The sequence below is a fragment of the Cannabis sativa genome, chromosome 5 (assembly GCF_029168945.1).
Source record: "Cannabis sativa cultivar Pink pepper isolate KNU-18-1 chromosome 5, ASM2916894v1, whole genome shotgun sequence".
NCBI lineage: Eukaryota > Viridiplantae > Streptophyta > Magnoliopsida > Rosales > Cannabaceae > Cannabis > Cannabis sativa.
This window is the reverse complement of record NC_083605.1, coordinates 75,350,027-75,422,115: the sequence shown is the minus strand read 5'-3', so window position 1 is coordinate 75,422,115 and position 72,089 is coordinate 75,350,027. Positions and strand designations below refer to the sequence as shown.

At 32.0% G+C, this 72,089-nt stretch overlaps 6 protein-coding genes across 13 annotated transcripts; 4 read left to right on the top strand and 2 right to left on the bottom strand.

Annotated features, from left to right (window-relative positions):
* Nucleotides 1-9,475: 9,475 nt before the first annotated feature.
* Nucleotides 9,476-11,298, bottom strand: LOC115717082 (uncharacterized). Its single transcript, XM_030646020.2, has 3 exons — nucleotides 11,143-11,298; nucleotides 10,499-10,557; nucleotides 9,476-9,883 (listed from the first exon to the last, which is right to left on the bottom strand). The coding sequence occupies exons 1-3, from the start codon at nucleotides 11,204-11,206 to the stop codon at nucleotides 9,761-9,763; spliced, it is 246 nt and encodes an 81-aa protein (XP_030501880.2). The 5' UTR covers nucleotides 11,207-11,298; the 3' UTR covers nucleotides 9,476-9,760.
* Nucleotides 11,299-30,718: 19,420 nt separating this feature from the next.
* On the bottom strand, nucleotides 30,719-35,193 carry LOC115717051 (beta-amylase 1, chloroplastic). The gene is made up of 4 exons (XM_030645993.2): nucleotides 34,478-35,193; nucleotides 32,006-32,216; nucleotides 31,798-31,914; nucleotides 30,719-31,707 (listed from the first exon to the last, which is right to left on the bottom strand). Exons 1-4 carry the CDS (start codon nucleotides 35,026-35,028, stop codon nucleotides 30,910-30,912), a joined length of 1,677 nt encoding a protein of 558 aa, XP_030501853.2. The 5' UTR covers nucleotides 35,029-35,193; the 3' UTR covers nucleotides 30,719-30,909.
* Nucleotides 35,194-36,402: 1,209 nt separating this feature from the next.
* LOC115717050 (luminal-binding protein 5) lies at nucleotides 36,403-40,302 on the top strand. The gene is made up of 9 exons (XM_061116109.1): nucleotides 36,403-36,441; nucleotides 36,614-36,848; nucleotides 37,505-37,772; nucleotides 37,859-38,073; nucleotides 38,172-38,414; nucleotides 38,502-38,981; nucleotides 39,062-39,216; nucleotides 39,305-39,387; nucleotides 39,465-40,302. Exons 2-9 carry the CDS (start codon nucleotides 36,791-36,793, stop codon nucleotides 39,970-39,972), a joined length of 2,010 nt encoding a protein of 669 aa, XP_060972092.1. The 5' UTR covers nucleotides 36,403-36,441; nucleotides 36,614-36,790; the 3' UTR covers nucleotides 39,973-40,302.
* A 1,744-nt stretch (nucleotides 40,303-42,046) lies between these two features.
* On the top strand, nucleotides 42,047-71,056 carry LOC115716357 (pentatricopeptide repeat-containing protein At3g26540-like). Of its 3 annotated transcripts, XM_061116108.1 has the most exons (4): nucleotides 56,732-56,803; nucleotides 57,207-57,909; nucleotides 60,002-60,206; nucleotides 64,458-71,056. In XM_061116108.1, exons 3-4 carry the CDS (start codon nucleotides 60,058-60,060, stop codon nucleotides 66,595-66,597), a joined length of 2,289 nt encoding a protein of 762 aa, XP_060972091.1. In that variant the 5' UTR covers nucleotides 56,732-56,803; nucleotides 57,207-57,909; nucleotides 60,002-60,057; the 3' UTR covers nucleotides 66,598-71,056. The 3 variants fall into 3 exon arrangements, with proteins under 3 accessions (XP_030501850.2, XP_030500995.2, XP_060972091.1); XM_030645990.2 differs by lacking the exons at nucleotides 56,732-56,803; nucleotides 57,207-57,909; nucleotides 60,002-60,206 and adding exons at nucleotides 42,047-42,084; nucleotides 42,320-42,421; XM_030645135.2 differs by lacking the exon at nucleotides 57,207-57,909 and having other exon boundaries at nucleotides 56,649-56,803.
* LOC115716358 (uncharacterized) lies at nucleotides 42,048-44,614 on the top strand. Its single transcript, XM_030645136.2, has 3 exons — nucleotides 42,048-42,084; nucleotides 42,320-42,421; nucleotides 42,620-44,614. Exon 3 carries the CDS (start codon nucleotides 42,691-42,693, stop codon nucleotides 44,458-44,460), a length of 1,770 nt encoding a protein of 589 aa, XP_030500996.2. The 5' UTR covers nucleotides 42,048-42,084; nucleotides 42,320-42,421; nucleotides 42,620-42,690; the 3' UTR covers nucleotides 44,461-44,614.
* LOC115716359 (uncharacterized) lies at nucleotides 48,878-51,131 on the top strand. 6 transcript variants are annotated; one of them, XM_061116113.1, is made up of 3 exons: nucleotides 48,886-49,481; nucleotides 49,994-50,080; nucleotides 50,202-51,131. In XM_061116113.1, exons 2-3 carry the CDS (start codon nucleotides 50,043-50,045, stop codon nucleotides 50,986-50,988), a joined length of 825 nt encoding a protein of 274 aa, XP_060972096.1. In that variant the 5' UTR covers nucleotides 48,886-49,481; nucleotides 49,994-50,042; the 3' UTR covers nucleotides 50,989-51,131. The 6 variants fall into 6 exon arrangements, 5 of the variants coding, with proteins under 5 accessions (XP_030500997.2, XP_060972096.1, XP_060972095.1 ...); XM_061116112.1 differs by having other exon boundaries at nucleotides 48,889-49,481; nucleotides 49,986-50,080; XR_009688029.1 differs by having other exon boundaries at nucleotides 48,890-49,481.
* Nucleotides 71,057-72,089: the final 1,033 nt, after the last annotated feature.

Here is a 72,089-nt window from a genome sequence, read left to right as displayed (position 1 = left end):
AAGTAGACAGAAAAGTTATGCAGATTTGAAAAGACGGGAGGTTGAGTTTTCTGTAGGGGACTTAGTGTTCTTGAAGGTATCACCTATGAAGGGGATTATGCGTTTCGGAAAAAGAGGAAAGTTAAGCCCAAGATTTATAGGTCCTTTTGAGATACTGGACAGAGTTGGTCAGGTAGCTTACCGTTTGGCCCTACCGCCAACATTAGCAGAAACACATAATGTTTTCCATATTTCCATGTTACGTAAGTATGTACCTGATCCGACACATGTGCTTAAGTACGAGAACTTGAACTTGCAGCAGGACATGAGTTATATGGCACGCCCTGTGTGCGTGATAGAAAAGGGAATAAAAGTTTTACGAAATAAGACTATACCCTTAGTTAAAATCCTGTGGAGTGATAGTTCTGATAGAGAAGCGACATGGGAGTTGGAGACGGACATGCAGAAACAGTACCCCGAGTTATTCTCAAGTAAGTAAATTTCGAGGACGAAATTCCTTTAAGGAGGGTAGATTGTAATAACCAAAATATTTGATTATTATCTTCTATTATGTTAGTCTAGATATCTCGATGTGGAAATAATGGTTTCATAGAATATAGTATTTTCTTGTAAGACACATATATATATATTGGGCTTATAAAATTAAGGGATGATTTAATTAATAATCAGTTGTATATAAGTACCTAAATAATATATATAGATAATTATACATTATTATTATTGTAATCATTGTAATTAGTAATGTTATTATTATTAGTATGGCTAGTCATATACGTGTGAGTGCATTATTGAATTAGAAATAAGCTATTTACACTTGGGCATATTGTTGTGAGATGTATAGAGAGAAGTTGACCGATTCCACTTAAACTACATGTAAGTTTATATATGGTTATTGTGTGCTTGGCTGAAGCTTTGGAAGTGGTCTTCACATGTGGCAAGTATAGAGAGTTTCACTATCAAATTAAGTAGAATATATTTAGAGTTCATATTAAGTGTGAAATAGAGATTCAAAATTTGAACACTTAAAAACTTTTACGTGGAGGCCTTAGAGAGATAGGCTCACATTAATGAACAAGAAAGACCAAGTTTGGTATTAAGTCGGATAAGGTGGGAAGTTCTTTTTCAGCGTTGAAGTTTTGACCGAGTATTACTCAAATAGTTAGAGTTTTATCTTTTATTACTATTTAAATAAGTTAAATATAATACAATAGGAGCCACGATATGGGTGAGTTTGGTTAAATCTCAGGGCTATAAATAGGAGCTATTACTCATTATTTTTCACACAACACTCACAAAAGCCTAAGAAGATTCTCTCTAGTTTCATAGTCGAACCAACCATGTTATCCACTTTCTATTGTTATATTATTCTTAAAACAACAAAGCCTTAGTCCCCTAGCTACACTACACCATTATTCTTCAAGATTTCATTATTGTTGTTTTCCTTCTTCCATATCGTCAAAAATTCCTTACTGCCATCACAACAACCATTATATTTATATTTCCATTCTCTTCTAGACATCTTCATGTTTAATTACTCAAGGCCAAGCTCGAGTAAATTACATAGCTATGCCTAGATTGTCTTTAAAGCTAAGGTATACCATTTTATAATTTTGGGTTTCTAGATTCAATTTAAGGTTTCACATATATATATATATATGTGTATATCTATACCCCTATAATGTGTTCTAATTGATAAGTGTGAAATTTAGGTTTGGCATAAAACAATTATTATTTCTCAAAGATTTCTCTCATTGCAATCAAGGTTAACACTCCACATCCGAGGTAAGGAAATTAAGTAGAAAAATATAAGTTTTCTGTATGTAATAACATTCATAGGAAGAGTGGGAGTAGTAAAAGAGAAGTTAACTAAGGTCTTCTGCCTGACTCTTTATTGTTTGTTATTTAATGTACTGTATAATATATATTTAAATAATATGTTTATAAGATTCATGTTATTTATGTATGTTTACAGTATTAGAGCATGGCCATTGCTAAAGGTATATATTTAAATAATGTGTTTATAAGATTCATGTTATTTAAGTATGTATGTAAATAGTGTGTTTATAAGATTCACATTATTTAATTATGATTGTTATGTTATTTAAATAATGTATAGTAGTTTGACATTATTTAAATTAGGCAGATTATAATTTATGTGACATGATTTGACCGAGAAGATAATGGTTAAATACTTGACTGTTGGGTCTATATGGTAGATAGGGGGCCATTTAGTAGTGGGTACGATTTTACTGAACCCAGCCCTCCGCCATTTAGTCCAATAGCTCGAGTTTATTTGCCAAAATTGGACTCGGGCATAATCATTATTATGTGATTTAGCTTAGAACCTAATTATTAGTGACTAGTGATATGATTAAGTGTATGTTTTGCTATCTGCCTAAATATGTACATGTGCATTTTAATTAAGTTTTGTTTTTATTTATGTGACTACCTGACACACATTTCCTTACTGAGTTTAGTAGCTCACCCTTATTAAATTACCATGTGCAGACCAAAGTAACTAAAAGTCTAGAATGCCGGTGGCGAGTGGAACTTTGGGCGCTTGTGTGTGTGAACTCGCTGAGGGCCATATAACTGCGGCGGTCTAGGGCGCTCTGTTTATTTATTTATGTTATTAAACTTATGTCGCAATTATTTTAGTTATTAATTATTATGTTTTTTTTTTACGAAAACTGGCCAGTTGTGAACATTTTCAAGTATTAAATAAAAATGCGACATTACGATTTTTCCGCGTTTAACGCTTGTAAATAAAATTAATATTTTTATAAAAGTACGGGCGTTACAAAGACAGAGTCGCAACATTACAACTATGACCTGGTTGGACTTTGTTGATGTGTTCAACAGGAAGTACTACAGTGCCGCCATACTGGCTGCAAAAGAAGATGAGTTTATGAATCTGAGACAGAACAATCTCACTGTCACGGAGTATGCTAGGCAATTTGACCGTCTGGCAAAGTTTGCACAAGAGATCGTACCAACCGAGGCCCTTCGGGTCAAAAGGTTCTTGAAGGGGATGAACCCCATGATAAAAAAAGATGTGAAAATCATGGTGGGGACCAACACAGTTTATGCTGAGGTGTTAGAGAAAGCTCTCGAAGCTGAGTTGCTCGAAAATGATATAAAGAAGGAGAATGCTGCTAAGTGGGAAGCCCGAAGAAACAATGGAGGAAATCAAGAGAATAAGAGAAAACACGAGGGAAATCACGGTAATGATCGTGATAAAAAGGGGAAAGCAGTGGTCCAAAGTAACAACAATGGGGTGAAAAGGTCCTATGTAGAATTCCCAGTTTGCCCCACATGCAATAGAAAACATCTTGGGGAGTGTAAGATGAAGTCAGGGGTGTGCTACAATTGCGGGCAGCCAGGCCATCTGAAGAAAAATTGCCCAAAGGGACAAAAGAAGGAGAACCAAGCTGCTCCCGCTCGAGTGTTTGCTCTCACCAGAGGAGAAGCGGCCACAAGCAACACTATTGTCTCAGGTCAGGTTTCTATTTACGGATTGCCCTGTAATGTTCTCTTTGATTCTGGAGCTACTCATTCTTATATAGCTACTAGGTTGATTGATAGTATAGATAAGCCATGTGATCTACTTAGATGTGGTATTGTGACGGAATTACCCTCGGGAGAAACCATGCTATCAACAAGAAGAATGCGAGATGTACCTATCATAATCGAAAGCAAAGAACTCATGGGCGACCTAATAGAGCTGGGAATAAAGGAATATGATGTTATACTTGGGATGGATTGGCTATCTAGTCACGGTGCGACAATCAATTGCCGAAAGAAACTGATCGTTTTTGAAACAAAGGCTGGGGATCGGTTTATATTCAAGGGCGACAAGCTAGCCCTTAGGACTCCATTAATCTCCTCCTTGAAAGCTAGTCAGCTAATGAAGGCGGGATGCATGGCATTCTTGGCCAGCGTAGTGGATCGAGCAATAGAGACGGAACTAAATGTGGAGAACGTGCACATAGTCTGTGAATTTCCAGAGGTCTTTCCAGAAGATCTACCGGGACTACCTCCAGACAGAGAGGTGGAGTTCATCATCGAATTAGCCCCAGGGACTAATCCAATTTCAAAGGCTCCATACAGAATGGCACCTAATGAGCTAAAAGAGCTTAAAATACAACTACAGGAGCTCTTAGACAAAGGGTTCATTAGACCGAGTTACTCACCTTGGGGTGCGCCGGTACTCTTCGTCAAGAAGAAAGATGGAAGTATGAGGATGTGCGTGGACTACCGTGAGCTCAACAAGGTGACCATCAAGAATAAGTACCCTCTGCCAAGGATTGACGATCTCTTTGATCAATTGCAAGGCTCGGCTGTGTTCTCAAAGATAGATTTAAGATCTGGGTATCACCAGCTAAAGGTCCGGAAGGAAGATATACCCAAGACAGCATTCAGAACACGGTATGGACACTATGAGTTCTTAGTAATGTCTTTCGGACTAACTAACGCCCCAGCAGCTTTCATGGATATGATGAATAGGGTGTTCAAGGAGTACCTAGATAAGTTTGTTGTTGTATTCATTGATGACATTCTTATCTACTCCAAAACTGTGGAGGAACATGAGGAACACCTGAGGATGACTCTAAACCGACTTAAGGAGAACCAACTATACGCCAAATTCAAGAAATGTGAATTTTGGTTAGAGAAGGTGGCATTCCTAGGCCATATAGTTTCCAAAGATGGAGTCGAGGTGGATCCTACAAAGATTGAAGCGGTCAAGAGTTGGCCAACACCTAAGACTGCAAGTGAAGTAAGAAGCTTCTTGGGTCTAGCTGGTTACTATAGACGCTTCGTTGAAGGATTTTCCAAGATCGCAACTCCTCTAACCAACTTGACTCGAAAGACGCAAAAGTTTGTCTGGTCAGAAAAGTGTGAGGGTAGCTTCCAAACACTTAAGGACAAACTAATAACAGCCCCTGTATTATGTGTTCCCAATAACAATGATAAGTTTGTGGTGTACTGCGATGCATCAAAACAAGGGCTGGGATGCGTGCTGATGCAAAATGACAAAGTAGTAGCGTATGCCTCAAGACAACTTAAGGAGTATGAAAAGAGGTACCCAACACACGATCTAGAGTTGGCAGCAGTAGTTTTTGCGCTAAAAATATGGAGACACTATCTCTACGGGGAGAAATGTGAAATTTATACCGACCACAAGAGTCTGAAGTACTTCTTTACGCAAAAGGAACTCAACATGAGGCAGAGGCGATGGCTAGAGCTTGTTAAGGACTATGATTGTGAAATCCACTACCATCCGGGGAAGGCCAACGTAGTAGCAGACGCGCTAAGTAGACGCAGTTATGCCAGCTTGGCAATACTGGCACAAATGGAAATGCCACTACAACAAGAACTCCAAAGAAGTGGTATAGAGATCATTACACAAAAGCTAGCTAACCTAACCATTGTCTCAACGCTGCTACAAGAACTTAAAGATGCACAGATTGTTGATGAGTTCTTACAGAAGAAAAGAGCAGGCATGCCAGAGAAGGAGGCAGAGGATTTCTCCGAAGGTACAGACGGCATGCTAAGGTATAAGGGAAGAGTGTGTGTAGCCAACGACATAGAGCTTAAAAGAAAGATCATGATGGAAGCACACACTACACCCTACTCAATGCATCCAGGGTCAACCAAAATGTACAATGACTTGAAAACCTTGTATTGGTGGCCAGGGATGAAGAAGGATGTAGCTGAATTCGTAGCTAGATGCCTCACTTGTCAACAAGTTAAGGCTGAACATCAGAGACCGACGGGGATGTTGCAACCCTTGGAAATCCCAGAATGGAAGTGGGAAGATATAGCCATGGATTTTGTGACAGGACTACCCCGAACAACCAAGCAACACGACTCAGTTTGGGTAATTATAGACAGACTCACCAAGTCAGCACACTTTGTTCCAGTAAAGTCTACTTACAACGCAGAGCAGTATGCTGACCTGTACGTGCAAGAGATATTGAGGCTGCATGGAGTTCCAAAGACGATAGTCTCTGATAGAGGTTCAGTATTCACCTCCAAGTTCTGGGAGAGTCTACATAAGGCAATGGGGACGCAGTTAAAATTAAGTACAGCATTTCATCCCCAAACAGATGGACAATCTGAACGCACCATCCAAATACTCGAGGATATGCTTCGAGCGTGTGCACTGGACTTCACTAGCTCGTGGAGTAAATATTTACCTCTAATGGAGTTCTCCTACAATAATAGCTATCAAGCCACAATCAAAATGGCACCATATGAGATGCTGTATGGACGAAAATGCGGTGTCACCGCTTCACTGGGATGAAGTTGGAGAAAGACGCTATTTAGGTCCAGAAGCAGTAAGAGAAGCTTCAGAAGCAGTTGAAAAGATACGGCAAAGGATGCTCACCGCCCAAAGTAGACAGAAAAGTTATGCAGATTTGAAAAGACGGGAGGTTGAGTTTTCTGTAGGGGACTTAGTGTTCTTGAAGGTATCACCTATGAAGGGGATTATGCGTTTCGGAAAAAGAGGAAAGTTAAGCCCAAGATTTATAGGTCCTTTTGAGATACTGGACAGAGTTGGTCAGGTAGCTTACCGTTTGGCCCTACCGCCAACATTAGCAGAAACACATAATGTTTTCCATATTTCCATGTTACGTAAGTATGTACCTGATCCGACACATGTGCTTAAGTACGAGAACTTGAACTTGCAGCAGGACATGAGTTATATGGCACGCCCTGTGTGCGTGATAGAAAAGGGAATAAAAGTTTTACGAAATAAGACTATACCCTTAGTTAAAATCCTGTGGAGTGATAGTTCTGATAGAGAAGCGACATGGGAGTTGGAGACGGACATGCAGAAACAGTACCCCGAGTTATTCTCAAGTAAGTAAATTTCGAGGACGAAATTCCTTTAAGGAGGGTAGATTGTAATAACCAAAATATTTGATTATTATCTTCTATTATGTTAGTCTAGATATCTCGATGTGGAAATAATGGTTTCATAGAATATAGTATTTTCTTGTAAGACACATATATATATATTGGGCTTATAAAATTAAGGGATGATTTAATTAATAATCAGTTGTATATAAGTACCTAAATAATATATATAGATAATTATACATTATTATTATTGTAATCATTGTAATTAGTAATGTTATTATTATTAGTATGGCTAGTCATATACGTGTGAGTGCATTATTGAATTAGAAATAAGCTATTTACACTTGGGCATATTGTTGTGAGATGTATAGAGAGAAGTTGACCGATTCCACTTAAACTACATGTAAGTTTATATATGGTTATTGTGTGCTTGGCTGAAGCTTTGGAAGTGGTCTTCACATGTGGCAAGTATAGAGAGTTTCACTATCAAATTAAGTAGAATATATTTAGAGTTCATATTAAGTGTGAAATAGAGATTCAAAATTTGAACACTTAAAAACTTTTACGTGGAGGCCTTAGAGAGATAGGCTCACATTAATGAACAAGAAAGACCAAGTTTGGTATTAAGTCGGATAAGGTGGGAAGTTCTTTTTCAGCGTTGAAGTTTTGACCGAGTATTACTCAAATAGTTAGAGTTTTATCTTTTATTACTATTTAAATAAGTTAAATATAATACAATAGGAGCCACGATATGGGTGAGTTTGGTTAAATCTCAGGGCTATAAATAGGAGCTATTACTCATTATTTTTCACACAACACTCACAAAAGCCTAAGAAGATTCTCTCTAGTTTCATAGTCGAACCAACCATGTTATCCACTTTCTATTGTTATATTATTCTTAAAACAACAAAGCCTTAGTCCCCTAGCTACACTACACCATTATTCTTCAAGATTTCATTATTGTTGTTTTCCTTCTTCCATATCGTCAAAAATTCCTTACTGCCATCACAACAACCATTATATTTATATTTCCATTCTCTTCTAGACATCTTCATGTTTAATTACTCAAGGCCAAGCTCGAGTAAATTACATAGCTACAGCTAGATTGTCTTTAAAGCTAAGGTATACCATTTTATAATTTTGGGTTTCTAGATTCAATTTAAGGTTTCACATATATATATATATATGTGTATATCTATACCCCTATAATGTGTTCTAATTGATAAGTGTGAAATTTAGGTTTGGCATAAAACAATTATTATTTCTCAAAGATTTCTCTCATTGCAATCAAGGTTAACACTCCACATCCGAGGTAAGGAAATTAAGTAGAAAAATATAAGTTTTATGTATGTAATAACATTCATAGGAAGAGTGGGAGTAGTAAAAGAGAAGTTAACTAAGGTCTTCTGCCTGACTCTTTATTGTTTGTTATTTAATGTACTGTATAATATATATTTAAATAATATGTTTATAAGATTCATGTTATTTATGTATGTTTACAGTATTAGAGCATGGCCATTGCTAAAGGTATATATTTAAATAATGTGTTTATAAGATTCATGTTATTTAAGTATGTATGTAAATAGTGTGTTTATAAGATTCACATTATTTAATTATGATTGTTATGTTATTTAAATAATGTATAGTAGTTTGACATTATTTAAATTAGGCAGATTATAATTTATGTGACATGATTTGACCGAGAAGATAATGGTTAAATACTTGACTGTTGGGTCTATATGGTAGATAGGGAGCCATTTAGTAGTGGGTACGATTTTACTGAACCCAGCCCTCCGCCATTTAGTCCAATAGCTCGAGTTTATTTGCCAAAATTGGACTCGGGCATAATCATTATTATGTGATTTAGCTTAGAACCTAATTATTAGTGACTAGTGATATGATTAAGTGTATGTTTTGCTATCTGCCTAAATATGTACATGTGCATTTTAATTAAGTTTTGTTTTTATTTATGTGACTACCTGACACACATTTCCTTACTGAGTTTAGTAGCTCACCCTTATTAAATTACCATGTGCAGACCAAAGTAACTAAAAGTCTAGAATGCCGGTGGCGAGTGGAACTTTGGGCGCTTGTGTGTGTGAACTCGCTGAGGGCCATATAACTGCGGCGGTCTAGGGCGCTCTGTTTATTTATTTATGTTATTAAACTTATGTCGCAATTATTTTAGTTATTAATTATTATGTTTTTTTTTTTACGAAAACTGGCCAGTTGTGAACATTTTCAAGTATTAAATAAAAATGCGACATTACGATTTTTCCGCGTTTAACGCTTGTAAATAAAATTAATATTTTTATAAAAGTACGGGCGTTACACATTTGGAGAACCAAATGTAAAAATGTTAGATTACACTATATTTTTACATCAAAAAGTTAAACAATTCATTATATATAAACTAGATAATATAATAGTTTTTTGTGCAGTAATTTTAAATATTTATTTTTGTGAGTTATGTTAGATATTTTATTTTTCTAAATATTTATTTAAATTGCTATTATCACTTTGTTATACTTATAATTGTTACTACATTTAAAATTATTTTCATCACCCCTATTAAACACTGAGCAAGTATTATAAATATGTAAACTACAATTATATATGTAATTCTTGAAAGACAAGCATATAGTATTAATTTGCTTTTTATTTATGAATAATCTTGTTTAGCATCAAACAAAGTTGATAATAAATAATATATATCTATATAATTCTTTTAATATATATCTTTGATCAGTTTATAAGGCTAAATCTGCCTTCTTTTCCTACATATAGAAGCAGAAATAGCATTATATATTATTATTTATTTATTTATTTTGCTACTAATAATAAATAATTAAAATACATTATATATTGATATTATAGTTAATTAATTAATTAATTAATAACCACCACCAGGCCTCTTTTCATGCTTGGGATTTGGTCCTGGCCTGTCATAGTCCAATATAGCATCAACACTTATAAGAAGCTTTCTCATCATTATCTTCTTCTCATCAACAATGCCCTGATTAATAATATTTTACATAAAAACCCAAATAAATAAACTTAATATATTTTAGGCTATTTAGAATTTATCCCCAAACTATAACTTATACATTATTGTACCTATTGAATTTTTTAGACCGTTAAAAATAATTTTCGAGCTATTCATAGTATTGTAGATTGGTCATTCTGTCAAGTTTTCTCACATGTGACAAATAGAATAATTGTTTCGACAATCATCACATCAGTGTCATATCAACACCACACGTGTAATTAATGTTAAGAAAATATAATTTAATTTTACATAATTTTTTATCATTAATTGATTTTTTTGTTTAATGGTCTTTTAAAAATATATATTTTTATTATTATTTTTAATTTTAAATTATACATGTGAAAAAAGTGATCATATGTCATTATTTTGTTTGTTACGTTTGACAAAATTTGACAGAATGACCAATCTACAACACTGTTAATATAATTCATGGAGTATTTTTAGCGGACTGAAAAATCTAAAGTACATAATGTATAGGTCATAATTCAAAACAAAAAATTTAAATGGCCTTTTGCTTATCATAAAAAAAATGTTGATAGATATTATATATAGTAATTCTTATATATAAAAAAAAATTCTCACCTTATTTTTTGGGAGGTATTGTGGCTTCCTTTCTCCATGGCCAAAACCTTCAACTTTGCCTTTATGTAAAGAAAAAGTAGTGCTTAATTGATTAGTTATATAAATTTAATATATAATAATATTATTATAGAGAAAAATGTAGTAACAATTAAACTTCATTTGTCAACTGAAAAATGCATTAATAATTAAGGTAGCGTTTGGTTGGGAGGAATAGAAACATAAGAATGAGAATGAGAATAAGAATGAAATAGAATAAAATTTAAAATGCATAAAAAAATTGATAAAAAAATTATTAAATTTTTTTTCATCATGTATTGGAATGGTCTTTCCTTCCATCTCAAAATGGAATTGTTATTCCACCAAAATGGTGGAAAGGCCATTCCATTAGAGTGACATTCCAACACTTTAATATGCAACCAAACAAAGGAATAGAACGGAGATTGTTTCCTTTCTTTTTCATTCCATTTCATTACCTCTAATTAAATGGCACCTCAATCCTTTCAACCACAAATTATATGTGTGAACAAAGTATTATAATATAGATAATTTTAGAAGAAGAAAAGGAAAAGTTTTATTATCATTATTGTGTTTGTATTTAAGGAAAAAATATATAAAAAAGAACAAAAACATCTTTGCATGCTTACCTGAAAACATGTTCAAAAAGAGCAAGAGAAAAATGAGAAGAGAGATTTTGATCAGCGAAGCCATATTATAATGATTTGAGTCGACGATAATAATACGATCGGTGTCTTTTGAATTAAAGCAAAGAGAGAAATGTTTTGAAGGAGTAATAGGGGTTGTACTCCCTTTTATACTAATTGTATGGAGAGTGTAAATAAAAATGTTTTATTTTTAATTTTTTTTTTTAAAAAAAAAATATTTTCTTTTTTCATATGGTGCAAATTAATTAACATACTCAAAAGCTATGTAGAGTGGTGAAGAAAATGGTGTATAATAGCCCAATAAAAATTATAACCATGGCCACCACTATATAAGTCAAACCACACTAACTGATCTCTGTGCCATAAATTATAATGTTACATCATCAATTATTTTATTTTTGAATAATTACATCATGGATTATTAAGTTTTTAATCTAAATATCATCACTTTTAATTATAATTAAACTTACTTGTTAGTGTCAATTTAAATATAAATTATGACTAATTTAATTTTAATCACAAAAATTAAATTTTATTTTTTGTGATTAATTTTTTATTATTATTTTAGTTACAATAAATAATTTTTTTATATAAATATATCACTTTTAGTTATAACAAAACATTACTTATTAATTAGTATTAATTTAAAACAAATTAGAACTAATTTAATTTTAATTACAAATTTTTTATTTTTTGTGATTAATTTTTTTATTATTTTAATCACAATAAATTACTTTTGATCTAAATATATTACTTTTAGTCATAATAAAATGTTACTTGTTACTTATTAGTATATTAATTTAAATATAACTTATAGGTTATTTAATTTTAATCACGACAATAAATTATAACTTTTGGGATTAAAATAAATATATATTTTTTTGCCATTTTTTTTTACTGTTAATTATAGGTTAAATGTAACATTTTTTGTAATTAAAACTTATGGAACTATGCTACACAAATTTTTTAAGTGTACAAAATATAGGGAGAATAATTAATTGCATGGCTCATAAAGCTCCTATATATGTGTTCTTTGCTTAATTTTTATTGATTTTTAATTCACCCACATATATAATTCTTTTCAGATAATTAATCATGACTCAAGTTAATTGGGCTATAAACAAGAGTTTAGAAAGAAAAAAAAGTGCACTTATATATTTTTGAGTAATATAAGCTATCATTCATGTCAATATCCATAGGTGCATCTTTGTTTTTGACATATAAAAAAATTAATATAATTAATTATATGACAGTCTATGTTGTAATTATAATAAATATTTGACTAATTTTTCCAAAAAATTATAAATAATTTATGATACTAAAACCATAATTTAGAAATACTAAACAAGCACTTATGCATGCAACTAAAGGCTTAAGTCCTGTTTTTAATATCATAAATTATTTAATTATTTTTTTACTACTGAAATGTCTACTATTTAACTATAACAAATTGCATTATTATTTCTACAAGTAAAAAAGAAAACACTTATCAAATATAGTGACAAAAATAATGCTTTTACTATTGTCCTATAATAAAAAAATAAAATAAAAAAATCATTTTGTGGTTGTTACTGGCTATAGCTCATATAACATATATATCTCTTTTTCTTATGACCATTTATATATCTTTAGTGGCCATTTGAAGCACTATTGCTTTCACTCCTTCACTATGATTATTTATATATATATCTATATACATATATATATATATTGATATAAATTAAGTAGTCTTTGTGACCATCATGAGGATTTTGACAAAAAAAAAAACACAAATGTGTCATTTAATTCTCATACCAATTCCAAATTCATCACCTACGTACCATTAAATTAATTACTATATATATATATGATCCTATACAAATACAAAAATACTAAAAGGTATATTATTAAATATCAAGTCTCGTATAACTTAATGTAATAATTTTTAAGGAATATCACTAACAAATTATAAAACAACACGTATAGAAAGTGCTAGACACTACTGGTACCTAATAGCAATACTCATTCTTATATTATATTATTGTTAAAAGGTACTACTGGTACTTAGTACTTTACTCGATTTTAAACTATTATTGGTGTAATTAAGTATCGAGTTTCACATAACTTAAAAAAATATTGTTAACCAATCAGAAGACAACACATATAGAAAGTTTTAAATATCGCTAGTACCTAATAACAATACTCATTTATATATTATATTTTTATAGAATTGCTAAAAGGTATTATTGGTATCTAACATCCTCCTTAGTGTCATACCGCTATTGGTGATATTACGTATCAAGTCTTATATAATTTATGAAAATAACTTTTAAAGAATATCGCTAACTAATCGTAAAGCACTACCTATAAAAATATTGTACTTTTATAAGTAGTCATCAAATTCTCATTCTCTAAGAATTAATTAGTTAAGTCAACTTAGGAGATAGCAAAGTTTTATTATTAATTATTATATATATGGACAATATATAATATATACACATTAACAATCGTTTTCAGAGCTTTTGAAAGGTTAATTAATGTCAGTGCCATTACCATAATTAAGCTCATTCTCAAGACAGCATCATAATATCAAACTATATATATATATTTATATATATATATATATATCTTAATATAATTAATTAGTTAATTAATTGTGTGTATATATATAAACAATGTATATAGTAAAAATTTTAGTGGAGCACAAAATGATGGTGTTTGTGTTTTACCTAGATGAATTCAAAGAACCAAAAATATGGTAGATGTTGTTGATGTCAACATTGTATTCATCAAAAAACTGAATACTCTTTTATAATGTTAGAATATTAAGGTGTTAAATGTTTGAGTTTCTATTTTAAAACTAGAACAAATAGTATTTCATTTTTTTCATTGTGACTAGGATTTTTTCCTCTAAATTATTATTATTGTAAAATACGAAAAAAAAAAATTCTTGTTTCGTTGCATTTTGCTTAATTTTTGAGATAATTAATTCACGTAACCATAAACATGCGTATAATATTTACAATATATGAGAACTTATTTAATTAATTTAAATTGACTGGAAAGTATAATGTCCTTAAATATTCAAACATTAACTCTAAAATTACAGATACAAATTTTTAGATTTTATCAGATTACTATTTATCTATACAATTATTTTTAGTTGGACTCTCAAATTACAGTAGATTAACCTTAGATCACTCGTACCTTAAGAAACTATTTGTAAAAATAAATGAAATGCAACTAAATGGGTAAATTTGTAATTATTTTTATAATTTGAGGAGAATTTTTTATAAAAAAAAAAAAAATTGGAGGACAGTATCACATTTATTTTTAAAATTAATTATTTAGTAATGACTGAAGTAGCACATATGTATGTTATATATTTAATTAAGCTCTATGTTGATGACATTGAACAATTTGGTAATCCAACTCTATACAACAACATAATTGAAGCGCTATAGTACATTGTATTGACAGACCAATTAGATTATATATGTCAAAAACTTAGTCAATTTATGCAGTCTTCAACCACAGCTCATTGATGGGCTTGTAAAAGGGTGTTATGGTATCTAAAAGGCTATACAATTAGAGGACTTGTTTTTGAACCAGCCTCTCAAGCTTATTCAACTACTAGTTTTGGAGTCACTCTTGGAGGTTACCTAATCACATGGAGCATTTAGGAAACAAAAAAAGTTGTAGCCATATCTAGTACTGAGTTAGGGTAGCATTTGCATTAGATTATCTGCAACACTAATCATTTGGTGTGATAATTAAAGAATAAATACAAGATAATTAATTACTAAATTTATTTTAATTTGTGAATACTCTATTAGTTTTACTTAAAGAATCATACAAATAGAGATGCAATTATACTTATTAATCTCATTTTATCTTCATTTTTTTAATTCATAGTACTTTACTCTAAGGCCGACCAAAGTGGTTTGGGGGCATTGGGCGAAAAATTAAAATTGAGCCTTTTATTAAAAAAAAATTATTAATTTTTTTTTTTGAAAGGAAAAACGTTCATTGATAAACTGAGATTAGATCTCACAGTTATTACATAACAAGTTTTTCAGTATAAAAGAGATATCCACTATACCAAACCTAATGTGGGTAAGGTACACTTTGCCATATTATGGGCTAAAAAATTACAAGTTCTTACAATCTTAGAAAAATTACAACCAACAAAAAAGAAGAAAGTCTTTAACAATAGTTAGCATAGTTATTAATCTCCCATCTAGCACAAACACCATTAAAAGTATTGATAACCACGCTAGAGTCGCTTTCCGCAATAACAAAATGGTGACCACGGTCCATCGCCGCATGCAGAGCCAAACAACAAGCAGCGATCTCGCCACAAAGGAGGTTAGTGAAACAAACACTCTTAGTCATCACCTATAGACCACCTCACCAAGGTGATTACAAGCAACAACCACTAAACACATATCTTCTATCCCCACATGAATATCGTAGCTCAGTTTAATCCAATCAAGAGGGGGAGGGAACCATTTCTCCACCAAGAAAAGGGAAAAGTGGAAGAAGAGGGAAGCACAGTAATTTGCATAACAATAACAAATAGAGTCAATGTAATATTTTACGCTACCCAAATTATTATTGTGTACCTTGTTATTTGGGGCTTTCTAAATGATATCCACGACAATAGAGGCGTATAGGAGCACCTCCTCCACATTGATTCTTTTTTTACTCAGACCCCAGATGAATTTAACCCAATTTCACATACAAATGCTAACGTTAGAAATTGGATAAATATTCCACGGGGAAGATCTCCACAGATGGGACTCTGGAAAGCAGTGAAGAAAAAGGTGTTATGTAGATTCCTTTTCACCCCCACAAATAGGGCAAAGGTTGTCATCAATTTGCAATCTCTTTCTTAACTTTGAATGCACTGACAAAGCATTGGACAAGGCAAGCCGACTTACAAGAGAAATTATTATTGGGTTCCTTAGTCTAAACCCAGAAGTCATGGTCTTGAACCGAAGCCTACCACCTTTTAAAATGCACGAATCGTATCCTGATTAAAGAGGTAGGTCAACTTCTACAGATCCCAATCACCATTTTTAGTCAGAAGGTCGGCAACTCTGTTAAACCCAATGGACGGGGCCCCCTTAAGTTTTGAAACAAAATACTTCCCATGGACTACCTAGGGATCTTCCCAAATATTCGTGTCTTTCCCATCAACTATCACTTTACAAGCACATTTCCTTAGAATATCATGGGCTTTAACCACATTTTTTCAAAACTAAGAGTTCGAGTTCTTGTATTGGCCCTTCAAGAAATCTGCCCCTCAGATATTTAGCTTCCAACACCTTACAGCGGAGGGATTGATTTCCAGTCAAAAGATTCCAGCCCCATTTAACGAGAAAAGCTACATTCATTTCTTTAGTTTTACGAAACTCAAGATCCTCACGGAATTTAAGGAGACACAACTGTAACGCCCCAGTATTATTTTGCCTTATTTTACAAAAATACTATTTTCATGCATAATTTGAAAAGATAAAAAAATAATTTAAATACAACAGTGGATTTTAAAAAAAATCAAAATGCAACAGAGAAGGATCCTTCATTTGTAAAACAAGATACAGTAAGTAAATAATTTTAAATAATGCATTTCCACTGTGTTAGATTTATCAACTGCTTAAAATAAAACTAAGGCACCACCGGCGTTCTAGATCGTTTGTCCGCCCGTAGCCGCTCACAGTATACGTACCAGAACTGACCCTGCTCACTATACATACTTCCCTGTCTAATACCTGTAGGGGGAAAGTAAGGGGGGTGAGCTAAAAGCTCAGTAAGGAAATGCTTATCAAACAATACCATATAATATCACACATACCATTAATGTATTTATTAAGTTTTAGCAATATCATACATGCTCTTTTATAACTATAACCAAATAACTGTACATATGGAAACCTTTATCATACAAGTCTATACTATTTGTTCACACCGTACACATATACAGAGATCATAACTCCAATATCATACTCATAACATAATCATATCAATACTATAAATAATAATAACATTATCACAATATTGGCATATCATAGCCATTACTTACATAACCCGGCCTAGGCGACCCTACAATATCCTGGGCCTAATCTGCCCATATAATAACATGGGCCTATGCAGCCCTACCATTGTTATAGGATAGGGTATCTCTATATTCAACAGTAACATCACTGTATCATACCCACCATAACAATCTCATACACGACTCAGTAAAATGCAGGGTAGGGTATCTCTACATTCAACGGCCTTATCCCGTATCATACCCCACCATGGTCCCCCACTTTACCTGAGACGTTAGCATACAACATACAACATACAACATACAAATATATCATACAACATACAACCTGAAACATACAAATACAACATACAACATATACAAGTCATACAACCATAATCTATGTATCAATTCACAAACTCATATTGTGTCCATACCACACATTCGCAGTACCATATACATATTCATAATAACAAATCATAAATCATATTTCAATATATAAAGAATTTAAATTTATGCAGATAAACACATAGAAAACTATCTAATTTCCTTACCTCAAATCCCGCTGCTTAAGAGTTGTTATCTCGTCACTACTACCTATAATAAGACATGGGTCAAGGCCCTAATATTAAAATTCGTACTCTTACAGTACAGCAGAAAGATTACTATTTTTGACCAACAACTACACTAATTCAGTAAAAGTTGTCTTCATAAAAATTATAGGAAATTCCATTATCTTTCCAACGATATAAAGATCATCAAAAATGGATTAAAACTGAGAGAGCTATGATTGTTTTACTGAAACTATTTCTGAGAAGGAATATGGAGTAACGAATTATACGACTTAGCAAAAATACAAACTTTTTGTATTGAAAGGTTCAGAACTAGAAGATAACATCTTCATGAAAGTTTTAGGAAATTAAATTCCCTTTCCAATGATACCAAAATCTCTGAAATTGGAATTATATTCAAAGAGATATTACAATTTTACCAAAACAGTTTTGGAAGAACAAGATTCAAGAAACGAATTACATGATACAGAAGGAAACTAACTTTTAGACATAGTATAACTCCGAATTCACGAAATGTTTCTTCATAAAACTTATGGAAAATTGAATAAGCTTTGAAACCATATATAGATCATTAAAAATGGACAAGAATTGAGAGAGTTATGGTATTTTAAGTGAAAGTACTTTTTCTGGAAATATGAAAAAAAAACGATTTACAACAACATCAGAAAGATGATAATTTTCGACATAGAATATCACCGAACTGGTGAATAATTTCTTGATAAAAATTTTAGATCATCGAATAAGCTTTCTAACGATATAAAAATCGCTGGAAACGGATCAATATTGAGAGAGATACGACTATTTTACTAAGACAATAATTTTCAGAAAAAAATAAAAACGAGATTTCATAGTTTAACCTTAAAGTTCACAACAATAAGTGGAAGAACTCTCTTACCTCTTGATGACTCTTCTTAATCAGTGCTAGATCTTGAAATCTCAAATTATTAGAATGGTGATGATGATCTCAATGTTATGTTGATGAAAATCATGAGTGTTGTTTGGCGAAGAGAATGAAACAAGAAGGAAAATTATAAATCTTTGATAGGTAGCGAGATGGATAACTTGTAGGATATAGGATTTTATGAGTGTCCTCTCTAAGAATTGTATTCAGGCTGAAAGAAAGAGATTGAGATTGAGTTTTATTTTTCTTAGGGTTAGAGACTCTGCATATTACGTATCAAGAATGTGATAGATTTAGGTTTTATAATCTAATTAAATCTATAAAAGAAAATAATAAAATAACCCCTATAATCTGATGCTAATTTAACTCTAAATAGAATAATTAAATAAAAATCTTATTTGTTAGATATAAGTTTTAAATTTAAATTTTAAAACTTAGGGTTTCTATACTAAACTTAACAGGTCGTCACTTTGTAACCTAATTTTGACCCCAATAAAGTTAAAATTACGATAAATCTATTTCTACATAATTGATAGATCTTTGAATTATCTTTCAAACGCCACTGAAATCACCTCAATCCGAGCTCTAGAACTCCAGATATGATCGTTTTAGTAAAACAGTTTTTAATCCTGCGAATTTATCCAAACCTACAAATTTTTAACATTAATTAATTAAACTCACTAAATATATTATAAAACCCTAATGGACCTTCATATTGCGCTTTAATTAAACAATTACTTACTCTGTAAAAATACCATAATATTTTACTTTCGTAGTTAATACAACTTTAACTCTCTAGAAAATTTGTACAACTACTCTAAGCAATAATATCAACTCATTAACAACACAAAGAAACAAGATAATTATCCTCGCTCAATTAATATCCAAAAAAAAAAAAAATTAAATACTATTTTAATCTGGATATTACATTCTACCCTCCTTAAAAGAAATTTCGTCCTCGAAATTTAACTTACCAACACTCGGGGTGTTAAGCCGTCATGTCTTTCACCACTTACTGCATTACCTCATTATCTACCATATATATGGACCCAATAAACATGCATTTAACCTATGTCTTATCGGTCAATCCATAACACATAAAATATACACAACTTAATTAAGTATTATTATTTCTCTATACATTACTTAAATACCAAAATGTACTCCATCATAATAACTTACATATACATGCTTTAAATACTAAGTTTTGCAATCACATGCTCGTAATATATGAAAAGTTTTTCTTTCTCTTATGATCATCCTTACATGCCATTAAGAGTGAAACTATTTATTCTTCTATGAGCATCCTTACATGCCATTTAAAGTAACACTAATTATTCTCTAAATGAACATCCTTACATGTCACTTGAGAACACATTATACAATACAAAATAACAAACACAAAGAGTAGGGTAGAAGACCTTATGCAAACTTGTCTTTAATCATTCCCATTCTTTAGTTGAATGTTATTGCCTATAAAAATCTTACTTCTCTACTTGATTTTCTACTATAAGGCTACAATGTCATTCTTTCAATTTCATAGGTGTTACCCACTCATCGATAGACACTTGTTCCATGACACTTGGAAATAAACATTTAAGCTCTTTAAAAAGTCTTCTATATATAAATATTTAATGATCCATTTCGACCACCTTTTTGTCTAACATTCACCTCTTGATATCCTTTATCCATGTATTCATTGCACTTGTCACGCCTTCCCATTTTCCTAGGTAACCACTGTCGGTTCCTTTTGTAGTCTCTTTCTTGTATCACTATATTGTATTTTCTTTGCTAATCTCTCCTATGGTGCTTGGTCCTCCATTACCCCCTTCAATCAAGTTGACTTGATTATGAGATTAGCTAGTTTTCTATACTAACTTTTATCTACTTTGGTATTATCTTGCTATAGTGGTGAACTTTGAATCTGTAATGCCGATAGATTCTGATAGTTATGTTCAATGATTGCTTCTTCTAATATACTAGCCATCTAAGGTATCACATAATTTCATATTTATCATAGCATTGATTATTCCAGCCATATTCATGCCCTATATATTGTAGCCTTCTTTAATTCACCAAAAAAAAAAATATATATATCTCAACTTCTTAATTGTACCTCTAAATCTTCCAAATCTCTTAAACATACATTCCAATACTGATTATTTACTTAAGACTATAACATATATGTATTAAAACATAGAAAACACACTAATAACCCCTTTAAAATAAGTTCAATCCTACCATAGCTTATCGTAGCCCAACTATTTATTATTTGTTGACTTTTAACAATAAGTCAACCATACCAATCTCATAATGTATTGATCATCCAAGTTATCAGGGTAAGGATACTATATATATATAATTTGCAAACTATGCCGAACAGACCTTACTCTGTCCATCACTATTATACCTCCTATACCCCTACTTGTATTTGATTTATTACTGGAGACTCACTATTTATAATTCCTTAGTCAGGAATTTTTTATTCTTACTTCCCATACTACCTTTAAGCACAAGTCAATAATTCGTTCAAGCGTCTCATTTTACATCCAAACGCCACCAAATTATCAATACCTATCTTGTTTTTTTTTTCTTCTTCTAACTTTTGCACTTTCAATTGGACAAGACTTAGTAGTGTGCAATAAGTTAGTTATTGTCAGCTTGAGAGAGTCCTTCCAAAGATCTCTATTACTGGCTTTTTAGATTGAGAAAAATATCTAATATTTTTTTTTTTTTGCTCTTAACAATTTTAGCTTTTGACAAATCCATAGTCATTTTCTTCTCGGGCATTATAGGACCTAGAAACACCATCTCTTTTCAGCAGGGCTGAACTTTGTGAGTTTTCCTCTTAGTTTCTCATTAGATGACACTCCAACATACTTATACTATTGCCCATAATATAAGTCGTAATTGGATTGTAGTATCCTTTGCTTACGTTGTGCCTTGAATTCCTTTATGTTGCATGAGTGTATTTTCTAATCCCAACACTTATCAAAAACTTGTATAGTCCTTGACATGCCATGACATTCTTCAATATATGTTACTTTGGTCCTAATTGTGTCTCACTTTTCTCCTGTCTCTAAGTGAGGCTTTCCTAACATTTTCTCATTGAACTATACTCCACACCATTGTTGTTGTATCAGTGAGTATTTGGAATCTAGGGATGTCACCCTTGAATGCTAATTCCTCCTCTTTCTCAAGTTTTGAATTTGCGATCTACTCTCTATAGTTGTTTGTTGTACACACATACACAAAGCCGCACCCATAATCTCTTAGTTGTGTAGTTGTGATCAATTCCTAGTAGTCACCCTCTTAGTTGTCTCTCATTCATGTTGTACCCAAAGCGTTAGCCGTGCTCGGACTTTTTTGTCTTTCTCCTTTGAAAATGTCTCTGTCGAAACCATACACATTTTTCTCTGTTATCTCCTCCACCAAGTAGATGACCTTGAGTTTAAAGGTTACAACTTTCCTTCGGTAATCTAATATTTGTTGATGCTCTGCTTATCTCTTAGTGTTTAAGATACCTTCATAAGTTATTACCTCTAGTAATTTTATCATGTCTCTTTCTAACTTCTCATTTTGGATTCTATTCAGCACACCGCACTCCTTTCTATATGATGGCATCGTCCTCTCCCCGACTCATTTCTATAACATACTTATCTCCAATGTCTTTGCATACAGTACTCATACTTCTTACCATCTAACTTAAGAGTGTGTAACTTATAGAATATCCAACAAGATAGTACCTTCTCCTTAAAGATCTATTATTTCATCCTTCTTAATAAGTAAGTTTCGTAAATTATACTGTCCCAGTCTGGTATAGCGTCTACTATTCTAAGTCATCCCTACTTCCTATATGTTGGGCTTCCATTCATGGCTAGGTGTAGAGACCGCTTCTTCAACCATTCATAGATAGGTGAAAATATATGCGTCGGTACTTAGTTGGCTATTGGTACATTTCATTATGTGCTTCAAGTTCCACTACTAGTGTTGGTGATATTTTCTTGAGCACTGTGAAAACTCTTCAACAAATTGTCTTAGTCATGCTCGTAGTCCTTCCAATACGTCTATTAGATCGTTAGCCTTAACTATTATTGGGTTCTCCGGAACATCAACCATTTGTGGGTCGGCGGAACACACATCCTTAGCCCCCACCTCTATTGGTCGTTCCTTTCACATTGATTCTAACTGATCTTCTAGTTTCATGTTTACAAGAAAGGTTGATTTAAAAGAAACAAAAGAGTTCAATTATTGGAAGAGAAGATTCTATGTACATATCTAAACTTAATGTTGTCAAGCTTAACTAGTAATATTCTATTTATCAAATAAAGTCTTATGAACTCCTATTATAATTTATTCTAAATTTTCAAGAAAGGAACACGGTCCTTCCTAGTTCAATTCAAGACAATAAAGAAATATAAACCTATACATCTTCTTCCTAAAAAGTGTAATCAATCATAAGAGATAGAGGGTACTATTGATGTCTCTAAGCACCACCTAAGATGAGGCTCTAATTATATGTATCACATATAAGACTATTAATGGCAATACCAAGAAAATTAAAACTAACACTTACATAATAGTGAGAGGGATCTTTTTCAGTCTTCTGTATGTATACCGTGAGTATCCTTCGGGCTAACGGACGATCGGCTCTGATACCAACTGTAACGCCCCAGTATTTTGCCTTATTTTACAAAAATACTATTTTCATGCATAATTTGAAAAGATAAAAAAAATAATTTAAATACAACAGTGGATTTTAAAAAAATCAAAATGCAACAGAGAAGGATCCTTCATTTGTAAAACAAGATACAGTAAGTAAATAATTTTAAATAATGCATTTCCACTGTGTTAGATTTATCAACTGCTTAAAATAAAACTAAGGCACCACTGGCGTTCTAGATCGTTTGTCCGCCCGTAGCCGCTCACAGTATACGTACCGTAACCGACCCTCGCTCACTATACATACTTCCCCGTCTAATACTGTAGGGGGAAAGTAAGGGGGGTGAGCTAAAAGCTCAGTAAGGAAATGCTTATCAAACAATACCATATAATATCACACATACCATTAATGTATTTATTAAGTTTTAGCAATATCATACATGCTCTTTTATAACTATAACCAAATAACTGTACATATGGAAACCTTTATCATACAAGTCTATACTATTTGTTCACACCGTACACATATACAGAGATCATAACTCCAATATCATACTCATAACATAATCATATCAATACTATAAATAATAATAACATTATCACAATATTGGCATATCATAGCCATTACTTACATAACCCGGGCCTAGCCTGACCCTACAATATCCTGGGCCTAATCTGCCCATATAATAACATGGGCCTATGCAGCCCTACCATTGTTATAGGATAGGGTATCTCTATATTCAACAGTAACATCACTGTATCATACCCACCATAACAATCTCATACACGACTCAGTAAAATGCAGGGTAGGGTATCTCTACATTCAACGGCCTTATCCCGTATCATACCCCACCATGGTCCCCCACTTTACCTGAGACGTTAGCATACAACATACAACATACAACATACAAATATATCATACAACATACAACCTGAAACATACAAATACAACATACAACATATACAAGTCATACAACCATAATCTATGTATCAATTCACAAACTCATATTGTGTCCATACCACACATTCTCAGTACCATATACATATTCATAATAACAAATCATAAATCATATTTCAATATATAAAGAATTTAAATTTATGCAGATAAACACATAGAAAACTATCTAATTTCCTTACCTCAAATCCCGCTGCTTAAGAGTTGTTATCTCGTCACTACTACCTATAATAAGACATGGGTCAAGGCCCTAATATTAAAATTCGTACTCTTACAGTACAGCAGAAAGATTACTATTTTTGACCAACAACTACACTAATTCAGTAAAAGTTGTCTTCATAAAAATTATAGGAAATTCCATTATCTTTCCAACGATATAAAGATCATCAAAAATGGATTAAAACTGAGAGAGCTATGATTGTTTTACTGAAACTATTTCTGAGAAGGAATATGGAGTAACGAATTATACGACTTAGCAAAAATACAAACTTTTTGTATTGAAAGGTTCAGAACTAGAAGATAACATCTTCATGAAAGTTTTAGGAAATTAAATTCCCTTTCCAATGATACCAAAATCTCTGAAATTGGAATTATATTCAAAGAGATATTACAATTTTACCAAAACAGTTTTGGAAGAACAAGATTCAAGAAACGAATTACATGATACAGAAGGAAACTAACTTTTAGACATAGTATAACTCCGAATTCACGAAATGTTTCTTCATAAAACTTATGGAAAATTGAATAAGCTTTGAAACCATATATAGATCATTAAAAATGGACAAGAATTGAGAGAGTTATGGTATTTTAAGTGAAAGTACTTTTTCTGGAAATATGAAAAAAAAACGATTTACAACAACATCAGAAAGATGATAATTTTCGACATAGAATATCACCGAACTGGTGAATAATTTCTTGATAAAAATTTTAGATCATCGAATAAGCTTTCTAACGATATAAAAATCGCTGGAAACGGATCAATATTGAGAGAGATACGACTATTTTACTAAGACAATAATTTTCAGAAAAAAATAAAAACGAGATTTCATAGTTTAACCTTAAAGTTCACAACAATAAGTGGAAGAACTCTCTTACCTCTTGATGACTCTTCTTAATCAGTGCTAGATCTTGAAATCTCAAATTATTAGAATGGTGATGATGATCTCAATGTTATGTTGATGAAAATCATGAGTGTTGTTTGGCGAAGAGAATGAAACAAGAAGGAAAATTATAAATCTTTGATAGGTAGCGAGATGGATAACTTGTAGGATATAGGATTTTATGAGTGTCCTCTCTAAGAATTGTATTCGAAATTTGAAAGAAAGAGATTGAGATTGAGTTTTATTTTTCTTAGGGTTAGAGACTCTGCATATTACGTATCAAGAATGTGATAGATTTAGGTTTTATAATCTAATTAAATCTATAAAAGAAAATAATAAAATAACCCCTATAATCTGATGCTAATTTAACTCTAAATAGAATAATTAAATAAAAATCTTATTTGTTAGATATAAGTTTTAAATTTAAATTTTAAAACTTAGGGTTTCTATACTAAACTTAACAGGTCGTCACTTTGTAACCTAATTTTGACCCCAATAAAGTTAAAATTACGATAAATCTATTTCTACATAATTGATAGATCTTTGAATTATCTTTCAAACGCCACTGAAATCACCTCAATCCGAGCTCTAGAACTCCAGATATGATCGTTTTAGTAAAACAGTTTTTAATCCTGCGAATTTATCCAAACCTACAAATTTTTAACATTAATTAATTAAACTCACTAAATATATTATAAAACCCTAATGGACCTTCATATTGGGCTTTAATTAAACAATTACTTACTCTGTAAAAATACCATAATATTTTACTTTCGTAGTTAATACAACTTTAACTCTCTAGAAAATTTGTACAACTACTCTAAGCAATAATATCAACTCATTAACAACACAAAGAAACAAGATAATTATCCTCGCTCAATTAATATCCAAAAAAAAAAAAAATTAAATACTATTTTAATCTGGATATTACAACAACTTATCTCATGACTTAAGATAGACCCCTCTGTTGCCCTTCTCAAAACCCCACTAGAAGTCTCGCGCCATGCCATCCATACTGGATATACCATCTTGTTAGACAACTTTGTAGACTGCATGGAGTACATTGGCATAGATAATCCAACATATTTGATTAAGGTAGCACGCACGCCCAGCTTTAGAGAGTTTCAACTTAACTTTCTATCCTTGAAGTTTGGAAGTGAGATTGTCCAAAATAAAATTACAATCAACATCTTTATTTCTTGTAAATTCTAAGTGCATATTTACTCTTATTAACATTTATTATGTATATTATACATTATATAAAAAAAATATTTATTATATTATATATAAATGGATGAATAAAAAATAAATCTTTTAATATAAGGGAACTTATGTAGTGGCTCAAACTGTGATATGCTTGAGCCGACCATGCTTTATTCCTAACAAAAAAGTCTATATGGATGTCTGTTTGTTCCTCTATTGCGTTATAAAATTAAAACAAAAAATAAGTTCACATACTAATAAACAGTGACTAATATCTAACAAAGGATACAATAATAAGAAGGAGAAGCTAACTATAGTGCACTAAGCTAGTTGCAGTCTTCTTATATACAAATGCCAACTCTCTCACACATTAGGTAGAAATGATCATGAAATTAGAATAGGAAAATGTATGAGACACGATAATACAACTCAAAATTCGCATGAAATAATCATGCAAGTTTTTTTAAAATGGAATTGGGTTAATTTCTTGATTGACACAACTAACTAATTAAATGGATCATTTTTGAGATATTTAATTTGATTGGTTTAATTTGTTTATATACACATCGTATTTAGGTTTCAGTTATCGATATTTTTAATAAATAGGTCACAAATTCGTATTTGACATATACTTATAATATTTAAATCTCGTCACGATTTTGTGACCACAAATTATTACCCCTACATAAAATATATAATTTCTAACATTATTTTGATCCACCTTCAAATGACTCGAGCTTTTGACAATAATAATAATAATAATAATAATAATAATAATAATAAGTAATAATATCATCAATTCAAAAAGTCATATTGAAAATTTATTAGAGGCAAAAAGAAAAAGTTCTACTAAAATACCATCTTTAGAATGAAAAGTAGTGTTATGTGTAAGTGTTGTAGAATATGACCACTTACATCATCATTATCATGTTGCAATGTATTAATTAAACAACAATGCAATAATAAAGGACTAAATTCATGTTATTCTCATATTTTGACACTGTGACATAGCTGGACTGGCCCTAGACTAGACTTATATAAAAGAATATATAATTATTTGATAAGGACAATGCAAAGACCATAAATAAAATACCCAATTGCCTTCTATGGCTTAAAATGAAGAAAAAATACTTATCATGCATCATATATGTAATAAATAAAACACACTACCCATAATGTGACACTTGTAATGTGGAGCAAAGAAGAAAAAGAAGAGAAATTCTTTTAAAGAAAAAAAAGGTGATATACATAACCATTATATATATGATTTCATTCAAAGGAGGGGCCTTTGTTCTAAGTTTACAAGAATTGATTGTATATAGTCACTCACTATTTCATCTTATGCATCTTTTTAATTGCATTAAGAGTCAACTATAAGAATAAGATGTGGTGTGGTATGACAATGTGGAGTCTACTAAAAGTGATGTTGATGACACTAACTTGGGTTTAGGAGGAATGTATTTTGTTTATTTTACATTATTGTCAAATATTAATAACAGGATTAAACTCTCTAAGTACTACTTTATTAATAAAATTCATTTTATTTTGTTAATATCCCAATGATTTTACTTGATAAAAAATCATGCAAATGGAGATGTTTATATAGTTATTAATCTCATTTATCTTAATTTACTAATCCATGTGGTACTTTGTTTGAATTCCTAACGAAAATTGTATATGGAAGTTTGTTTGTTCTTTTATTGTATTATAAAATAAAATAAAAAGATAGATTCACCTGTCATAAGTCACAATAAATTTAATAATTTTTTTTTAAATTATTACCAATTACTTTAGTATAAATATAAATTCAAGTCAAACCTATGAGGATTATGAAACAAAAAGTGAAAAAGGAGATTGTAAGTTTGTAATTTAACCCTGATATGACAACCAAATCAAAATGCACAACCGAAGAGGGAAAAAACGTACACTTTAGTGATAGTGAACTTTGCCTGAGCTGCTACCAACGACGATGGATCTCCGTAAGAGAGAGAGAGAGAGAGAGAGAGAGAGAGAGAGAGAGAGAGAGAGAGAGAGAGAGAGAGAGAGAGAGAGAGAGAGAGAGAGAGGAAGAAGAAGAAGAAGAAGAAGAAGAAGAAAGGAAAAAAGCAAAAGAAAAAATAAAAATTGTAATTTTTTTTAAAAAAATATATTAATATGACATGGAACAATAAAAAGATGTTACGTGTATACTTGTCTATCTATAACAAAACGAATAGTAGTTTGAAGAGTTTTACCACTAAAAATCGATTTGTGAAGTTAAGTGTCACCAATCATGTAGTTCAGGTAGTTTTGCCAATAATATCTTTAATATAAATACTAGTATATTTCTTATTGTGAATGTATTCCTTGTATAGCATATTGTTAGTATATTTTGTGTACTATATTATACAATTTTTTAAAAAAGAAAAAACAAAAAACAAAAACTGCTCTTAGTTATATATAATATGACACATGTTAAATAAAGCAAAGAAGAAAAATAAGAAGATTAAAAAGAAAAAAAAAATGATAGATACAACCATTATATATAAATTTGAATCTTGTAGACTTATTAGCAATATGATTTCATGCAAAGGAGGGGCCAGTCAAAGGGTTGGTTCTAAGGTAAAAGAAGTGCCTTAGAGCATTATTAGCTTAAAAGAGTTATTTGTAGTCACTCACTATTTCTTAAAGTCTCTCATTGCATTAGAGTCAACTATAAGAAGTGATGTTATGACAATGTAGAGTCTACTAAAAGTGATCTTATGGCAATGTAGAGTCTACTAAAAGTAATGTTTGATGACACTACCTTGCATTTAAACTTTTAAAAGTATACAAAATTAGCAAAGAGTTTACATAAATATCTGTCTCTCGAATATATTCTGTTCATCTTACATATCGTCAGATATATTAAGAGTAATTATGTAACTATTAACTATTTCAAACTTAAATAGTTTGAAACCGAATACATAATACATTCAATCTTAATATAGATACAAAAGGAAGCTTGGATGGATGTGAGTTTTTTCTTTAAAGAATATATGTATTGTTATCACTTCATATTTGATTTTGAGGTGCTCAAAATATTATTTGGAAACTATATTAGATATAGTTCTTAAATTAGTATTTAAAAACTCAATAGTTCTTAAAGATATTTCTAGTCAACATTTGTTGATTTGTTGTTGATATTTAGAATATTATGCAAATTTTACAAAATAAATAAATAAATTATTTAAAGTATCGAAATCAGAATTCAAACTGTTTTTTTGCAACACTCATACAACAAAATGTTTGAAATCTTTACTAAATTTGCAAAATGCTTTAAATAACTACAATGCACACTTAAAAAAAGAAAAAAAGATAGTTTTTCCACCAGCTAATTTACCAATATATTTGTGTTAATGAGTTATAATTAATTATAGAGTCTCATATGTAGCAAAGTAGAAATTTAAACAATTAACTAGTACTAGTATGTTCACTGTTAAATTTTCAAACACTAGCAACCTTTTCTTTCTTGTCAATGCAATATCATTTTAGACTCATATTTTGCAAAAATTATGAATTAAACTTTATATTTTTTTTAAAATATTACAAAATAATACCCTAAACTTAATTTTCGACAATTTTTTTTAATATAATTAACTTAAAGATAACTTTTAACACAAATAGATACAAAAAAAAAATATAGTCAATTTTATCATAACAACTCTAAATTAAGTTATTCTTAACTTTTATTTTGAAAAAAAAAATCAATTTAAAATACAAAAAATACAAGATCCAATTTGTCATTTAACAAAACAGAAAGTCCAATCAGTAACTTTTACAAAATACAAAATCCAAAATAGTATTTACCCTACAATAAACCATCAGGCTAAGGTGTTTACCACTATGATTAAGCTTAAACAAAGCAAAAGATTTGCAACCTAATTAATAACATTATAAAAATAATGAAATTTTCATAATCAAATTACTTCAATATGACACCTAATCATTCATCTATGGTTGCAAAAGAAATTGTCAAATTTATACAATTCAAGATCAAATTAAAGCATCATATTTTTTTTCAGAGAAATAAAATAGAAATAGATCATTACATTAAACAAGCCAACCATTTTTTTTTAAAATATTAGGAAGGCAATGATGTATTACAATACACATAATAAATAAACTTTGGAATAAAGAAGAAAAAAGACTAAGAGATTCATTAAGGGGAAAAAATGAAGCCATTACCACACTTATCAAAATAGTAAGATCAGAAAGTGATCATACTATCCTTATATTCACAGCAATGGTGGTTTTGTGGTTTTTTTTTTTTTAAATATAATAATAACATTTGCTAAGTGGTGCAAATGAAATATCTTTTTTCTCTAACAATAAGCAAAAGCAATTCCAAACTTTGCATCTGACCTGGATGTTAGAAACTGATGGATATCGCCCCGAAAACCTAGCTTGGCTCGAAAAATATTTGCATTCGACATTTGCCTTACGAAACGAGTAAATCGAACCCAATTTTGATATTCGAACATGTTCTTGTCCATCCTCACAAAGTTGAATGAGAAGGAGGGTTTCTCTAGACCGTCGGAGTAAAACTTTGACATCTTCACCACCTGTTGGAACGATCCATCATCCAAATTTGATGCAGCGTTTTCTCCCTCGAGTGGTACATCACACATCCTAGCCGCCAATAGCAACTGCTTGAGATATCCCTCTGGGCTGCTCACAGGGTTTATCTGTTTCTCGTCTTTGTCTTGCATTTCGAAGCATGAGCAGCACAAAGTGAAACCATACTTGCCGAACATACGAACAATAGGTAGGTATCCATCCCTAGTTAAAGTATTGTAGTAGCCAGCAGTCAATTCTGATGGATGAGACTGTGTGCTGTAATGCCAGTGGATTCCAGCCACTTTTGCTGATGTATTAACTTCTGTGCCCCGAAAAACAGTCTCAGCTTCTTTACAAATCCTCTCTCCATGCAGAAGCAACATTCCAGAGTACCATTCAAGAAAAAATTGTCCATAAGGTGTATTCCAAGATCCGGTATCACTTTTGAAAAACTCCGTTTGTTCAGGATTCTGCATCAAATTGCCAGTGCCGATAGGGCCCCCATCTCCCCACTCACGCATCCCAATCTCCCTTGCACAAGCATTGAGAGACGCAAGCATATACTAGCAACAATATTTGGAAAAAAATTAAAATTAAAACCAAAATCAGCATTGGTGCTAAGTATCTTTATCAGACTATAAGTTTCCCCTTACCTTATCGTAGCATTGAAACTCTCCAAGTTCGCGAGAACGCCAAGCCCATGTTAGCTTTTGGCTAGGGCATGAAGGATACCTTAGCTCACCAGCAGGACCCATCCCAACCTGAATTCCCTACAAACCAAAAGCACCTAATTTAAAGATCAAGGCATAGTCATCAATGGTTAAGCCCTCAGTCTGAAAAATTATGATGACATTGTCTTACTGTAATAATAGCACCCAGAAAAGGTCTAAAAGCATCTCTGAAATTCGTCATAAAATCTGTGTATGCTTGGATTGGTGAACGGCCAGACAGAACAGGGAGGACATCACATCCAAGGGAAATGTATTCCATATTCTTTCGACCAAATCTATCAGAATATACTAAATCTGGATTTTTATCTATTTCTTCAAGTACCCAGAGGGGAAGAGGAATCCTTACATACACAAAAGAACCAGATTCAGATTCAGTGTCCCATAAATAAAAAACCATGAAGAAAACACTATCAAGATCAAGTTGATACCCCGAGTAAATATACAACAAATTAAATATACTATATATGCTCTATACCTCAAGTTTCAAGAGAGAAAAAGATATCAGGAGATATTATCCACTTTGAAGAATGATGATAGAGCTCTCACATTGTCAAATAAAATAAAAACAGTATTCTTTTCTGTATGACAGACAAATACGAAAATACATAATTTGTCTCTAATTAGACGGACATAACTGAAACACAATAACAACATTCACCAACCAAGTATACATTTATTTGGATACCAAGGAAAAATGCAACTGTTGACTAAAAGAATCAGGATATTACAAAACACATACCTTTTGGAGCAACTTAAGAATGAGCTTAGCTTATTAGAAACTACTATCACACAGATTGTGGGCACTGAATAAAGCCACAAACCACAAAAAGAAACCAAGTGATACACAAAATTTTCATCATGTACAGATCAATGATAAAAATAAAATGTCTAAAAGGCAGCAAGGAGAACTTAATGTTAGAACTGAAAAAGTCAAGTAGTAAGCCTATCCTAAAACAAACATATTGGAAGCGTGGATCTCCCAGAAAATCAGTTAAACAACTCCAGATAGATCGTGACAGACAGATCGAGATGGCAAGAAATGTATGATATATCATCGAATTGTATATTCAAAACAAGTCCATGAAAATAAAATGAAAGGACAAAGGAGACCCAAATAAAGACACTAGAATTTATATATCTTCAATAAGAAAGTCAACAGCCCAACCATCTACTTGTCTGAGTTTTGTTGGTCATAAATCTTGTCATTTTTGTTAATATTCTTTAGAATGAAGAAGATTGTCTGTACACAGGGCAGCCTAGCCCTTTAGCAGTAGTCCAAAATAGCAACCTAATCAACTTAAAACAACACCGATGAGCAACAAAATATGACTTTGTCAGTAAAAAGAACTTGCAAAAACAAATGTTTACTAATCCCTAATGGGAAAGAAAAATGGGGGCCAAAATCATAAGAATGAACTATATGATGTTTTATCTATTAGGGTTCACCAAAATTTGTTCATAATTATGTAAAACATGAAAACATATAAAAGGCAACAATTTGACTAATACCCTTTTCTCACACTTCCAATTTTCGCATTTAGAATGCAACATTATTCAAATAACTAACACCAAGAGCAAACATTTCAACACACTAATCAACTTAAAACAACACTGATGAGCACCAAAACGAACTCACAAAAACAAAGTTTACTAATCCCTGATGGGAAAGAAAAAATGGGGGCAAAAATCATAAGAATGAATAATATGAAAAGATATTATCTATTAGGGCTCGCCAAAATTTGTTCATAATTGTATAAATAAACACATGAAAATAACAAAGGGAAATTTTCCGAACTAACAGCCTGAAATTGTAAAACTCGCAAAACAACCATTATGATCGTTCGGTCGCATAGTAATTTTTAGTCGCTCATGCATCAACGTGGTTATTTTACTAATAAAAAATTTCGGAAAGTTATTTTACTATTAAAAAATTTCATAAAGACTATTTTAACAAAACACTCAGAACAATTTGACTAATACCCTTTTCTCACATTTCCAATTTTCGCATTATGGCATAGTATACATACAACATTATTCAAATAACTTGTTACCAAGAGCAAACATTTCAACAAACTAATCAACTTAAAACAATGTTTACTAATCTGTAAGAGTAAACAATAGGGAGGGCGAAAATCATGAGAATGAATTATATGATGTTTAATCTATTAGAGCTCACCAAAATTTGTTCATAATTGTGTAAATAAACACATGAAAAGACACAAAGGGAAATTTTCCAAACTAACAACTTGAAATAGTAAAATTTACAAAATAACCACATTGAATTTACACAATTAGAAATGGTCGTTTTATGATCGAACAGTCTAATTTTTGGTTGTTCGAGCAATCAAACGTTATTATTTTGCTAATAAATTTTTTCGTAAAGACTAATTTTACAAAACACACAAATATAAAAGGCAACAATTCAACTAACTACCCTTTTCTTCATATCTCTAATTTTTGCATTAAGGAATAATATACATGCAACATTATTCAAATAACTAACACCAAAAACAAAAATTTCAGCTCACTAATCCAATAATAACACCATGAAAATTATTCCAATAATACTAAATTTGTAAAGGGTTAACGAAATTATACTAACCAATGAGGGTCCCCTGGACCAGTGCCACATTGATGAAAAGCCATAACAGCTCGAACTTTCAATCCACACCTTCGAGCCAAAGCAATAATTTCCAAATACCCTTGCCAATTATAAACCCTAGGCCGATCCCTCTCCACTAGACCCCACCACACCTCCATAACCACACCCTCAACTCCAGCCGCAGCTAAAGCCCTAAACGACTGCGCCATCGCTTTCCGTCGCCGGACTTGCCCGGCGGGACCCACGGCATCCACCGGAAGCGTGACGAAAACCGGCGATCCTCTTCTCCGGCGCTGAGGCGAGAATCCATGAAAAAACTCGTACTGTAAATCGCCGTTGTCTGGGGAAACGGAGCCACCGGCACCGGACGGAGTCGAGGAATTGAAACGCGAAGATACGGCGAGTCGACGAGTTAATCGGAGAGTTCGATTGCGTTGGGAGTTAGTTAAAGCAATGGAAGGGAATCGTGAGAAGGCGGTTGCCGGCGACTCCGTGCGTGTGCAGCAGAAGGAAGCTGAGAAGGTCGGAGCAGATGGAGATGCGATCGCCATTGATGGAGTTTTTAGGGTTTGAAGAAAATAAATAAATAAATAAAAATAGAAAAAATTAAAAATAAATAAATATTTTTATTTATATTATTTATTTTTGGGGTTATTTATTTCTGGGAAGAAATGAGAGATTAGTGTTAAACAGTAGAGTTTGTCTGTAACAGAAAATAATGACTCAATTCACAATCACAGCACAGGGATAACCCAAAACTAATGGGCCTACTTTCAAGGTTGGGCTAAAGAAAATTGGGCCTCAATGTTTTCAAAATTACTACTGAATTTGGGGAATTTTTATTTGAGTGATTTCAAAAAAAAAAAAATACAAAAAAAAATTAGAGTGTAAATTGGTCGGGTCGGATCTGATTCGGCTATGATCCGATCTGATCCAGATTATGTAAGGATTTGCCCCGCCCCGCTAGATCAGATACTCGGATCGGATCAGATCCGACCCAACTTATTCATATCAGATCTGATTCGACTCGACTCTTTTTTTTTTAAAAGAATTTTAATATTAACTTATAATTTTATATCCATTTTTATTTTGTATTAGTATTATTACTATGTTTGATATTAACATGTATTAATAGATTGTATAAAAAGAATATATTTTTAATAAATTCTACCCCAACACCATCAACGGGTCAGGTTTGGGTCCAAGTCAGGGTCCTGGGTCCGAATCCAAGTCTCGGTCTCGGTCTGGGTTCAGGTTCAAATTTAAGTCTAAATCTAGGTTCGGGTCCCAGGTCTCGGTCTGAATTCGGGGTCGTGTTGGGTATTTGAAATCTTTAGTATTTTTTTTAAGGATAACCATATAAGTTAGAGAAAAAAATGAAGGCAAAGTGAAGAGATTTTATATTCAATCCAAATAAATTTACTATCTATCCTAAGATCATATTAAACTAATTTATCAACATAATATTAACGTTGCGATTTATATCATAAAAAAAATGCTCAAAAAAGTTGCCAAAAAAAAACTTGAATATCCAAATAAAATCTTTGAGAAGTGTTTCTGTTCCGAAATGTCTTTAGTTAGTTATTAGAAAATTTCATTTTTTTTGTTTTGTTATTGGGATGATTGATTTTAGTTTTTTTTATTATTATTTTTTATGGTGGTAGATTAATTTTACTTAGTTGTATCAATTAGTTCTTGTGACCATTTATAACTAAATTCTCTATCTTACACATGAGAAATGAGTACACATTTGATTCAAAAAAAACAAAAAAAATACATAAGATTACTTTTCACATTTATTTTTAATTTTTTGAGGAAAATATTTTCGAAATAATAATAATAATAAGAAAAATTCAATTTTTGGTTAATAATATATTCGAAATTCATTGGAAACTAATGGAGTAACCGTGAACGACGCGTTTGCAAAAAAAAAAAATAATAAAAATAAAAATTTTATTATGACCGTGCAAAGCAACATAAATCGAACACGTGGTCAAAATTTAGAAAATCAACGGCTAAGATCATCCCAACAAGAGCTCTAATTTCATTGGCTGGAAGAATGCGTCCTCGAAATCTGATTGGTCCACGTCACATCAGATGACATGTTCCCACGAAAAGCTTTGTTCTGGTGAAGAGACGTGCATTATAATAAACGTAAGGCTTCAATACTATAAAAGGCACGGACTAACGAAATCGAACTCTCAATCTGAAATCTCTCGAAAGCTCCATTGAAGAAGAAAGAGCTCAAAAACCCAAACACTAATCTACGAAGAAGAAGCAGTTAAGCACCGGAGGAGGTTACTGTTCGTCTCCATGGCTGGCTCTTGCAGAGCTCGCGGGTCTCTGATCGTACTCGCAATCGTTTTCTTTGGTGAGCTTTTTAACTATTTCTTTTGTTATTTTCAGATCTGAATGTCATTTCGTATGTTTGTAGTTTGATTCAGAAATGCGATAGATCTAGTACAGGTTAAGCTTGATTAGATTTAGATTAGAGATCAACTGTTTTGATCTTTGAATTTTGTTTGATTTCGTAAGAGTAGTAGTATGGCGATGTTTTACGCATTACTTTCTTTCGCATTTTCTTTGAGTTTAAGCAATTTGAAACTCTTGGAGATTTAGATCTGAATCTTAGCATTAGTTTATTTATCAGTAATGTGATTTTCCTTGATTTGATTTGCTAATTGCTAGTAAGATTATTAGAGTGTGAAATTGTTATAAGTGAGAAGCATAAGAAATTAGACTAGTTAAGCAAATTGATTCGTGTATGTGCTCGTTGAAATGTGTACTAAATTTCGTAATGTAATATAATGGTATAGAAACTAAGTAGATAGGAGCTTTTTTTTTTTTTTGATGGTTAGTAGATAGGAGCTTTGTTACGAACATTTTGGAACGTTTGATTTTCTGATCCATATTTCTGATATGGTTGTCTCTAATGCATGATAATTATCGTACTTCTATTTACGTATTATTTTTCGGATTTTGTAATGAGTAATGGTTTTGTATTAACTTTTCAAATCTGAATCACAGGTGGCCTTTTTGCAATTACTATTGCCAAAGAGGAAGCAACTAAATTGGGAACTGTTATTGGTATTGATCTTGGTACCACTTATTCATGTGTTGGTGTGTATAAGAACGGTCACGTTGAAATCATAGCCAACGACCAAGGAAACCGTATTACCCCGTCATGGGTTGCGTTCACCGAAACCGAGAGGTTGATTGGTGAGGCAGCAAAGAACCAGGCGGCCGTCAATCCCGAAAGGACTATCTTTGATGTCAAGAGACTTATCGGAAGAAAGTAATTCACTTTTCACTTTCTTATTTGTTTGTTGCCTTATTTAGCTTTAGAAGAAAGTACTTAAATTATACTTGAATTTTATCCAGGTTTGAGGACAAGGAGGTCCAGAAGGATATGAAGCTTTTCCCTTTCAAGATTGTGAACAAGGATGGAAAGCCTTACATTCAAGTTAAGATTCAGGATGGTGAGACTAAGGTTTTCAGCCCTGAGGAGATCAGTGCTATGATTTTGACTAAGATGAAGGAAACCGCTGAGGCTTTCCTTGGAAAGAAAATCAAGGATGCTGTTGTCACAGTTCCTGGTGAGTTTTATGAATCTTTTTTAATTTTACCTAATTAACTGACAATTATGTTTTTAAGTTTCATGACTGACTTCTTATTAACCCTTTCCTGTGTTCAGCTTACTTTAACGACGCTCAGAGACAGGCAACCAAGGATGCTGGTACTATTGCTGGCCTCAATGTTGCTAGGATTATCAATGAGCCAACAGCTGCCGCTATCGCTTATGGTTTGGACAAGAAAGGTGGAGAGAAGAACATTCTTGTCTTTGATCTTGGAGGTGGTACTTTTGATGTCAGTATTTTGACCATTGACAATGGTGTGTTTGAGGTTCTTGCCACAAACGGAGACACTCATTTGGGAGGTGAGACTTATTCTATTTCACACACATTTGCTCTTTTTAATTCCGTGGAATTTTGTTGAACGTGCTTCTTTTTGCTCCTGCCTTCAGGTGAGGACTTTGACCAGAGGATTATGGAGTACTTCATCAAGTTGATCAAGAAGAAGCACGGAAAGGACATCAGCAAGGACAACAGAGCTCTAGGAAAATTGAGGAGGGAAGCTGAAAGAGCCAAGAGAGCTCTCAGTAGCCAGCATCAAATCCGTGTTGAGATCGAGTCACTTTTCGATGGTGTAGACTTCTCCGAACCACTTACCCGAGCTAGGTTTGAAGAGTTGAACGGTGATTTGTTCAGAAAGACCATGGGACCAGTCAAGAAAGCCATGGATGATGCTGGTTTGGAGAAGAGCCAAATTCACGAGATTGTTCTTGTTGGTGGAAGTACCAGAATTCCAAAGGTTCAACAACTTCTTAAGGATTACTTCGAAGGCAAAGAGCCAAACAAGGGTGTTAACCCTGATGAGGCTGTTGCTTATGGTGCCGCTGTACAAGGAAGCATTTTGAGTGGAGAGGGTGGTGAAGAAACCAAAGGTACAATACACATTACACACATAATTATTTTTATGGATAGACAAAATTACCAAAATACTAACTGAAACTTGTTTATGCAGATATCCTTCTTCTTGATGTTGCACCTTTGACTCTTGGTATTGAAACTGTTGGTGGAGTTATGACCAAGTTGATCCCAAGAAACACTGTTATCCCAACCAAGAAATCCCAAGTTTTCACCACTTACCAAGATCAACAGACCACAGTCTCCATTCAGGTATATATACGATTATATAACAACATGGCATTTTTCCATAGTAAACAATTAATTTCGACTAAATTAAATCTCTTTTATCAATATTCAGGTGTTCGAAGGTGAAAGGAGTCTCACAAAGGACTGTAGAAACCTGGGTAAATTCGATCTCACCGGCATTCCACCAGCTCCAAGGTTGGTTTTCTTCTTATCCATATTGTCATTACTTTACTACTTATCTCAGAGCTTGAAACTAAACACTTATTCAACAGGGGAACTCCTCAAATCGAAGTGACATTCGAAGTCGATGCCAATGGTATCTTAAACGTAAAGGCAGAAGACAAAGGAACCGGTAAATCAGAAAAGATCACCATCACAAACGACAAGGGTCGTCTAAGCCAAGAAGAGATCGATCGTATGGTTAAGGAAGCAGAGGAATTCGCCGAGGAAGACAAGAAAGTTAAGGAGAGAATCGACGCTCGTAACAGCCTAGAAACATACGTGTACAACATGAAGAACCAAGTGAACGACAAGGACAAGCTTGCAGACAAGCTCGAGGCTGATGACAAGGAGAAGATCGAAACCGCGGTTAAGGAAGCTTTGGAATGGCTCGATGACAACCAATCGGCCGAGAAGGAAGACTACGAGGAGAAGCTCAAGGAAGTCGAGGCCGTCTGTAACCCGATCATCACAGCCGTTTATCAGAAGGCTGGTGGTGCTCCTGGTGGTGCAGGTGCCTCAGGTGGTGATGATGATGAAGAATCACATGATGAGCTCTAGACTGATTAAATAGTGTTTTTGATTTCGGGTTTTTTTAAATATTGAAAGTAAAGGAAAAATTTTATAATGCAGAGAAATTTGAGGACATAGACTTAGATTTTGTAGGTTGGTTGGTTAAGGTCAGAAGATGAAGACTATGCTGTAATTTCTTTGATGGGAGAAAAAGAAAAAGAAAAAGAAAAAGAAGAGGGCTGAATTTTTTTCCCCTCTCTTTTCTTTGTTTCTTTTTTTGTTTTTTTGAGGTGAACAAAAAACAAAATACGATTATGTCGGGTTAACTTTGTTACTCATATTTTTGTTAATTTGTTAGTAAACTTTTATTTTCTCTACTCATGATAATTGCTAAAAGAAGCCATTAGTGTTTTTAGTAATACTTTTTATTTTTACTTACATTAGTTAATGAAACTAAAATTTGTGTACACGTCAAAAACTTGTAATGGTAATTTCAGTTCCATTGCACTGTTGAGAAAAATGATGAATTAATACCCCTAAGTTGAGGCCCTCATATCTATCTTTTGATTCAAAATGGGAGATTGGACCAAATCATCCACAAAAATAAGAAGCCCTGCATATTTTGACCAATTTAAGGTAAAAATGAGATTGCACAAAGCAGTGGTTAACCTTATTTTTGCAAATAAAATGAGTTCAACCCCAATTTATCACAAAATATACATATTTGTTTTTCAAAATGGTAGTGTTGGTCCTTTAAAGTAGAGGTGCTGTTATTTTTGTCACTCTCATTGTGAAAAAATTCGATACTCTTCTTATATGTATTGACATTCGCCAACTCATTACAAAATCTTTAGTAAGATTTAGTCATCAATTTGCCAAGGATGTACAAAATCTTAACTCATCAATATGACAATTCTCTAATTATTTATGGATAGAAATTTGATATTATCAAAAAATTTCTTCCTAGTAATTATTTAAGCAATACAAATAAAGAATATTTGCCGTATAAATGCTTTAATTTTTTAATTTCATAAACTTACGTATTATTTATTTTTTTTCGACGAATTAAATACTATATTATATCACTAACTAAAATAATACCTGTCAATTTCAAAATAGAAAAAAAAAATTAACAATAATTATTTAATTATAAAAAACTAAATAATAATAATTATTTTAATTTTTATTATTATTCATTTTAAGATTATTTAATAATTTTTTAAAAAATAAAAATGAATTGGGCCGCTAATATATATATACATATTTTAAATAAATCATCACTTTATTAATTGCAATCCTTTAAAATTACATTATGAAACTAAAAAAAACATCATTACTTCTGATAACACGATCAGCAACAGAATAGGAAGCTCTAGCCAAGTAATGAGCAACACTATTTGCAAACCGCCTAATAAAAAGAACAAACACAACAATCAAACCTTCTAACAAAGTTTTGCACTCGGTAATAACAGTCCCAAAATAAGATGACATAGATAAAGGACTACGCAATGCTTGTACCACAATGAGACTGTCGGTTTCTACAATCACCCCTCGCCAAGATTTCCTTTTTATCCAACTTAAAGCTTCTCTTACCCCAAAGACCTCAGCCAATTCAGGACTAACTTTATCTAGCCTACAACAAGAAATATTGAATCTCTTGCAACATAGACACTGTACACATTTGAAACTAAAAACATAAAATATTTTCTTTCAAATAAAAATAATAAAATATTTATGCCGCAAATATTCTTACAAATAATAATAATAAAGTATTTTTTCATTTTTACACTTTATAGTAATTTTTTTGTATTTTTACAGAAACGGACATAGCAACTGGACAACCTAAATTGCAACTAAAATTCACATGGTAACTCACATAAAAATTATTGAAGCAATCCAAACCGTAAATTAAAAAAAAAAAAAATTAAAAATAGTATACGAAGTAACTCTCATAATAATAATAATATAATTTAATTAAGATAGAGATATCAAAATTATTTTAAGCTACTTAATTTATAAACCTCTTTATTTCTCTGTAATATCATTTCATTTTATTAAAAGCTTCCTCACCCTAAAGTTTCACCCACCATTTCCCTCTCTCTCTCTCTCTCTCTCTCTCTCTCCTCAGTTTCCCCAACGGCAGCCGCTTATCTCAATCAGGTAACATACAAAACATTGTAACTAATCTCTTCAGTTTTTATCTTCTGCTCTTCTCTTCAACAGGATTTTTTATCTCCACTGTTATTCTACTCAGGGTTTTAAGGAACATAATTTTGAGTTCTTAACACACTACTCACATGAAGATTAATCCTGAATTTTATCAATTTCATAAAGTGAAAGCTATGCTTGTTGTGTGTTTGTGTAATTGATATCAATTTCCTTGTGAAATTTTCAGTTTTTCTCATCAATATCAGATTGGTAATGGAGGTATTGCTTAGTCTTGGAGATTGACACAATGCTTGCAATGGCTTCTGCTATGATTTTTGTCCCCAACCAGGTTTTACTTCTTCCTGTTTGCCCAATTTTCACTTCTGTTTAATACCCTTGTCTGTTTGGTTTCTGAGAAAGTTTCATAGATAACTATTCCATAGCTGGTTGTTTGTTGATTTTTACCCTAAAACTTAGAGCTTGAATGTTTAAGTTTCTCATATGGTGACCTTTTCTTTTCTTCTAATCCATGTTTTTCCCAATTCAGGTTGTTTGATTCTTTCTCTCTGAAGATTATTTTAAGCTCTTAGCTCTACTTTGAGTGTAAAACTATACAAGATGTACACTAATTTAGCTAAGACTCCTGCATTTCCATTGGCTGTGAGGACTTCTTCACAAACCAGTTGTTTTAAGCTGTTCTCCACACCAAAGTCACAAACTTTACCAACTGGGTCTTGTCCAAAACCTTATCAAAGATCTGATTCGGTCATTTTCACTGTTTTGCCATTTGGGTCTGGTTGCAGAACAGAAAATATGAATTTTTCTGCTTGTTCATGCTCTAGTATAGAAAAATCAAAGGATATTTCAGGTGGGTTTTGGCTTAAAACTGTTACTGGACATTCTGTTTCGATGAAAGGAAGAGGTTTATCGTATTCATCAGCTCAGAAGGTTAATGGAAGGGAACGTTTTCCAAGAGTTGGGAAGAAGCTCCCTTGGTTGTCCTCGAATAATGGTAATAGAACAAATATAGTGAATGAAACGCCTGCGAAGACTAGTAGTTCGTCTTGGGAGGTATCTGCCCGGAAACTAGATAATAGTAGCAGTAAGTCTTCTTGGGAAGAATCGGCTAGTAGATTTGAGAAGCAGAGTAGCGAGCCTTCTTCAGACGAATTTGTAAAGAAAAGGACTGCATCTCTGGTGGGGAGTAGAGAAAGTAGGTATAGAGAGGCAGATGTGGTTGAGGATGATCAAAGAGAAAACAATTCTAGGGATGTATGGTATAGGAAAAATGTAGGAGAAGTAACTGAAGAAGTTGAGGCTGTTGATGATTCGAGATGGAATAACATTAAAAATAGGTACAGGGGAGTGGTGGATGTAAAAGATGGATATGAGAAACCTGAATTTCGAAGATGGAATAAGCAAGAGAATTGGGGTAGGAAGACATGGAAAGAGGCTTCTGAATCATCTTTGCCTAAGATGGTTGGTGAATGTATTTATGGGGTTGGTCCAGTTCTGGCTGCTTTATCAGCTGGAAGAAGAGAATTTTTCGCATTACATATCCAGGAAGGATTGGATTTGAGTAGTAATAACAGGAAGAAGAAGGACAAGAAAGGTTTCGAGAAAGTGTTGAAGATGGCTGAAAAAATTGGTTTAACCATAAATGAAGTGTCTAAGCATGATCTCAACATGGTTGTAGATAATAGACCTCACCAAGGTTTGGTACTCGATGCTTCTCCGTTAGAGATGGTTAAGATAAAGGAATTGGACCCCATGTCAATCGAGGAAGAGAAGAATTCACTCTGGATAGCTTTGGATGAAGTCACAGATCCTCAGAATTTGGGGGCAATCATTAGATCTTCTTACTTCTTTGGTGCTTCGGGGGTGATCTTATGTGCGAAGAATTCGGCCCCTTTGAGTGGTGTTGTGAGTAAAGCAAGTGCAGGTTCACTTGAACTGATGGAACTAAGATATTGCAAAAATATGATGCAGTTCTTAACATCCTCAGCTGAAAATGGTTGGCGAGTTCTCGGTGGTTCTGTGTCTTCCAAAGCTATTCCCTTGAATGATGTTGTGCCGGGTGAACCAACAATCCTAGTTTTGGGTAGTGAGGGTACAGGACTGAGGCCATTAGTGGAGAGATCATGCACTCAGCTAGTCAAGATTCCTTCTAATGTTCCTGTTGACTTAATCCCGGGTCAAGATGAACAACTCGAAACAGCAGATAACAGTGTTGGAGGCTCGGCTAATGCTGATTTTCGGTCATTTTTGGCTGTGGAAAGCTTGAATGTTAGTGTTGCTGCCGGTGTGCTTATTCATCACTTAATCGGAAATGAGTATTATAAGAATGATTCCACCATTGTTGATCAGCAAATGAACACAGTTGACTGAGAATCAAGCTAGCCTATGCACTATTGTTTAGTTTTTATTTAGTATTTCATAGAATATTGATGTCTTTCTATTTTACTTTTTACCATATTGGTTATTTAGGATCAATTGATAACAAAAAATGGAAAGCAAGTTTAGAATTTTGACCTTTTCTACACCTCTAAAGTGTGAAACTATGGAAAATAATAGGGATTATTTCATGAATAGATAAAAACAATAAATATGATTTTAGGAAATTTTAAATATTTTTATGAGTTTATTTACAAAAAAAATATGCTATGGTACTTTTGTTAATTTATTTATGATGTTTTATTATTTTTTTGTTGTTGTTTTTATGTTATTTTTTTATTGTTATGTAGTTTTTTTGTTATTTTGGTATTATTTTGTAGTTTATAAAATATAGTAAAAATATATATAAAAAACATATTTGAACGTATAAATGTAAAAAAAATTTAAAAAATTAGTGCACAATCTCTCCACTAATGGCATCATCAAAAAAAATTATATCAAGACATATATTGAGAGTTAAAAGGGTAAATACCATTTTAGATCTTGTGTTTTGTAAAAGTTACAGATTGGACCCTGTGTTTTGTTAAATGACAAAATAGACCCTATATTTTCTAAAATAGTAAAAATAGGACCCTGAGCTTAATTTTAGACAACTTTTTTTTTAATACAACCAACTTGAAGATAATTCCTAATTCGAACAGATACAAAAAATGTAAACAATTTTGTCATAGCACTTTTAGATCGAATTATAATTAAACTTTAAAAATCAATTCAGGGTCCTATTTGTACTATTTTAAAAAATACAGGGTCCATTTTGTCATTTAACAAAATACAGGGTCCAATTGGTAACTTTTACAAAACACAAGGTCTAAAATGGTATTTACCAAAAAAAAAATGATTATTTTAAATATTTTAATTTTTTTTTTTTAAAAAAGAAAGCTAATAAGCCAAGAATACGTAAGGCTAATTAGCAATTTTTCTCTCTGAACTTTGACATATACCAAATCATGCCACTTGAATTTTTTTGATCGTTAAAAATTCTCCCTGAATTATTGAGATTATTAAATTTAAGGACTTTTGTCTAATTTCATTCAATTTTACTGTTTCAGTGATTGTTTATGTACTAAACTATATTCCCTAGACTTTGATATCTACCAAATCATGCCCCTTAAACTTTGATATGTATTAAATCATGTCCCCTGAACTTTTATCTATATTATAATTTTTTTACTAAAATTAGACAAAAATCCTTAAATCTAACAATCTTAATAGTTCAGGAGGAATTTTCAACGGCCAAAAAAGTTCAAGGGACATGATTTAGTACATGTCAAAGTTCGGGGGAAATACGTAATGATACACTAGGAGTTGTGATTTTTTTTTTTTTAAAAAAAAAAAAAATCAATTTTAAATATTTTAATTACAAAAAACAAAACCAAAAAGCTGCGTTTTGATGAAATATTAGAAGTTATTATTTTTTTTTAAAAAAAAAATAAAACATAAAAAATGAGAGAGGATTAAAGAAAAAATAAATAAGTATATATTTTATATTAATTAATATTTATAAAATTAATAAAAAAATCAAGGACAAAACAACTAATGCTAATTAAAGAGATTTTAGAGTGTTACGTCACCGTCTTATATTTCTCCGTTACATGGGTGATTCTACAATGCACACCCTTAAAAGGGTTATACTAATGCACCCTTTACCTGTTTCGGTATCCAGGAAAATTTTTTAGTCTATTTTTTTTTTCATATTCATGTACGTTATAGCTATTTAAGATATTTTACAAGATTTTAAGAAATTCGGAATAATTTACAATATAGAAAAAATGTTCAAACAGTCTATTTTACAAGCGTGTAAAATAAAATAGTCACGCGTGCAACAACATATTGCTTGAACGCAATTTTCGGTATGTTAAACTTTTCTAAATTTCTTAAAATTTTGCAGAATGTCTTAAATAAGTATAATTTACATGACCATGAGAAAAAATTTGACTAAAAAATTATTTCGGATACTAAAACAGATTGAGATGTATCGGTGTATCCCTATTAAGGAGGTGCGTTATAGAATTTCCCTATATTGATATATAAATTCTAATTATTACGAGATATTACAATGCTGATTGTATTTTTTTGGGGTATAATCTCCCTTTTAATATTTTTAATATTGCTTGAGGTTGTGTTGGTCTAGTTGAATGAAATTTACAGTTCAAAAAAAATATTTTTTTTAAGAATAATTTGAATTTTTTTAAGTAAAATTAATATTTTTTTAATTAATTTAATATTTTTATTAAGTTTTTTAATAATTATTATTAATCTTTCAATAATAATAATAATAATAATCCACCTCTTTAAAAGGAATACACCGATACACCTCTATTTGTTTTAGTATCCGAAATAATTTTTTAGTCAAATTTTTTCTCATGGTCATGTAAATTATACTTATTTAAGAAATCCAACAAAATTTTAAGAAGTTCGAAAAATTTTAACATGCCAAAAAGTACGTTCAAGCAGTGTGTTGCACGCGTGACTATTTTATTTTATACGCGTGTACAATAGATTATTTGAACATTATTTTCTATATTATAAATTATTCTGAATTTCTTAAAATTTTGTAGGATATCTTAAAGGGAAATTTGATTTTCTATACTTACATATACCTAATATTTTTTTTCCCTAAACTAATACTTTTCTACATTGAAAATATATGACTACTTTTCCAAAATCCAAAAATACCCCTCTCAAAAACTCAAACCTTTCTACATTGAATTTTTTTTTTCAATTTTTCTGGGCTTTTAAGGGGTCGGGTCCGATGGGGCCCGATGCCATCCGATGGGGCATTTTTTTGGGGTTTTGAAGTCGGGTCTGATGGGCTCGATACCAATTTTTTTTTGGGTTTTAAGGTCGGGCCCAATGCCCCGTCCGATGGGGTCTGATGGGCCCATCGGACCCGACCTTAAAAACCCAAAAAAATTAGTTTTTGTGCGGTATCGTGCGGGTCTCAATTGGAGTGGTCTGATAACGATGCTGGTGGCGGTGGGTGGCCGTCCGTCGTCGTGCGGTGCTATCGTTGGCGGTGGGTGGTCGTCAGTCATCGTCGGTGGTGGGTGTGGGTGTACTGTGCGAGAGGGAGAGAGAGAACTTTTGAGCCTTTTGATTTTACTTTTTCAAAGGGGAGGGGTATTTGTGGGAAATTAGTAATGTGGTCATATATGACCAATTTTAATAATTATGGATTTAGGCAAAAAAAATTAGGGTATTGTAAGCATGGAATTTCAAATTTTCCTACCTTAAATAGCTGTAAAGTACATGAATATGAAAAAGGAAATTTAATTTTCTATACTTAAAAAACCTTAATATTTTATTCTTAAACTAATACATTTCAAACTAAAAACAATATGACACTTTTATATAAAACCCAAAAATACCCCTCTCATAACTCAACCCCATCTCTCTCTCTCTCTTTGCTCGTCTACAACCCAAACCGAACCCAACCCAAACCCCCCCTCACCACCGTCCACAACCCAAACTTCCCTTCACCACAGTCCACAATGTCGGCACCCTCCCAAACCAAAACCGATCTCCCACCGCCGGCCCCCTTTTTTTGTATTTTTTTTTTGTGTGATATATGTTTTGGAGTATTGATAGGTATTGATTTTAGGGTTATAATATATAATGTATGTGTTTATGTGTGCACCGTGAGTTTTGTTAGATTTAGGTTCGATTTTAGGTTCAGATCTGAGATTTGGGAAAATTGTAGTTTGGGGAAGACGATGGCCCAATGGGGTCCGATGGGGGGTCCGATGCTTGCGAGTTGGGAAAAAAATTGGGTTGGGTCCGATGGGGTCCGATGGGCACCCCGATGGGGGGTCTGATGCTTGCGAGTTGGGAAAAAAATTGGGTTGTGTCCGATGGGGGGGTCCGATGGTTGGGGCCCGATGGAGTCCGATGGGTCCGATGGGGGGGCCCGATGCATATGCGGGTTGAGAAAAAATAGAGTTGAGTTATGAGAGGGTTATTTTTAGGTTTTAGATAGAAGGTACATCACTACATTCCTTTTAGGTGGCGTTTGGTTGGAGGTAATGAAATGGAATGGAATGGAAAGAAAACAATTTTTATTTCATTCCTTTGTTTGATTGCATTTTAAAGTATTGGAATAGCATTCCAATGGAATGCTCTTTCCACCATTTTGGTAGAATGACTATTCTATTTTAAAAAGAAAGGAATGATCATTCCAATGTAACAAGAAAAAAAATTTAATGATTTTTTTATCAATTTTTTTTTATGCATTTTAAATTTTATTCCATTCCTATTCCTATTCCCATTCCCATTCCCATTCCTATATTTTCATTCCTCCCAACCAAACGCCTTAATTCCTTAAGATAGTGCATTATAATAAGATAGTTACCCAAAATCAAAAAGATAAAACTAAGAATAGGAATAGAAACCGTTTAAAAAAAAAAAGGAATACGAATAGAAATAGGAAAAAAAATATTAATATATACAAAAAGGGGGATTAGGATTATTAAGGATTAGGGTTTGAAAGAAGAAAGAGATAAAGAGAGAAGAACAACAATGTCAGATGATTTAGGGCTTCTTACGTACAATGTGATGATGGCAGAGGATAGGAGGAAGCGGAGGAAGCTTCGTCAATTGTTGGCATCACAACAACCCCAAACCAACAACAACTCTGCTCTCAGCGAGATCGATCAAGATGATGATGATGATGTTATTGCTGATGATGCTCTTCTCGATTACGGTCGCTGGCGGCTTGGGATCAAACTAGAGGAAGAGGAAGAGGAAGATGATGATTTTAATGAGGATGATATTGTTTTTGTTGATGATGACGATTATATACTCATTCATCCACATACTAACAAGCCTATTCAGCGGATCTCCACCACCCGCGTGATCCAGATTGATGATAATGAACGGCGAACTCCGATGGTTGAAGGGCCGACAACTATTCCCACTCTTCCTGATCCTATCCGATCCGATCCGACACAACCAGTTAGGTTAGTTATAATTTAACTTTTTTTTTTTAGTGAAAGTGAATGATTGTGTTGTGAATATTGAGTGGATTGGTTCCTGATTTTTTTTTCAATAAATTAAAATTGGTGTGAATTGAGACCCTGATGATGGTGACGATCATAGAATTGAGCATTGTTATTTTATATTTATAGTTTAGCTTATTATTAAGCTTGTGTGTAAATTTGTCCAATTAATTAGTCTTTGTGATAGAAAATTCTGGATACATAAGAGGGAATTTATTTAGATGAAAAGCTTAATAATAATAATAATAATAATAATAATAATAATAATAATAATCATGACAATTGATTCAAGTAGTCTAAGTCTGATTTGGTTGGTTGATTGTACAATTATGAGCATTAAGTTTGGGCTTTTAATATAGATTATAATCATTCATCAATTCTAAGAGTTTGACTGATTTTGTTATTGAATTAGTTTGATTAAACCATTAGATTAGTGTTGTGATTATTGATGAGATGAAATTGCAGTGGCGCAGGGGTTGATGGGCCAATAGTGGGACCTGAAATTGGTGGCCGCAGCAGAGAATGATGGATTGGAAAGAAAGAAGTCAAGGACAAACCATGTAAATTTAGTCTTTTGCTTTTGGAAATACTTTAGATTCATTCAACAAACAAACTACTACACTTTAGTAATTACTACTACACTTTAGTAATTACTACAAACACTTGTCTTCACATCTTTAGAGAGTGTGAAGTTGCCAGGGCTCTTTCGATATCGGGCAGTTTTCCAATGGTGATAGGTAACTTTCCTGGTTCGTCCATGATAGAGTTTGTGGAACACTTGATGGTGGATATACCGGTCAGCCTCAGGAACGCTTTTTTGGTACACATGGCGTGTGTCTTTGAAGAAATATGGAGACTGAGAAACGGTATTATGTTCAAAGGGGGACAGCCAAATTTAACGACATCTACAATGCGTATCAGGAAAAACTTTGGAGAGTATATGTGCCATTCCGAGAGGGAAGTGTTAAGCCCAAGTACTCCTAACCATTTCCCTTGTGGCCTCGGAAGAGATACTGAACTGGTTTTAATTACTGATGCAGCATGGTCTGCGGGCATGGCTGGGTTGGCTGCAGTTTTGATTAATTTGCGAGATGGGTCTTGGAGGTTCAAGGTTCAGTTGGCAGGGGCAGAGTCTGCTCTGGAAGGTGAAACCAAAGCAATTTGGATGGCTATATCTTGGATTAAACACAGGACAGATGCTTCAATAGGGATAGCCTCAGATTGTTTAATTGCTATCCAGGCCTTGTCAAATGGGAAATGTGTGCCGGATTGGAAGTTCTTCAATATTTCTCTAGCTATTTTAGATTTAGTTAAAAGTTTTAAAGCTTGTAATTTTAGTTTTGTTAAGCGTTCGAACTTGTTTTTTGTTGATGGTTTGGCCAAAAGTGTTAGAGTTTCGACACTGGCTGTTGGTGATTATGTAGGGGAGGGCATTCCCCCTGTAGTGCCCAACTTATTTTCCCAGTAATGAACTTATTGTTCCTTCAAAAAAAAAAAAATACTTTAGACTTGATATGCTCCTCCATGCCATCTTTGTTGAGATATAATCAACTTGATGCCAAAATCAGTACATTCATAATTCCTACTTAGTGTATTCTCTTGAAATTTCAATACTTGTCTCTCAACACTCTCAACAACCATTTGTGCTCAATTTTTTATGCTCTCCTTATCTTATTTTTACAACACTTGTGTTGTAATTTATTACAAGAATGAGTTTAGAAACTGAGAAAAGAAGGTGAAGATGAAGACTAGGAACAACAAGAGGGAAATAGTTGAATAATCATTCTTTTTTGTACTCTATTTTTATTAACGTTATTGTGACTATAGAAGTAATCATCAGATGTACATGTTTATGTCCAAATCTCATGTACATGTTTCTGTCGAAAAAAAAAAAATGTTTATAAATTAAAATCAAAGTTAGACTTCATGTTCATTACAAAAAATATTTTTCGGTATAAAGGATAATTCAGCTGGTAATAAAATTACAATTTTTAGGAATAAACATAAATTACAACTTAACACATAAGTAGAGAGGTGTTTCTGGTGGCACACATAAATTATAATTTAATGTTACCCAACAATTGTATCCACTACAATCGAATCATAAAGGAATAACTTTTTAGTATCCACTCCTCCAAATCTTAGATCCCACAAAAAAGTAACCTAATCCCAAACACGAGCTCCTGAATCCATTACAGGAGTCTTGTTTTTTGGAGTTCCACACCAACTCATTGCGATGCTTCCAAATTGACCACAAGATCATTGTCGCTTCAAGACTTTCTGATGCGTTCTATGTCTTCAAACCAACCTCAAACCAGCTTGTAAAAACCATCGCACCAGGTGCAACAGATGGTACATGACATCGGCTCCAACAACTTTGAGCAAATCTACACCGAACAAGAACATGCAAAGTTGTTTCTGTTGCCGCCAAACAGAAGGGACACCGAGGATCAATTGGGATATTTTTTGTTGAAAGTTGGAACTTTGTTGGTAGACTGTTTGTAGAGACTCTCCATAAGAAATTTAACACCTTGGGGAGAAGTTTCAACTGCCACAACTGACGCCAGAAACTAGAATTATCTAGTATATAACTGCTGGTTTTAACGGTCTGCAGCAAAGTATACGCACTCTTGTCTTGACTATGAAAATACTTGAGTCATCTTGCATCCAATACCTGACTGCAGCAAAAACTTAGGTATTTATTTGCAACTAAGAGTTAAGTTTAGGTATTTATTCTTAATTTGTTATGAAAAAATACATTTAGATATGAAAAAAATATATATTATAATTTTAATTTTTGTAAAAATTAAATTTTACGGGAACAAACTTGAGTCTATTTTTTTTTTCTCTAAAAATGTAGATTTGTTTAAGCAAACATAACTTTTTTCTAGTTTAATTTTTATTTTTTTTCAAAATAATTTATATTTTATTAAATTTTTAATTATTTTTCTTTATTTTTTAAGATATGAGTTTATAAATATAAATAAGTTTGATTTTTTCTTCAAAAAATCTTAATTTGTTTAAATTATTTATTGGATTTCAATAGTTTTAGTTTGAAATAAAATAAAGTTTAAAAATATTTTTATTAGGAATAATTTAAGTTTTTTTAAGTAAATTTATTATACTTTCAAAAAAAAAAAGGTAAATTTATTATTTTTATCAGTTTTTTTTTAATAATTTTTATTAATTTTCTCAAAATTAATAGAATATTATAATTTTTATTAGGAATAATTTAAGTTTTTTTAAGTAATTTATTATACTTTCAAAAAAAAAAAAGTAAATTTATTATAATTTATTTTTATCAGGTTTTTTGAATAATTTTTATTAATTTTCTCAAAATTAATAGAATATTATAATTTTTAAAATTAATAATAAAAGAGGGTAAAAGTTTGTATTGGTCAAAGTTCAAGAGGTAAAAATACTAATTTTTAACGGTAAAATAAACAGAACTTAACAGAAATAGTATAATTATGTAATTATTATATTTTAAGGGAAATTTATAACAAATTACATATTTTAGGGTACAAAATAAAGTTCTGAAAAAAAATGTTAATTATTCAAAAATTATTAAATTGATATCAATTACAAACTCAAAAGTCCGGGTATGTGCATCCACTTTTTAAAGTTGAATTCTTTTATAAGTTTAGGAAAACATCACAAAGAAAATTGTTGGAAATAACACTAGAAAGAGAGATAAACAAAAGTGTTAATTTTGAAAAACATAAAATAATTTAAATTCTTCTTCTTTTTCCCCACTAATAGGGTGTTCATCATTTTAAAAATAAAGAATTTATGGGTTTTTTTTTTACTTAAATATGATAGCTTTAAATTTAGCTATTTTTATGATATTTGTTTTTATTTTTAAACTATTTTATATTTACTATGTCATGTATATGTAAATTTAATTTTTAAAACTCGTATTTAATCTTTAAATAAATTAATTTTAGAAAAATAAAAAAAATTACTTTTTCTCCTATGTCAAACCCTACCTCCACCAACCCTCAACTACTCCACCTATCCACCTTTGTTCACCAGCTCCACATCTGAAAAATGGCAACTGGCGATGATCGGTCAGAGCGAAACTCACCAAAGATCTTTCATCAAGAAATTAATTTTTTTTAACCAAGAAACATGTTTCTTCATCAAAAAACTGATATTGATTATATAAAAGTAAAATTTATACACGAATTTTAAAGTTTTTTTACCCATCCGACGATAATCGGTCAGAACAAAACTCATCAAAGATCCTTCATCAAGAAATTAGTTTTTCATCAAGAAACTAGTTTTTTTTATTAAGAAACTCGTTTCTTTATCAAGAAATTGGTTTTTTCATCAATAAACTAGTTTCTTCAAGATATTAGTTTATATTAAATAGAAGTAAAATTTATATACGAGTTTTTAAATTTTTTATGGTATTCATTCTTATTTATAATAATTTATCCCATATTTTTAATTATTTTTTTTTAAAAATTGTCATTTTTAAAAGAGTTAAGTTTACATGATGTTATATATTAAAACCTTTATTTTTTTGGGCTATTTACAAAAATATGGGAAAATAAAGATAAGTTTTGATATATATGACATAAAAACTTAATTACACTAAATATGGCATTTTCTTAAAAAACTTACAAATATGGGAAAAAGTCTTGAGTAATGCCATAAAAAACTTTAAATTTGTGTTTCTTTTTATTTATTTTTTCTTTTTTAAAAAAATAAAATACTAAAATAAATAAAAAATGATCTCAACTATAGATATTATTTTTTTTTTAAGAAATTAAACTTGTTTTTTTTTTATTTAAACTACTATTTTTTTTTCTTTGTTTTTTTGTTAAAAACTAATTATTTCATTAAAAGCAGCAGAAAAAAAAAAAAAAAACCAGTTTCATCAACATCATCCTGAAGAAAAAACAATATAAAAAATTTATAATCTAAAGATAATATAAACTTTAAAAATCAGTTTCATCAACATTGAAAGAAACTATTAATTTCATTAAAAGAATAAAAAAAATAGTTTCATTATGTTATTAGAATGTTTTTTCAAGTTACTTTTTTATTATTTTGTTTCTAGGTTAGAAACTTACACTTATATTTTGTTATTAAATTATTGGTAGGCATTATGTGTTGTTTTGATTATATTTGTGATTAGTATTTTTTTTTTTTTTGTATATTTGTGTGTGTATGTTTTTATTTGATTGTCTGATGAAACTGGTTTCAATTAACTTTATTATTAACATTTGTATTTTGTTATGATTTTTTATAACGTCAAAACTGGTTTCACATGTCGAAACTGGTTTCACATGTTTTAACTATTCTGTAATGGGGTTGCTCAATTTTTATGATATTATTATATATTTTTTAGTTTGTATAAAACCAGTTTTATTATTGTATAATATTTGAACAATAATTTTTATTTTATTTTAATTAATCAGTTTCTGACATACTTATTATTTTATTATTTTCATAACTGGTTTTTTTAAGTAATTAATTTTTTTTTATTGTTGTTCATAATTGAGTTTTATTCAATTTTTTATTAATTTATCTCAAGAAACTGGTTTTTATTTGTTTGTTTTTATTTTGGTTGTTTTACTAACTGGTTTGTCACATTTCACTGTTTTTTTTTTTTGTTATTCTTTTATGGTTTTTATTGCACTTTTGTCTCTTTAATTTTCTTTGTTTCTTTTTTTTTTCTCTTTGATTTTAATTTGTGGTTCTCTTTGTTATATTTGCTGCATATTGTATGTTTAAATTAACTCTAATTTTTGAGCAAGCAAATAAAAAATTAAATGTCAAAATAAAGAATGAAGTTAGAAGTTTGATTATTAGGTATTGATATAAATTTTATATGTTCGAAACTGGTTTTTAAATTTAGTATCGTTAATTTGTAAAAGTTTAGTTATTAGGCATTGTGTATTTTTTATTATGTTATTGATGAAACTATTTTTTTTTTTTTGCCTCTTTTAATGAAATAATTCGTTTATTTTAATATTGATGAAACTGGTTTTTAAAGTTAGTATCGTCTTTAGATTGTAATTTTTTTCATTATCTTGTTGATGAAACTATTTTTTGTATTCTTTAAATGAAATTTTTAGTTTCTTTCAATGTTGATGAAACTAGTTTTTAAAGTTTGGATTCTTTTTAGATTATGATTTTTTATATTGTTTTTTTTTTCAGGATAATATTGATGAAACTGGTTTTTTTTTTTCTGCTGTTTTTAATGGAATAATTAGTTTTTAACAAAAAAAAAAAAAAACGAATAGTAGTTTAAATAAAAAAACAAGTTTAATTTTTGTAAAAAAAAATGAAATATAAAAATGTACACTTATTATATATATTAAGAGAAAAAAATTAGGTTGAGAAAAAAATTGAAAAAAAAAAGAGACACAAAGAGAAATTAGAAAAAAAAAAATAGAGAGAGATAAGCGAAAGAAAGAAAAAAAAAGTAGCAACTGATTTAAAAGTTGAAAAGAAAAAGAGAGCCAAAATCGACTAAAAAATATATAAAAAAGACAAAAAAAAAAAAAACTTTTTGAAGTTTCAATAAGTAAAAAAAGAAAAAAAAATTAATAAAAGTATAAAAGTAAAATGTTCTTGTCAAATTAAAAATGTAATGTTTGAAAAAAAATGTAGTATTTGGTGTAAATTTTTCAAATAAAAAGAAACCATAAAATGTAAGTGTAAAATAAATTAAAAAAATAAATAAAACTAATTAAGCTAAAAACAAAAACATAAAATATGGGATTGGATAATAAGTTTATAAAAATATAGCATATCAAATACCATAAAAAACTTAAATGTGAAAAAATGCCATAGAAAAGTGGCAAACCTAAAAATACCATATTTTTCTAACTTTGTTATGAAATCCCATATTTCATGTAATTTTCACTATTTTTTTTTTCCAATAGCCTGTTTTCTTTGCTAAAGAAAAGCCCAATTATAACTAAAATCCATTATCTTTTGTGGGTATTTCTTTATTTTTTTAATATATATATTTTTTTTTTGAGATTTTTTTTTAATATATTTTATATAAAATTAAATGTAAATTTAATTAATTAATTAATAAAAATAGTATTTATCAATTAAATTACACTCTCTATTTTTTTTTTATATTGGTCTCTTTTATTTTTACTATCTTTCTTATTTTTAATGTTTTTTTTAAACACGTAATATCCACCTCTTGATAACATAACACAAGAGTTTCATTTCTCAGGAAAGCTCACCCGAGAAGCCTAGCCGCCTCTGCTCTTCATCTCCTTCCTTCAATCAACCAATTCTTGCTAAATCAGGTATTTCTCTCTCTCTCTCTCTCTCTCTCTCTCTCATTTTCTGGTTGGGGACGAGGGTTTTGGGAAGTGAAAGATTCTAGATGAGATGCTTTTGTTGATTGTTTCATTGAATTGTGATGGTATACTTGTTTATTGAATTGAATCTGAGATTTGTTTTGTGGAATATATTTGTGCTTGTGTGAATTTCATGAATTGAATTGTTATGCTTAGATTTAACGATCATTTTGTAGATGGTGACCTATAAACCCTTCAATCTCAGTTATTTGAAAATCTACTTTTATGTTATTTAAGTTTACAATTAAACATATAAAGCTGAGATTATGTTCATTCTGCTCTGTTTCTCTAAAATGAAAAAAAAAAGCTTTTGCTCTCTTTTATGTTCTTGGTTTGTATTTGGATTCAGTTCTTGCTCGAGTTGAAATTACAGCCTAACCTTCAAGCAGAGCAGGGGTTGGGGGCAATGATATGTTTCATTGATATTTATGGTTTTTACTTTGATTTTGTTTTCGACATTGTAAAATACAATTGATTTACCACCAGTGCTCAGTTTTCATACTCATACGTGAAATTAATGATATCTTGATAAATGAGGGTCTCTTCTATTTTGTGTATTTTTTTTACTACTATATCTTTCCAGCACTATTCAGTGTAAGCCACTAATGATGGCAATTTCCTTGTTTAAAGGATACCTTGATTTTATCTCGGGTTTGGAGTTTCCTCCTAATTTGGAGGTCAGATATTTTTATGTCCTCAATGATGGACTAATTTAATGTTGGATGTTAAGCTAACATACATACTGGAAGATAATTTCTGGCTAAGGTATAGTGTTTAAAATTAAGCATTTTGTGCCTTACTCATGCATTAGTATACCCTCAATCCTATCTCTTAACGAGTCCTAAACCTCTAACCACTGCCCACTGCTCTTTCAAACCCCAAAAAGAGTCCAATTAGGTTTTCGGGTTTGTTTCGCGAAAAAAGCCCAAACCATTTTTCTCTCTATCTCGTTTGGCGTCGTTTCTCTCTCTGCTAAACCCTAGATCTCGAGCTCTCGCGGAGCCCTGCTGCCTCAACGGAAGATTCTTCTCTCGGTTTCAAATTACTATTCGGTAAAAAATGAAAGCCCTTACTCTTTTTTAAGCACTTTTGTTATTGTCATTTTTTGTTGTTGAATCTGGATTTTTGGTCTTCCTTTGAAATTGATAGCGTTTTTGTTTGGATTAAGATTTCATGTTCGAGATTGGAGTTTGAAATTTGTTTATGGTGGTTATACGATTATGTGTGTATTTTCTGTTTGTGAAAGTATATATATTTCTTTTGTTTTGTGGTGGGTTTTTTAGTTGGTGAAGAAAGGTTCAGATTTTATGACTGAATTTTAAATTTGAGCTTTGGGACGATCTGTGTTTATTCTTTGATCAGGGCGGTCTTGTTCTTGTATTCTGGAGTTCTTTTCTGGGAAGCCCAAGCTTGATCAAACTGTTTAGATCGTTTGTTTCATCTTTTTTTGTTCACTATATTTATTATTGTTATTATTAATATTTTCTGGAACTATTTTTAGCCCCTTTGAAGGTGTAGCATTTTATGTCTTGTTTTGATTATGACCCAAGTTGGAATAGGATCCATGGTTAGGGCTCTTAAAATGTTCTATTCTTGTTTGAAGATCTATGATGGACTGTATTGAATCTAGGTTGGTCAAACTGTTTAGTGCTTGGGCAGTTCGAACACCAAGCAGCTAAGGCTTTCATATGGTATTGTAGAACTCTGCATATTTCAACTGTAAACAAAACAAGTCCCACTCCATTGCCACCAAAACCAACATAAGGAGAAAAAAAAATGACACTATGAAAACAGCAGTGATCCCCATCCCACATACCCAAAACTTCACAGGAAAAGATGTTAAAGCAATGCCTTTTGTCTTTGATACACCCATATGAGAGTTTTATATCACTCTCTTGTGTGATGTTGCTTAGTTTATATATATATATATATATATATATATATATAAAAAAGAGAAGGAGAGGCTTTATTGGAGAGAGAACATTGAGTTGGGTTTGTTTGTCTTTTCTTGGGCTGTTTAATGTGTTGGGCCGAACACTGTGTGAAAGAGTCATTGATTGACTCTCTTTGGCTTAGGGTTGTTCATCCGATTCAATCCGCACTTTTTTAGTCAAACAAAGTGCGGATTTCATTTTTTAGATCCAATCCAATCCGCACAATAGCTCAAATCCAATCCAATCCAATCCGCAAAAGTGCGGATTGGATCGGTTACTTTGGATTGGTTACTTTTTAATATCAAATTATTTAATCTTTATGAAAAAAATATTTTTTTTTTCATATAACTAGCAACAAAATAAAACAAACTATAGTTATTTTATGTCTCCAACAACACATTAAATAAATAAAATAACAAATAACAAATTCAAAGGAAGAAAAAAAATTGTATATATAAAAAAATATTTAATTTTATTTTAAATTGTATGTAGAAAAAAAATATATAAGAATAGAATATACATTTTATCTATTAAGTTTTGCAATATAAATGTATTATATGTATTAGACTTTTAAATTACTATTTTCTTTATATTAAAATGTTATTTGTATATATAATTTTTTAATTTGGTTATAAATATGTGTGGATTGGATTGAATCGGTTACTTTTACATGTCAATCAACATCCAATCTGCACAAATGCGGATTTTGAATTTTCCAATCCAATCCAATTCGCACAAGTGCGGATATCCGCACTTTGTGGATTGGATTGGATTGGATCGTGCGGATTGGATTAGATCGGTTATTTTATGAACACCCCTACTTTGGCTGACCGAACCTTTTGTGTTTGGGTCTGAAAATTGTTATTTTTAATAATACTAATTATTTTGTGGACCCATAAAATAATAAATTTACCAATTTTGCATATTCTATTATTTTTTTTTCTTTGAAGTATGTTGGACAAAACAAAAGCAGATTTTGGTTTAAAAATTCCAACAAATGTATAATCGCAATTAATCAATTATAGATACATGTAAACAAAAGTTTTTTTTTTTATTATTATTATTCCTTAATTTTCTTCTATTGGACTTATTAGCTAAACTATATTGTAATTCTCTAATTTTATATAATATATGTATATATAAATAGGTGTTTGATTTGTTAGATCATAAGAGAAATATTGGGGTAATTGAGTTTGGTGAATTTGTTCAGGCATTAAACGTATTCCATCCCAAAGCTTCTCAAGAAGATAAAATATTACCTCCTTAATGCAGTGTCTCTCCTCTTTCACACTTTCTCTGGAGATAGGCTACTACCACTACCAGACTCTCTCTCTCTCGCTCTCTCGACTTTTTTTTCGTAGATCTTCCTCTGTCGCCGGAATCACAGTCCTTCCTCCTTCACACAACATCACCAGGTAATGTATATATATACGTGTAATATTAATTTTATATATGGTACTTGTTTTGTTTATCATTATGTTGATTGTATATCAATTTATGAGTTGGAAATTTTTAGATTAGTATGATCTCTCTAGAATATGTATGTATAAATAGTGATATTTCTGGTCCAGATTCATTTTTTTGTTTAACATTGAAGCAAAGGCTTTGAAATTTTCCCTAGAGTATCATGATTTTCCTAATGAAGCCCTAGATGAAATTATCAGTAGGCTATCACTGAAAATTATGATAAGGTGTAGTCTAGTAAGCATACAGTGGAGGACAATCATTAAAAATTTCATCACACAATTGCGAGCATAAGTACTTTCCTATTTAGGTGAAATCTGATCAGAAAATTTGTTTTCACAATGAGATATTATCTAACATCTCCTTAACTCTTCTTATTGGTGCCATTATTCTCGATATTAAACATGAGATTGTTTTGATGGAAGTGGACAGTGGTAGAAGAAAGTTGTACCAGCTTTTTAATCCTACTACCGAATAGAGAATCACTTTGCCATCCATACCCATTATTAAATATCGTATTTGGCATCTGTATGTTGAATCGAAGACCGTAAAAGTCTTGTTCCGATGTGAGAGCAAGAAGTATCCCAATTGGCTAGCCTACTTATACACCTTAGGTCAGCCGCAATGGAGGGCTTATAATGTGAGTTCCTATTCTAATACATACTCGACTTTGACTTCTATAGATGCACAAACGGTACATTTCATCACATCATCTTATACCAGAACGAGTGAATCGAGAGAATTTCTAAGCGGGGAGCTACTATAGTTTCATTTTAAATCAGAGAGATTTTGTAAATGTTCTCTCATTCTTACAGAGGAGATGATGGCCTCCAAACCAATGTGGTGGGATAAATGTCTTTGTTTTGTACAGTTGCATTTGAGTGAGAAAATCCTCAAGGTGAGGAAAGTTGTCATGCTTGATCAAGGCCATTTGACGTTAGAAGACGTGAATCTTTCTTTGGAGTTGTTGGATGAGATGGGCTATTTGAAAGAATCCACTTCTTTTCCAGACTGTACTAACTCCAAACTGAAGTTCGTGCTTGACAATGTAGTTCGCACATTCAATTTGAACACTAAGTTCATTAAAGAATCGGGAAAGCAAGAGTCAAGTACATAATTGTACAAACTCAATCTTAACAACACACAAATTAAAAAAATGTGTATATATATATTCATTTCCGTTGTTGGTTAAACAACTAAATAATTAAGAGTTGTGTTAAGGCGTTTTCATTTGATATTGTCGTTTTCATATGATATTGTCGTTTAGTAGAGAAATGGGAGTTGTTATGTTGTTACCCCATTTTTTCAAAATAAATACTACCGCCTCAATACAGTCTCTCTTCTTTCACACTCTCTCTGGAGAAGGTCTACTACCATTACCAGACTCTCTCTCTTGCTCTCTCGACTTCTTTTTTTTGTAGATTTTTCTTTGTCGCCGAAATCACTGTCATTCCTCCTTCAAATTGCGTCACCAGGTAATGTATTTATATATGTGTAATATTGATTTTATATATGTTGCTTATTTTGTTTATCATTATGTTGATTCTATATCAATCTTTGGGTTGGACATTTTAAGATTAGTATGATCTCTCTAGGATATGTTTGTATGAATAGTAATATTTCTAGTCAGATTCACTTTTTTGTTTAACGGGGGAAGCAAAGGGTTTGAAATTTTTCCTAGAGAATCGTGATTTTCTTGATAAAGCCTTAGATGAAATTATCAGTAGGCTATCGCTGAAAATTATGATAAGGTGTAGTCTAGTAAGCAAACAGTGGAAGCGAATCATTAACAATTTCATCACATATTGCGAGCATAAGTACTTTCCTATTATGGTGAAACGTAATCAGAAAATTAGTTTCCAGGATGGGATATTATCTAACCTCTCCTTAACTCCTCTCATTGGTGCCATTATTTTCGACATTAAACATGAGATTGTTTTGATGAAAGTGGACAGTAGTAGAAGAAAGTTGTACTAGCTTTTTAATCCTGCTACCGAACAGAATATCACTTTGCCACCCATACCCGTTGCTGTATATCGTATTTGGCATCTGTATGTTGAATCGAAGACGGTAAAGGTCTTATTGCGTTGTGAGAGCAAGAAATATCCTAATTGGCAAGCGTAGTTATACACCTCAGGTCAGCCGCACTGGAGGGCTTACAATGTGAGTTCCTATTCTAATACCTACTCGACTTTGACTTCTATAGATTCACAAATGGTGCATTTTCTCACATCATCTTTTACCGAAACGAGTGAATCGAGAAAATTTCTACGAGGGGAGCTACGACAGTTTCATTTTAAATTAGAGAGATTTGGTAAATGTTCCCTCTTTCTTACAGAGGAGATGATGGCTTCCAAACCAATGTGGTGGAATAAATGTCTCTGTTTTGTACGGTTTCATTTGAGTGAGAAAATCCTCAAAGTGAGGAAAGTTGTCATGCATGATCAAGGCCATTTGACGCTAGAAGACGTGAATCTTTCTTTGGAGTTGTTGGATGAGATGGACTATTTGAAAGAATCCACTTCTTTTCTGGACTGTACTAACTACAAATTGAAGTTCGTGCTTGACAGTGTAGTTCGCACATTCGATTTGAACACCAAGTTCATTGAAGAATTGGGAAAGCATGAGTCAAGTACATATATGTACAAACTCAATCTTAACTACACGCAAATTAAAAAAAAACTATGTATATATATATATTCATTTTTGTTGTTGGTTAAACAAGTAAATAATTAAGACTTGTGTTCTATCGTTTTCATAAGATATTGTCGTTTTGTATAAAAATGGGAGTTGTTATGTTGTTACCTCATTTTTTTCAAAATAAATACTACCTCCTCAATACAGTCTCTCCTCTTTCACACTCTGACGAAAGAATGGGTGGCTTCTTGAGAAGTTTTCCTAGAAAGTGTGCGACTGAGGACAAAGCATGTTGAAAACACTTATGTTGGTTTGTAGGGTCAGTCATCAATCTAGGAAGCAGCCAGAGTGGCGTACTCGTGTATAAGAGCCATTATTCTGTGGGTGTAAGGACGTAATGAAGGCTTGAAGCGGGGACGTTACAAATGGTATCATAGCCTTGACCTAGCCGGAAGTGTGGTCGACGAGGATGTCGGACCCCGTAAAGGGGGTGATTGTGACAGTCAGTAGTCCCGTGACCCGTAAGGGAAAATTCCGGGTAAGCCGTGCAATCCCACATCACCTAGGGAAGGTCGAGTGAGATGCACTTGACTCTTGCTTTCCCAATTTGTGTGTTGTTATTATATATGTAACAAACTATATATACATAAATGTATATAAGTTTTTTAATGAAGCTTAAATTTATTAATTTTTTCTATAATTTTAGCTTTAATAATAGCAAAACGGGTCACAGTGGGTCGACACGAACACGACACGATTTTTTACGAGTCGGGTTAGGGTTGAGATAATTAGATACGAGTCAAAAAACGGGTCGACACGCTTGACACGAAATATAAAGCGGGTCACATAAAATATAACACGAACACGACACGATGACACGTTTTGCCACCCCTAATCAAAAGGAAGATTAGACTCAGAAAAAACACAATCAACATATAATTAAGAAGCTCTAATCACAAGGTGAGCAACCCAATTAACAAATCGTTTGACAAAAATTAAAAAAACATCAACAATACTACTAAAGGTGTATTGCAAATAAAATAATAAATAAATAAATATTATTTCTAAAATAAAAAAATAAATGAGATAATTACACAAGACACTATTTTTTGTAAAAAAAATTACATTTTTACGTTCAAAGATTTTTTTTTATATATTTTTACAGTTTTTCATAAAAACAACAAGAAAATTACATAAAAGTAATATGAAAATAATATTTAAATAATAACAAAAAATAACATACATATAACAAAAAATTAACAACACATTAACAAGATAACAACATAAAAGACCGTATTTTCTATATATAAAATAAAAAAAAATCTTAAAAATATTTAAAATTATGTGAAACCGTATTTTTGTAATTTTTTTATTGTTTTTGTGTATTTGTGAAATTATCCCTAAATAAATATTGTGGATGTATTTGCTACAAAATTTAAAAATAGGACTTATTACAAGCCATAGATTTGAAGAAAATTTGGGATGTCATAGTATTTTAATTTGAGGGTCAATTATGTAATTTCATGAACTTTCTAAAGTTAGTTATTTTTTTTTTGCCTTTGCAGCGGCAAAATTCAAATTCTTCGTGTAACGATGGGTGGTGTAAGCAAAGTCTCTGAGCTGAATCATCTTCTTCAAAGTATATCTAGCAACAGCAATGGCAAAATCCCTCGACCTAAGACCACCATAGCCGTAACTAATGCAATCCTCCAAACTCTCAACTTGGGCAACCTCTCTAAAGCCGTCTCAATCCTCTTCGATTCTCCTGTACCCTTTCCCTACTCTGTCTACGCTCGTCTTTTCCAGCTAACTTCTTCAACTCGCGCAATTGTCGAGGCTCGAAAGCTTGAATCTCATTTGGTCACTTTCTCATCCGACCCACCTGTCTTTCTCTTGAATCGTGCCATAGAGGCCTATGGTAATTGTTGCTGTGTTCATGATGCCCGCGAGCTGTTCGAAGAAATGCCAGTTAGAAATGGCGGCTCTTGGAATTCCATGTTAACAGCTTATTCAAAGAACGGTTATGATAAGGAGGCCTTGTTATTGTTTTCGCGCATGAATAGGTTCGGTGTTTTTGCCAATGAGATTACATTTGCGAGTGTTTTAGGTTCATGTGCTAAACTACTGTGTCTTTGTCTTTCTCGACAGATTCACGCGCTTACTTCAAAGTATGGTTTTGGTAACAATATAATATTGGAAACGTCACTTGTTGATGTGTATGGGAAATGTTGGATTATGAGTGATGCACGTAGGAAGTTTGATGAGATTCGTAACCCCAATGATGTTTCTTGGAATGTTATTGTAAGGCGGTATGTTGAAATGAATGATGGGAAGGAAGCAATTTTCATGTTTTTCAAGATGTTTCCTGCGGCTGTTAGTCCCTTAAGCTTTACCTTTTCCAATGCACTTGTTGCTTGCTCAAGTATTTCTGCACTTAGAGAAGGTATTCAAATTCATGGAGTGACTATTAAGATGTGTTTTGATGTTGATGAGGTAGTTTCTTGCTCCCTAATAGATATGTACGTTAAATGTGGGAAACTGGAACAAGCTCGTGCAATTTTTGAGCAGTCTGGTGCAAAAGATTTGGTTTCTTGGACTTCAATTGTGTGGGGTTATGCGATTAACGGGAAGACAAGCGAGGCAAGGGAACTCTTTAATGACATGCCAGAACGTAATTTGATATCATGGAATGCAATGTTGGCAGGATATATTCATTCATTCCAGTGGGAAGAGGCTTTGGCTTTTTTACATTTATTGCGAATGACAACTAAGGACATAGATCATGTTACTATTGGGTTGGTATTGAATATTTGTGCTGGTCTTTCAGACGTTCAAACAGGCAAACAGGTTCATGGATTTGTCTATCGACATGGTTTGTTTTCCAAGCTCAATGTTAGCAATGCCCTTCTTGACATGTATGGTAAATGTGGGAATTTGACAAGTGCGAGGGTTTTGTTTTTCCAAATGAGTCAATTGCGGGATAATGTTTCTTGGAATACTTTATTGACTAGCTATGCTTGTCATGGCCAAAGCGAACAAGCTTTGACAATCTTCTGGGAGATGCAATGGGAGACACAACCAAGTAAATTTACTTTTGCAACCCTTTTGGCTGCTTGTGCAAATATCCTTGCTTTTGAGCAAGGCAGACAAAGTCACGCTTTCATTATCAGGAATGGTTACGAGATAGATATTGTGCTTGCAGGAGCTTTGGTTGACATGTACTCCAAGTGTCGTTGTCTTGATTATGCCCTTCGTGTTTTCGAAGGAACATCTTCACGGGATATAGTTTTATGGAACTCCATAATGATAGGATGTTCCCACAAAAAAGGTGTAGAAGTACTTAAATTTTTTGGCTTAATGCAAGAAACAAATATTAAGCCAGATCATGTCACCTTCCAAGCCGTTTTAACTGCTTGTTTGCATGAAGATCTAGTTGAATTGGGTAGTCAATATTTTCATTCAATGAGCACCAACTATGGTATCATACCACGACTTGAGCACTATGAGATTATGATTGAACTTTTCAGTCGCTCCAATCAAATGGATGAGCTTGATGTTTTTGTAAAAGAGATGCCATTTGAACCCACAATTCCAATGCTAACAAGAGTGTTGGATGCTTGTAGGAAACATGGGTGCATGAGGTTGGGAAATTGGGCTGCGAAACAACTAGCTGAACTGAATTCGTCGAGTGAACTTCAGTTTTAAATAAAAGAGTGGTGTGTTGTTAGACAATTATCATGACAATACATTGTTCAGAAGGTGAGATTTAATAGGAATTAGTACAGTTGACTTGCATTTTGGGGTCTAAAATCTGTCATGATTTTATAAGTGCTAGTATTTGTGAGCACAGGTCATGGTTTGTGAGCTTAATGATTGACAATGCGTCTCAAGAAAATCAAATACTGCCAACACCGATATGCAACTGACTGTACAGGACATATGGCCAAGCATGACGGGTTTGCTTAAGATCGGAATTCTACCCCGCTCGAACTCCATAACTAAACTCAAGTCATTGCTCATTCCTGCTCATCTTTGCTAGCCCTTCAAATGAGTCTATTGCAAGTCAAATGAAAAGTGAGCATGCCACAACAAATATCAAGTCAGAATATATTGTATTTTCCAAACGCATCTCTCATAACGATTTTGCTATCTTTCCATGAATTCCTCTTTTTATAGATTTACTGTACATTGAAAATTGAGTGTTGCGTATTACGCTACGAGGCCATTATCTAAATGTGACTACAATAAAGCTTGTCTAATGTAAAATTTGATATCATGTTGCATCGAAAGTAAGACTAAAGAGAAACGAATGATTTGTATTCTCTATCGGGTTCTTAAAACTATGGACCTAAGTTTTATACCGAGTAGCAGATAAATACCTAAGTTGTATTTTTGGCGGTAAAAATACCTTTCGTCACTAGTATGGAACTTCCGTAGGTACTTGACCGTTATATACCAGGTTAGTGTCCACGTGTTACTATGTGATTAGTCCGGATCATTTAATTTTTAATTTTTATTTGTAAATTAATTTAAAAATTAAAAATAAAACAAAAATAATTTAAAATCAAAATAAAATAATTAATATTTATTATTCATATTTTAATTAAATTCAATTAAAATAAATCATTAATTAAAACTCAAAACCTAAAATTAAGAAACAAACACAAAAGAAAACTGAAAGGTCATCCCCTTTAGGTAGAAAACTGAGGCATGTTCAGGTTGAAGACGACGTAATTCACTTCATTTATGCTAATTTGAAGAATTTGAATTTCGCCGCTGCAAATGCAAAAAAAAAAAAAATAATAATAATAACTAACTTTAGAAAGTTCATGAAATTACATAATTGACCCTCAAATTAAAATACTATGACATTCCTAATTTTCTTCAAATCTATGGCTTGTAATAAGTCCTATTTTTAAATTTTGTAGCAAATACATCCACAATATTTATTTAAAGATAATTTCACAAATACACAAAAAAAAAAAAAATTACAAATATACGGTTTCACATAATTTTAAATATTTTTACGATTTTTTTTTATTTTATTTACAGAAAACACGGCCTTTTTATGTTGTTATCTTGTTAATTTGTTATTATTTTTTGTTATATGCATGTTATTTTTTGTTATTATTTTGATATTATTTAAATATTATTTTCATGTTACTTTTATGTAGTTTTCTTGTTGTTTTCATGTTCTTTTTATGGAAAACCGTAAAAATATTAAAAAAAAATTCTTTGAATGTAAAAATGTAATTTTTTTTTACAAAAAATGGTGTCTTGTGTAATTATACCATTTATTTTTTATTTCAAAAATAATATTAATTTATTTATTATTTTGTTTGCAATACACCTTTAGTAGTATTGTTGATGTTTCTTTAATTTTTGTCAAATGATTTGTTAATTGGGTTGCTCACCTTGTGATTAGAGCTTCTTAATTATATGTTCATTGTGTTTTTTCTGAGTCTAATCTTACTTTTGATTAGGGATGGCAAAACGTGTCATCGTGTCGTGTTCGTGTCATATTTTATGTGACCCGCTTTATATTTCGTGTCAAGCATGTCGACCCGTTTTTTTGACTCGTGTCTAATTATCTCAACCCTAACCCGACCCGTAAAAAATCATGTCGTGTTCGTATCGACCCACTGTGACCCGTTTTGCTATTATTAAAGCTAAAATTGTAGAGAAAATTAATAAATTTAAACTCCATTAAAATAGTGTCTTCAAGTGGGGACGTTACATATTTGTGTGTTATTAAGATTGAGTTTGTACATGTATGTACTTGACTCTTGCTTTCCCAATTCTGCAATGAACTTGGTGTTCAAATCGAATGTGCAAACTAAACTGTCAAGCACGAACTTCAGTTTAGAGTTAGTACAGTCCGAAAAAGAAATAGATTCTTTCAAATAGCCCATCTTATCCAACAACTCCAAAGAAAGATTCACATCTTCTAGCATCAAATGGCCTTGATCATGCATGACAACTTTCCTCAATTTGAGGATTTTCTCACTCAAATGCAATCGTGCAAAACAGAGACATTTATAACACCACATTGGTTTGGAAGCCATCATCTCCTCTGTAAGAAAGAGAGAACATTTACCAATTTTCTCTGATTTAAAATGAAATTGTCGTATCTCCTCGCCTAGAAGTTCTCTCGATTCACCCGTTCCGGTATAAGACGACGTGAGGAAATGCACCGTTTGTGCATATATAGAAGTCGAAGTTGAGTAGGTATTAGAATAGGAACTCATATTGTAAGCCCTCTAGTGCGGCTGACCTAAGGTGTATAAGTAGGCTTGCCAATTGGAATATTTCTTGCTCTCACAACGCAATAAGACTTTAACCGTCTTCGATTCAACATACAAATGCCAAATACGATATACAAGAATGGGTATGGTTGGCAAAGTGATTCTCTATCCGGTAGCAGGATTAAAAAGCTGGTACAACTTTCTTCTACCACTGTCCACTTTTATCAAAACAATCCCATGTTTAATGTCAAGAATAATGGCACCAATGAGAGGAGTTAAGGAGAGGTTAGATAATATCCTATCCTGAAAACTAATTTTTTGATTACGTTTCACCTTAATAGGGAAGTACTTATACTCGCAATATGTGATGAAATTGTTAATGACTTGCCTCCACAGTTTGCTTTCTAGACTACACCTTATCATAATTTTCAGCGATAACCTACTGATAATTTCATCTAGGGCTTTATTAGGAAAGTCACGATCCTCTAGGGAAAATTCAAACCCTTTGCTTCCATCGTTAAACAAAAAAGTGAACCTGGACCAGAAATATTACTATTTATATGTACATATCATAGAGAGATCATATTAATGTAAAAATGTCCAACCCACAGATTGATATACAATTAATATAATGATAAACAAAACAAGCACCATATATAAAATTAATTTTACACGTATATATATATATATATATACATTACCTGGTGATGTTGTGTGAAGGAGGAAGGACTGTGATTCCGGCGACAGAGAAGATCTACAAAAAAGAAGTGGAGAGAGCGAGAGAGGGAGTCTGGTAGTGGTAGTAGCCCTTCTCTAGTGTGAAAGAAGAGAAACTGTATTGAGGCGATAATATTTATTTTGAAAAAATGGGGTAACAACATAACAATTCTCTTTTCTCTACAAAACGACAATATCATATGAAAACGACAATATCAGATGAAAACGCCTTAGCACAACTCGTAATTATTTAGTTGTTTAACCATCAACAGAAATGAATATATATACATATATTATTTTTTAATTTGTGTGTTGTTAAGATTGAGTTTGTACAATTATGTACTTGACTCTTACTTTCCCGATTCTTCAATGAACTTAGTGTTCAAATTGAATGTGCGAACTACACTGTCAAGCACGAATTTCAGTTTGGAGTTAGTATAGTCCGGAAAAGAAGTAGATTCTTTCAAATAGCCCATCTAATTCAACAACTCCAAAGAAAGATTCACATCTTTTAGCATCAAATGGCCTTGATCATGCATGACAACTTTCTTCACCTTGAGGATTTTCTCACTCAAATGCAACCGTACAAAACAGAGGCATTTATCCCACCACATTGGTTTGGAAGCCATCATCTCCTCTGTAAGAATGAGAGAACATTTACCAATTCTCTCTGATTTAAAATGAAACTGTCATATCTCCCCGCCTAGAAGTTCTCTCGATTCACCCGTTCCGGTATAAGATGACGTGAGGAAATGCACCGTTTGTGCCTCTATAGAAGTCGAAGTCGAGTAGGTATTAGAATGGGAACTCATATTGTAAGCCCTCCAGTGCGGCTGACCTAAGGTGTATAAGTAGACTTGCCAATTGGAATATTTCTTGCTCTCACAACGCAATAAGACTTTAACCGTCTTCGATTCAACATACAGATGCCAAATACGATATACAGGAATGGGTATGGTTGGCAAAGTGATTCTCTGTTCGGTAGCAGGATTAAAAAGCTGGTACAACTTTCTTCTACCACTGTCTACTTTCATCAGAACAATCCCATGTTTAATGTCGAGAATAATGGCACCAGTGAGAGGAGTTAAGGAGAGGTTATATAATATCCTATCTTGAAAACTAATTTTCTGATTACGTTTCACCTTAATACGGAAGTACTTATGCTCGCAATATGTGATGAAATTGTTAATGACTTGCCTCCACAGTTTGCTTTCTAGACTACACCTTATCATAATTTTCAACGATAGCCTACTGATAATTTCATCTAGGGCTTTATTAGGAAAGTCACGATCCTCGAGGGAAAATTCAAACCCTTTACTTCCATCGTTAAATAAAAAAGTGAACCTGGACTAGAAATATTACTATTTATGCATACATATCATAGAGAGATCATACTAATCTAAAAATGTCCAACCCACAGATTGATATACAATCAATATAATGATAAACAAAACAAGCACCTTATATAAAATCAATTTTACAAGTATATATACATTACCTGGTGATGCTGTGTGAAGGAGGAAGGACTGTGATTTCGGCGACAGAGGAAGATCTACGAAAAAAAAAGTCGAGAGAGCGAGAGAGAGAGAGTCTGGTAGTGGTAGTAGCCCATCTCCAGAGAGAGTGTGGAAGAGGAGAGACTGTATCGAGGAGGTAGTATTTATTTTGAAAAAACGGGGTAAAAACATAACAACTCCCATTTCTGTACAAAACGACAATATCATATTTTGTTGTCTGTAGAGTTAGTTATCAGTCTAGAAAGCAACCAGAGTGACGTACTCGTGTATAAGAGTCATTATTCCGTGGGTGTAAGGCCCAATGGAGGCTTGAAGCGGGAACATTACACTTTTAGTCGCAACATAAATTTTTTTGTGACTAAATGTGACTTTTAGTCACAATAAAATGTTACTGACTAAAACATAGTATTTAGTTACAAGTTGTCACAAATTTAGTTTTAGTCACAACAAATACTGTGAATAAAAATATATTTAGTTACAATAAATTGAAATTTTTGTGACTAATACCTTTAATCACAAACTTTTTAGTCACAACATAGGAATAATAATTTATAATTAATCACAATTTTTTTCCTTTTAATCACAACTTTTATTGTGACTAAAAGTAAAAATTTTTGTAAAATAATTGTTAAGTGCTTAATTAATTAGCAATAATTTTTATATTTATGTGTGCGGTTGATTTAGAATTTATAATCTAAGACAAACTGGATATTCTACT

What these genes read in the sequence shown, in the direction of transcription:
- LOC115717082 (XM_030646020.2), bottom strand. Translation starts at nt 11,206, where the DNA reads ATGGCTTCGCTGATCAAAATCTCTCTTCTCATTTTTCTCTTGCTCTTT. An exon ending in CTTTTTGAACATGTTTTCAG is followed by an intron (nt 10,558 to 11,142) that starts GTAAGCATGCAA and finishes CTTTACATAAAG; the next exon opens with GCAAAGTTGAAGGTTTTGGC. An exon ending in AATACCTCCCAAAAAATAAG is followed by an intron (nt 9,884 to 10,498) that starts GTGAGAATTTTT and finishes ATTATTAATCAG; the next exon opens with GGCATTGTTGATGAGAAGAA.
- LOC115717051 (XM_030645993.2), bottom strand. Translation starts at nt 35,028, where the DNA reads ATGGCGATCGCATCTCCATCTGCTCCGACCTTCTCAGCTTCCTTCTGC. An exon ending in GGTCCAGGGGACCCTCATTG is followed by an intron (nt 32,217 to 34,477) that starts GTTAGTATAATT and finishes TGTGTATGTAAG; the next exon opens with GATTCCTCTTCCCCTCTGGG. An exon ending in TTCTGGGTGCTATTATTACA is followed by an intron (nt 31,915 to 32,005) that starts GTAAGACAATGT and finishes TTTGGTTTGTAG; the next exon opens with GGAATTCAGGTTGGGATGGG.
- LOC115717050 (XM_061116109.1), top strand. Translation starts at nt 36,791, where the DNA reads ATGGCTGGCTCTTGCAGAGCTCGCGGGTCTCTGATCGTACTCGCAATC. An exon ending in CGGAGACACTCATTTGGGAG is followed by an intron (nt 38,415 to 38,501) that starts GTGAGACTTATT and finishes TCCTGCCTTCAG; the next exon opens with GTGAGGACTTTGACCAGAGG. An exon ending in AGACCACAGTCTCCATTCAG is followed by an intron (nt 39,217 to 39,304) that starts GTATATATACGA and finishes ATCAATATTCAG; the next exon opens with GTGTTCGAAGGTGAAAGGAG.
- LOC115716358 (XM_030645136.2), top strand. Translation starts at nt 42,691, where the DNA reads ATGTACACTAATTTAGCTAAGACTCCTGCATTTCCATTGGCTGTGAGG.
- LOC115716359 (XM_061116113.1), top strand. Translation starts at nt 50,043, where the DNA reads ATGATGGATTGGAAAGAAAGAAGTCAAGGACAAACCAT. An exon ending in AGAAGTCAAGGACAAACCAT is followed by an intron (nt 50,081 to 50,201) that starts GTAAATTTAGTC and finishes TCACATCTTTAG; the next exon opens with AGAGTGTGAAGTTGCCAGGG.
- LOC115716357 (XM_030645135.2), top strand. Translation starts at nt 60,058, where the DNA reads ATGCAGTGTCTCTCCTCTTTCACACTTTCTCTGGAGATAGGCTACTAC. An exon ending in CCTTCACACAACATCACCAG is followed by an intron (nt 60,207 to 64,457) that starts GTAATGTATATA and finishes TTGCCTTTGCAG; the next exon opens with CGGCAAAATTCAAATTCTTC.